The sequence below is a fragment of the Citrus sinensis genome, chromosome 4, assembly GCF_022201045.2.
Source record: "Citrus sinensis cultivar Valencia sweet orange chromosome 4, DVS_A1.0, whole genome shotgun sequence".
NCBI lineage: Eukaryota > Viridiplantae > Streptophyta > Magnoliopsida > Sapindales > Rutaceae > Citrus > Citrus sinensis.
This window is the reverse complement of record NC_068559.1, coordinates 16,946,805-17,018,893: the sequence shown is the minus strand read 5'-3', so window position 1 is coordinate 17,018,893 and position 72,089 is coordinate 16,946,805. Positions and strand designations below refer to the sequence as shown.

General features: G+C 36.9%; 2 protein-coding genes, 2 non-coding genes and 1 pseudogene across 5 annotated transcripts; 3 read left to right on the top strand and 2 right to left on the bottom strand.

The window, feature by feature from the left end:
- Nucleotides 1–1,031: 1,031 nt before the first annotated feature.
- LOC112499131 (small nucleolar RNA R71) lies at nt 1,032–1,138 on the bottom strand. Its single transcript, XR_003066654.1, has one exon. It is a non-coding gene; the product is annotated as a small nucleolar RNA R71 (small nucleolar RNA).
- A 17,085-nt stretch (nt 1,139–18,223) lies between these two features.
- Nucleotides 18,224–24,247, top strand: LOC102612796 (uncharacterized). 2 transcript variants are annotated; one of them, XM_006485067.4, is made up of 3 exons: nt 18,224–18,589; nt 19,023–19,233; nt 19,342–24,247. In XM_006485067.4, the coding sequence occupies exons 1-3, from the start codon at nt 18,413–18,415 to the stop codon at nt 24,102–24,104; spliced, it is 5,151 nt and encodes a 1,716-aa protein (XP_006485130.1). In that variant the 5' UTR covers nt 18,224–18,412; the 3' UTR covers nt 24,105–24,247. The 2 variants fall into 2 exon arrangements, with proteins under 2 accessions (XP_006485130.1, XP_052296005.1); XM_052440045.1 differs by having other exon boundaries at nt 18,458–18,589; nt 18,989–19,233.
- A 10,175-nt stretch (nt 24,248–34,422) lies between these two features.
- LOC112498793 (uncharacterized) lies at nt 34,423–42,224 on the top strand. The gene is made up of 3 exons (XM_025100348.2): nt 34,423–34,900; nt 36,721–36,931; nt 37,210–42,224. Exons 1-3 carry the CDS (start codon nt 34,727–34,729, stop codon nt 41,952–41,954), a joined length of 5,130 nt encoding a protein of 1,709 aa, XP_024956116.2. The 5' UTR covers nt 34,423–34,726; the 3' UTR covers nt 41,955–42,224.
- A 3,053-nt stretch (nt 42,225–45,277) lies between these two features.
- On the bottom strand, nt 45,278–55,228 carry LOC127901867 (protein Ycf2-like; annotated as a pseudogene).
- Nucleotides 55,229–66,654: 11,426 nt separating this feature from the next.
- Nucleotides 66,655–66,758, top strand: LOC127902015 (small nucleolar RNA R71). Its single transcript, XR_008054420.1, has one exon. It is a non-coding gene; the product is annotated as a small nucleolar RNA R71 (small nucleolar RNA).
- Nucleotides 66,759–72,089: the final 5,331 nt, after the last annotated feature.

Here is a 72,089-nt window from a genome sequence, read left to right as displayed (position 1 = left end):
CATTAAGAGAGTTTATTCACTCAACTACTCTATATTCCCATTGATTTTATCCTTGAGATTGTCGTGATAATTTACTTTGTTGCATTTTATTTATTGTGTTTTTATTTTAATTAGTACATTAGTTTCATTAATTGTTTATTTTATTTTAGCACAAAATCTGCACTGTTAAGATTGCTGTAGCAAATCTAATAACATCAATCCCTGTGGAAACGATCTTGAATGCTCATCACTTTATTACTTGTTGTGTATACTTGCATATTGACACCAATAGCATTAGTATTTATACACCAATAAGTTTTTGGCGCCGTTGCCGGGGACTGATTGTTAATTGTGATTTGTGAAATTAGTTTTAACGGTGCTAATTATTTTATTTTATTTTAATTTGTTTATTTTGTTGACATAGGTGATCTAGCAACCCTTGCATGTGCAAATATAAATCTATTGACTGCTAGTTTGATCCAGAAATTGAAAGAACTGCAAGGAGATTGAGAAGAGAGTATCGGGAATTACAAGCTGCTGTAGCAATGGATAATTTGCAAGATTTGAGAAACTTGAATCGTAGAGAGGGGATACAACCAGGCAATATACATGAAGGTTTGAATGGACAATGTGTTCAAAGGCAACGGGGGAACAACAACATTATTCACATGGCGAACGATAGAGATAGAGCCATTCGAGACTACGCAGTGTTGACTCCTCAAGCCATACATTCGGGAATAGTTAGACCCGACGTTCAAGCGGACAATTTTGAACTCAAACCCATGATGTTTCAGATGCTTCAAACAGTGGGGCAATTTAATGGTTTGCCATCCGAAGATCCTCATCTACACCTTAAGTTATTTTTGGATGTAAGTGATGCTTTCAAGATTGCTAGAGCATCGCAAGAAGCATTGAGACTCAGACTTTTCCCATTTTCTTTGAGGGATCGAGCAAGAGCATGGTTAAAATCTCTACCACCAGATTCTATCACTACATGGAATGATTTGGCTAACAAATTTTTGATGAAATACTTCCCGCCAACCAAGAATGCAAAGTTGAGGAACGAGATCACATCTTTCCATCAACTTGAAGATGAGAGCTTGTGTGATGCATGGGAGGGATTTAAGGAGTTACTCAGGAGATGTCCTCAATATGGTATTCCTTGCTGCATACAGTTGGAAACTTTGTATAATGGTCTTAACCAAAGCACTAGATTGATGGTGGACGCTTCAGCAAATGGGGCCTTGTTATCTAAGTCTTACAATGAGGCTTATGAAATGTTGGAGAGGATATCCAAGAATAACTATCAGTGTCCATCAACCAGACAAGCTGCAGCAAGAGGAATAGCAGGAGTTCATAACGTAGATGCCTTGACAGCATTGTCAGCCCAAGTAACTTCATTAACAAAGATGGTAAAGGCTATGACTACTGCTCCAGCAACTGTTAACCAAATATATGATATGTCTTGCGTTTATTGTGGAGAAGGGCATTTATTCGACAATTGTCCTGGGAATCCAACTTCAGTCAATTATGTGGGCAGCTTCAATAGACAGAACCAGGACAATCCATATTCAAACACTTACAACCCTGGATGGAGACAACACCCGAACTTTTCATGGAGTAATCAGAATCAACCTGCTGCAGCATTTAGTGGACAGAACAGACTTGCTCAACCTAGTGGATTTTATCAGCAAAATCAAGAGCAAAGAAGCATCAACAATGATCAACTCAGCTCCCTTGAAGGTTTGATTAAGGATTATATTGTGAAGAATGAGGCAGTTGTCCAAAGTCATATTGTATCGTTGAGAAACTTGGAAAATCAAATTGGACAGCTTGCTACAACATTGAGTAATAGACCTTAAGGTAGTTTACCCAGTAATACAGAGGGCCCAAGAAGAGAAGGGAAAGAGCACTGCAAAGTAATTAACTTGAGATTTGGAAAGGATGTTCATAGTCCCGTTGGTGTACCAAAAAGAAGAGCTGAACCCATTTCAATTCAGAAAGAAACTCAAATTGAAAAAAAGCCACAATCCTCCACTTCACAGCACACTGGTGAGAGCAGTCAAGCTGCAGTATTTGCCGAAAATGATGATCCAACAACTGTGGATAACGAGGCTACAACACCAACCCATAACATGGCAAAAGAGACAACCTACTGCAGTACAATAGTTTAGACATCCACCACCCTTTCCTTAAAGGTTTCAGAAGGAAAAACAAGACAAGTAGTTCAGCAAAATCTTGGGAGTGCTAAAACAACTACATATCAATATTCCTTTTGTGGAAGCTCTAGAGCAAATGCCAAATTATGCGAAATTTTTGAAAGATATCTTGATAAAGAAAAGAAGACTTGGAGAATTTGAGACAGTTGCTCTAACACAAGAGTGTAGCCGAATGCTTCAGAGTAAGATACCGTAGAAGATGAAGGATCCAGGAAGCTTCACAATCCCTTGCTCCATAGGCACTAAATACAGTGGCAAAGCACTTTGTAATCTGGGGGCTAGCATCAATCTCATGCCTTTATAAGTGTTTAAGAAATTGAGAGTTGCTGAATGTAGACCAACAATAGTGACTTTATAACTTGCTGACAGATCTCCTGCATATCCAGAAGGAAAGATTAAAGATGTGCTGATGAAGGTGGATAAATTTATTTTTCTAGTGGATTTCATTGTGCTAGACTTTGAGGCGGACAAAGAAGTGCCAATCATTCTAGGGAGACATTTCTTAGCCACGGGAAATACTTTAATTGATGTTCAAAAAGGAGAATTAACCATGATAGTGAATGACCAGCAAATTACATTTAATGTGCTGGATGTCATAAAGAGTCCGATGAGATTGAAGATTGTAATTTTATCAGCATTGTGGGCTTTGTTGTAACAAAGAAATTACACAATTGCTGCAGTAAGGAAGAAATCAATGTTGTAACATTTGATGAACTTGATAATGAAGATCGTGGAGCAGCTAACATAGCATGGTCAGGGGAGAAGCAACCCTTCAGAATTGACGAGCAAATCCAGCAAAGGGAACTCACTCCAAACCAACAAGAATTCAAGGTTAATGCACCGAGAGTGAAGCACTATATGGGAGATGATGTGAACAACCTAAAGAAGGATCGGTTCTTGAATGATCCAGGTTGAGGAAACAAGAAAAGACATGCTGAAAGACCTAAAATCAAGCGCTAATTGGGAGGCAACCTAATAAGGGAAGTTGTTTCAAGTTTTTTTAAGGCATTGAATTTAGCTTTTAAATTATTTAATTTTTCTTTTTGTTATTTTAAGTGTGCATCTAATTTTTTTTTTATGTCTTTGTGTTAAATTACAGCAAGCAAAAAAAAAAAACGAGAAAAAACGAGCAGGAAAGAATTGCTGCAGCATCACTTACAGCATGACATATAACAGAAGATTCTCAAACAACAGAGGCATTTCTTACTTTTGCAGCAGTAAATGGATTGATCAAATTTTAAGATAAAGAGTGTTTGAGAAGTGGATCAAAGAAGAAGTGACCCTTTACAGCATGTGCTGCAGCAGTGCTTCCAGCAACAGGGCAGTACCCTTAACTGCTAATTTATTTTACTTCTTACGCAAAACTTTTCTTTCATTTAGTTTTTATTTTCTAATTCATTTTGCATGTCCTTTTATTTAGTGTATGCATGTCTGGTTTATGTGGTTTTGTTTTGTGTGCTTGTGAGGACATAACAACACTCAAGTTTGGGGGGGTTGTGTTTCTGAGTGCATGTGTTTATGCTTGTGTTGTGTGAAGCTCTGTTATCTAATATTTGTGTATAGATTTGAAAACCTAATGAAGATAAATTGAGTGTTATTCAGTATTTATGAGAAAGCCAAGTAGAGATAGTTATAGATGGAGGTTGAACTTCTGTCCCGACACTTAGACTTTGGTTGAGTTTTATGAGAATGCTGTAGCAGAGCCAGGAAAACTAAAAAAAAAGAGTAGAAAATATCTCAAGTTTGGGGGAAAATTTTTGTTGGACTGTGCCTGTTATGAAATACTTTCTGCTCCAATGGTTTAAGTTGCTGAGTAACCAAGGTTGAGTATGCACCCCATATGCAAACTTGAGTCCAGAGGCAACACGAGCTATGAACAGTGCTGCAACAAGTATAAAAAAAAAAGAGAAAAAAAATGATGATAAAGAGGTCCGCTACCTAGGATACTAAGTAATATGGTCTGTTTATGAGCCCCTTGTTTAGCCTTGAGTCAAAGGTGTCCAAAGGTATGACCTAACTATAACATCATTACAAATGATAGGCATTCACATGAAAGCTCAATGTTGCATTGAAGGGTTTAACTGAAAAAAAATTATTATTATTGTGGTAGCATAGTTTGAATATAATTGTGAGTTCTGCTCCCCCATATGTGAATATATTTGTGTTCTACCTCTGAATTGTATACAAAGTTTGTGCAACGCTGTAGCATCTCTGGAATTTGATCAAAGTGGCACATACACACTTTGGACAGAATGAAGCCTAATTCTATAACTGAACTACTATGGCAATTTTATATGATTAAGAATGTGATCTGAGGGTGGAAGAATCCTTGCAAATTTGATGACAGAGTTAAGTTATTTGTTGCATGATTGTGTGATTACAGAGTGAGTGTTCTTGTCATTACTTGAGGACAAGTAACGATTTAAGTTTGGGGGTGTGATAACTCTATGAAATAAGAGTTATTATGGCAATTCTAGACTTAAATCAAAATCACTTAGAGAGTAAATGATGTGTTTTTATTGCATTTTTGTTATATTTTGCATAAGCATTCATTTTAGTTTAGTCTTAATAAGTTTTGCTTGATTTAAAGTAATTCGTGCTCAAATTGTGTGCATAATTATAGGTTTCCAGAAGCTTATAATTCATGGAAGGAATGCTGATGCAATAGGCTGGCAAAAAGAAGGAAAAACATGGCTATAAAAGAATTGAAATAAATCTGGAACAGTATAGTTGCTGTAGCAACCATTACTGTAGTCGTTGCTGTAACAATCCTGGAACAACGAAAGAGAAAATTTCGTGTGGAATACTTGCAGAATTGCGATCTGCAGTTTCCTAATCTGACTTATGCGCGCCCTAGACTTCCGTTTACCCTAATTTTCAACTATTAAAGAAGCACACATCATAAGGATTAAAGGAGAGCCGTCACCCAAGGAGAAAAACACAAAGAAACAAAAGAAAAATAAGATTCAAGAGAGAGATTGAAGGCTACACAAGAGGAAAAATTACAGAGATCAATTGAGAGCTCAATCCTTCTCATTTCTTCTCTTGTTTTCTCGTTTTCTATTTATTTATGGGGATGTGTTTCATGGCTGAAACTTTGTTCTTTATTTTTCTTTTACAAACCATGAACTAAATTTATTTGTGGTTGAGTGATAAACAATCTTGATGGTTTATTGACTGAATATATGTGTTGCTGCATGTTTGCTGTAGCAGTTTGTTTTGATAGTATTTATTTTTATTTATTATTTCGGTTGATTATCCATTTAATGATACAAGTTAGGAGAGAGTCGCAAAAGGGCTTATCTTAGTGGAACATATCAGAACAATACTTGATCTTAAATTGAGTTTCCCGGATTGAGTTTTACTTGAGTCCCAAAAGGGTCATGCTTGATTTAAGATTAGTGATGAACTAGATATAAGGATTCACCTTGTAGGGTAAATAGAACCTAAGCGTGTAATGTTATATCTTATGTTGGCATAACAACTGATCACTGTTAGGTTGCATATAGATATAAGATATCCAACATGCGACGGCTGAGGATACATAAGGATTCTGCCCAGTGTTGTAGCAAATACTGCAGCAACCGAGCCAACCATTAGAAAATAGTTAAGACCATTAAGAGATTTTATTCACTCAACAACTCTATATTCCCATTGATTTTATCATTGAGATTGTCGTGATAATTTACTTTGTTGCATTTTATTTATTGTATTTTTATTTTAATTAGTACATTAGTTTCATTAATTGTTTATTTTATTTTAGCACAAAATTTGTACTGTTAAGATTGCTGTAGCAAATCTGATAACATCAATCCCTGTGGAGACGATCTTGAATACTCATCACTTTATTACTTGTTGTGTACACTTGCACATTGACACCAATAGCATTAGTATTTATACACCAACAACTACTTTGGAGGATTTAGAACAAGTTAAAGCCAAATACAATATTCCTCCCTCTGTTCAGCTTAGGGTACCCCATGTGGATGAGCGACCTGAGTGTCCGAAGTCTGATGGGATTGCTCTCCATATTGACCTCTTTAATCTAGGACTCCACTTGCCCTCCAACCTTTCTGTATGAGAATGTTCAGTTATTTGGGAGTAGCTCTTGGGCCGCTGTCTCTTCCGGGATGGAGGACGCTTACGGGCTTACATGTGTTATGGTTGGAGGTCTTGAAGCGCGACATTTCTATTCGGGAGTTGAGGGGCCTTTGCCAATTCAAAAAGCCTAAAGGTCCCGGTATTGCTTACTTCTTCGCTTGGGGTGATCATGGCCATATTTTTTAGGGGAACCCTGCCTTGAAGAAGAGTTACAGAAATGGATAGTTTGTTGCTGAGGGTAGCTGGGGGACAGAGACTCTAGGTGAAAAGGGGAACCCCGTGGAGGTTCCCAATTCCTTTAATGTAGACTGTAAGTATCTCCATTACTTACGGTTCTTTATCGTAATCTTTCACATGAATATCTCGCTAACCTTGGGTTTTTCATGCTTTTGCAGGTGTGACATGAGCTAAAGGATCATGTCCAGTTCAGGAGGTGGGGAGAGAGGCGAAGAAGTTTGTGGGTAGGCTTCAAGGTGCACAGAGGGGTAGTGATGTGCTAGAGGAGAGTAGATTAAGGAGAGTGGGGTTGATTGACTGAAGTCTTCCACCTGCTTCTGGGGGTGACTCATGTATGATTCAGGTGTCGTGGGGTACCCTATTATTATTTACGGGACTGGGGTACCCCGTTATCACCGCATTCTTTATTTTGCTTCCTCGCTTTTCATTTCCCATTTTTGCTTTTGTAGTGCTTAGTACTTATCCGGCTAACATAACTTTTGTGCATTGGGTACAGTTATGGAATCGGTGGGTGATGCTTTTGATACCTTTTTCCAAGCGGTAGTGGGCGGTGCTTCCGGATCTCAGGATTCGGCGGTACCCTAGAAAAGTTTTCGGCCGCCTCGAGCTCCCGGACCAAAGGGGAAATCCCAGGGTACCTCCCACAGCGGGTCGAGGGGTACCTCTCGTTCGAAGAAGAGAAAATTCGGGCTGGTTTCCGCTTTCCCCGAGGAGTTGCGTGAAGGTGACCTAGACCCGGCTTCCAACAAGGAGGTTTTGCACTTGGCTCGCTGTTTCTACTACTCTGTTGAAAATGTTACCTCCGAGGTCGCTGAAGAGACAAACAAGATGAGTTTGAGCCAGCGCTATGGTCAGGCACTCAGGGCTACCCAAGAGGTAGGCTTTACTGGGGTACCCCGGGTGTACCCATTCATTTTTTACTTATTTATTCCTATTGCCATACACATATATTTAACATGTATTTTACGATCTGTAAGCATCCGTTCTCCTCAACCACTGCCTTCCAGACCTCGAATCCCTTGTTGCCGCCCAGTCAGAGGTTGACAAGTTGAGGGGTGAGCTCCAAAGTCACTAGTCTCGTGAGGACGAGCTTGCTCGAGAAGTCAAGACTTTACAGGAACACATTACTGGCCTTTCTGGAGAGAAAGCTCGAGTGAAGAAGGATTACGACGAGTTGAGGGCCACAAACGAGGATCTGTTATCCCGACAAAAGACGATGGCGGAGGATGCGTTCTCACTTATCATGACGGAGGTGTGGAGTGTGGATTCGGACTTGGAGGTACCCCGTGTGCAGAAATTTGTCAACAAGACCACGATTCTGAGGATGATTGCGGAGAGGAAGTCTTCCCATGCACGGTCGGGTACCCCTTCCGGGTCACCTAGGGTACCCTGCGCGCTTCAGTCGTTGCCTGCCTCCGATGGCCATACTTCAGCTGCTCATATTCCGGGTACCTCAGAGTCCTCTGCTGATTGCCCTCTGGAGACGGATGGTGGGGATGGCGTTGCACCCTCGGTGTAGCCTTTTCACTGTGCTCTTGTTTTTTAGATCTATCCACATTTTGCTATTTAGAACTTGTTTCTTTCTTTTTGGTTTCTTGGGATATTCTGTAGTATTGGGACTTCTCTTTTGTTATGAAACCATGCCACCGAGCCCTCTTGTACTTTGCATTCTTGTTATTCTGCAAATGAATGCTTAACTAAACTGTTATCTTATAAATTTTCAGGGTATCTCTCATTTTTCTTTTTTTTTGAAATGGGGTACCCCCGGTACCTTAACAAATATTCGACATCAGGTGCCTGCTGGTTTATATAGATCGGCGAATTTGGTGCATGCCCTTCTCGGCAACCATGGCAGATTTCCCATAAATAGGTAATTAAAACATCATCGCGACATCTCGATCAAAAATTGAAAGTGCGCAATTGGTCCAACCAATCAATTTCTTATGTTTTCGAAGCTCTCTCCGAATTTTGGAATAACTTACTGTTGGTGTATAAATACTAATGCTATTGGTGTCAATGTGCAAGTGTACACAACAAGTAATAAAGTGATGAGTATTCAAGATCGTCTCCACAGGGATTGATGTTATCAAATTTGCTACAACAATCTTAACAGTGCAGATTTGTGCTAAAATAAAATAAACAATTAATGAAACTAATGTACTAATTAAAATAAAAACACAATAAATAAAATGCAACAAAGTAAATTATCACGTCAATCTTAAGGATAAAATCAATGGGAATATAGAGTAGTTGAGTGAATAAACTCTCTTAATGGTCTTGACTATTTTTTATTGGTTGGCTCGATTGCTGCAGTATTTGCTACAGCACTGGGCAGAATCCTTATGTATCCTTAGCCGTCGCATGTTGGATATCTTATATCTATATGCATCCTAACAGTGATCAGTTGCTATGCCAACATAAGATATAGCATTACACGGTTAGGTTCTATTTACCCTACAAGGTGAATCCTTATGTCTAGTTCATCATTAATCTTAAATCAAGCATGGCCCTTTTGGGACTCAAGTAAAACTTAATCCGGGAAACTCAATTTAAGATCAAGTATTGTTTTGATATGTTCCACTAAGATAAGCCCTTTTGCGACTCTCTCCTAACTTGTATCATTAAATGGGTGATCAACCGAAATAATGAATAAAAATAAATAGTATCAAAACAAACTGCTACAGCAAACATGCAGCAACACATATATTCAGTCAATAAACCATCAAGATTGTTTATCACTCAACCACAAATAAATTTAGTTCATGATTTGTAAAAGAAAAATAAAGAACAAAGTTTCAGCCATGAAACACATCCCCATAAATAAATAGAAAACGAGAAAACAAGAGAAGAAATGAGAAGGATTGAGCTCTCAATTGATCTCTGTAATTTTTCCTCTTGTGTAGCCTTCAATCTCTCTCTTGAATCTTATTTTTCTTTTGTTTCTTTGTGTTTTTCTCCTTGGGTGACGGCTCTCCTTTAATCTTTATGATGTGTGCTTCTTTTATAGTTGAAAATTAGGGTAAACGGAAGTCTAGGGCGCGCATAAGTCAGATTAGGAAACTGCAGATCGCAATTCTGCAAGTATCCTGCGCCGAATTTTCTCTGTTATTGTTCAAGGATTGCTACAGCAATGGCTACAGCAATAGTTGCTACAGCAACGACTACAGCAACTGCACTGTTCCAGATCTGTTTCAATTCTTTTATAGTCATGTTCTTCCTTCTTTTTGCCAGCCTATTGCATCAGCATTCCTTCCATGAATTATAAGCTTCTAGAAACCTACAATTATGCACACAATTTGAGCACCAATTACTTTAAATCAAGCAAAACTTATTAAGACTAAACTAAAATGAATGTTTATGCAAAATGTAACAAAAATGTAATAAAAACACATCATTTACTCTCTAAGTGATCTGGATTTAAGTCTAGAATTGTCATAATAACTCTTATTTCATAGAGTTATCACTTACCCCATACTTTGCTCAAGTAAGAGGACGGAGGTGTGGGTGTTCTCATACCTAAGCTGAACCTCGTGCCGCTAGGGTATGCCGGTTTTACTCCACCCTCGGGTCCTTTTTGACCCTCCCTCTCTTTGTCTAGGTAGCTTTGTCGTGCTTCCGCAGAAAGGCTACCCCTGAGCTGTTCACTCTGTTGCCCATCTTGGCTTTACATAGATCGTCACGATCTAAGCATATCAAGTACCCTGGCTGGTCTTGTGATAGGTTAGTCATAATTGACAAGCGTATGGCGAGAATTGCATATAACCAGATGCGATGGTATATTAATGGCGATAAATGAATATAATCTGCATTCTAAGATCGAAGTGGCGAAAAATAAAGAAAGAACCCATATCATATTTGTTGAGAAAGAAAATGCATTTATAAATAACGAAAGCGTTGATCAATACATGACTTAGCTTTGTTACCCTGAGGATAATGGGAGACCGCAAGACCTCCTATCATTTTCATTTGAAAATTAAATAAACTCTAAAATTATAACTGACCAACATAGGGCATTTGGGTACCCCATTTGGCCTACCATACAAAAACATTAAAGAAAGCAAATAACAGTAAAAGACTAAAAGTTAAGACACTGTCCTTTAGTAATATTTCCGTAGCATTGCAGTATTCCAGGGGTGCCTCACGATTGTCTCATCCATGTGGAGTAGCCTGTATGCACCTGACCCAACGGGTTTGTCGATGTGGTAAGGTCCTTCCCAATTTGCCCTAAAAGTGCCTTCGCAAGATACCCTAGTATTCTGAGTTACCCTTCTCAAGACCAAGTATCCTTTCTTGAAGGATCGATGGCGTACCCTTTTTTCATATAGATCCGAAATGCGATGCTGATATATGGTTGTCTTCAATTCTGTTCTAGCCCTTTTTGTGGCCACCAAATCAAGGTTGGAAGCAATCAAGGAGGTTTTCTCGACCTCATCAAAGTATTCAACCATGTGAGAGGGTACCTCGATTTCTACTGGAATCACTGCTTCAACACCGAATGCGAGGGAAAAAAGGAGTCTCCCAGGTGGAGGTGTTTTGAGTAGTCCGATAGGCCCACAGAACCCCAGGTAGCTCGTTTACCCATGCTCCATTTCTTTCTTCTAGCTTCTTCTTCAGGATACATTTGATAATCTTGTTAACGACTTTGACTTACCCATTAGATTGGGGATGGGCAGGTGTAGTAAATCAGTTGGCTATCCCAAGCTCCGAACAAAAACTTTTAAATTTTTCATTATCTAATTGCTTGCTGTTATCACTAACAATTGCATAGGGGATCCCAAATCTGCAAATGAGGTTCTTCCAAATGAATTCCGTGGTTTTCCTTTCTGTGATGCTTGTTAGTGGCTCTGCTTCCGCCCACTTTATGAAATAATCTACCGCTATGATTGCATGTTTTGCTTGCCCCTTCCCAGTAGGTAATGGGCCAATGAGATCCATTCCCCATATAGCGAAGGGCCAAGGGGAAGATATAACTGTTAGCTTCTCTAGGGGTAGGTGGGGTACCCTGGCGAACCTTTGACATTTGTCAAAGCTTCGTACCATATTCTTGGCATCTTCCCGCATGGTAGGCCAGTAGTACCCCTGAAAGAGAGCTTTTTGCGCCAGTGATTGTGCTCCATAGTGATTGCCACAAATCCCCTCATGTATCTCCCTCATGACATACTCGGCCTCGTCACTTCCCAAGCATTTAAGGTAAGGAAGAGTGAACCCTCTTCTGTATGGGGTATCCTGGATCAGGCAGTACCGCGCGACTTTATACTTTAGTATTCTTGCTTCACTTTTATCTGAGGGGAGGTCTCCGTCCTAGAGGTACCTTATGATAGACTCTATGCAAAGTACCTCGTTGGACAGTGATCCTACTTCCAACGGCTCTAGGAGATTAATGCTGGGGGCGGGTATGTGTTCTGTCGTGATGGGGCCGGCTGATTGAGCTACACCAAAGGATGCCATTTTTGCCAGGGTGTCGGCTTCGCTGTTCTCCAGTCGGGGTACCCTTTCCACCTTAACCTCGCAAAATTAGGACATTAATTCTTTGGTTTTTCTGAGGTACCCCTTCATGTTTTCCTCTTTCACTTGATATTGTGCGGTAATTTGGCTTACCACCAATTGGGAGTCGCTCTTGATGTGTACCATTTTTGCTCCCAAAGCCTTCGACATCCTCAACCCTGCTATGATGGCCTCGTATTCGGCTTCGTTGTTTGAAACCTTGAATCTAAATTGCAAAGCGTAGCATATTTTCACCTTGTTCGGGTCGATTATAATAACTCACGTACCACTTCCGTGTGAGTTAGAGGAACCATCTACATATATTTCCCATACCTGTCCCCCTTTGTCGGTGGATGGGGTATCTGACAGGTACCTCAGATCACCTTCACCACTTGAGTCATTGGCAAATTTCGCAATGAAATCAGCGATGGCTTCGGCTTTAATCGCCGAACGAGGCTTGAAGATGATGTCAAACTCGCTTAATTCGAGGGACCATCGGAGAATTTTTCCGGACATGTCTAACTTCTGGAGGATTTGCCAGAGGGGAAGGTTGGTGACGACTGCAATGGTGTGAGCTTGAAAATATGGTCTGAGCTTCCGTGCGGAGACAACCAATGCCAAAACAATCTTTTCAGAGGTGGGGTACCTCTTTTCGGCATCAACCATAGCCTTACTAGTATAGTAAATAGATCGTTGTACCCCATTATCATCCTCTCGGAGTAACACGGAGCTGGTGGCATGCTCGGATACGGCGAGATACAACAGAAGCACCTCTCCCGACTCAGGTTTGGCAAGTAGTGGAGCATTCACGAGGTACCCCTTCAGTTCTTGGAAAGCCTCTTCGCAATCGGGTGTCCATTAGAGCTTCTTGCCAGTCTTCAAAGCTTTGAAAAAGGGCTTACACCAGTCTGTAGCCTTAGAGATAAAGCGGCTCAGGGCAGCTACCCGACCTGCCAAGCTTTGAACCTCCTTGATGGTGCGTGGCGATTTCATGTCAAGAACAACGTAAATTTATCGGGGTTGGCCTCAATCCCCCGTTGTTGTACCATGAACCCAAGAAATTTCCCTGAGGAAACCCCGAATGCACATTTTTCAGGGTTGAGCCGCATTTGGTGTCTTCTTAAAACGGTAAAGGTATCTCTGAGGTGCCCCAGGTGTTCCCCCCTATGTACCGATTTAGTGATCATGTCGTCTATGTACACCTCCATGGTGCGCCCGATTTGTTCCTTGAAAATTTTGTTCACTAGCCGCTGATAGGTAACCCCGGCATTCTTCAAACCACACGGCATAACCTTATAACAGTATAACCCGCGGTTGGTGATGAAGGCCGTTTTCTCTTGATCGGGTTCATATATTGGGATTTGGTTGTAACCAGAGAAGGCGTACATAAAACTAAGCATCTCATGCCCCGCTGTTGCATCCACCAGCTGGTCCACCCGAGGAAGCGGGAAACTATCCTTGGGGCATGAATTGTTCAAATCGGTGAAGTCCACACACATACGCCATTTTCCGTTTGATTTATTGACTAGAACAACGTTGGATACCCAATCGGGGTACACGGCTTCCCGGATAAATCTTGCTGCTAATAGGCGGTCTACCACTTGTTCAATTCCATCGTACCTCTCTTGGTTGAAGGCGCGACGCTTCTGTTTCACCGGTTTATTATGTGGGCTGGCATTGAGTTTGTGACAAGAGAGGGAATGTGGGATACCCAGTATATCCGAGTGGGACCAGGCGAATACGTCGTGGTGCTCGCGTAGGAAGGTGATGAGCCTCTCTCTTTGTTCCTCCGAAAGATTGGAGCCTACTTTCACGGTCTTTGTTAGGTCGGTGGCACAAATCGAGACTGAAATAAGGTCTTCAACTGGGGTACCCCTTTTTTTATCTTTCAATATTCGGGGATCCAAGGGTGCCTCAACTTCACATATGGGCCCCACCTGGTCCCCGTGGGGTACCATTAAGCTATCCCCTGCAACTGCTTCTACGCCCATTGGTGAGGATTCCAACTATTTTCGTGGGTGGGCTACCTGAGGAGATTTTTTTAGTACTGCTCTCCGCTGTCTAGCAAGTGCTCGCTTTGAAGAATAAGGTGTGGGCTGGCTGCCACTGGGGTACCCCTTCATTGGTGGATCAAAAGCTATTTGGTAAGTGACTTTGGAGGCCACGGAGTAATATCCATGAGCCAATTGCTAGTCCCCTTTAATGGTGATGACTTCTTGGTTGGACGGGACTTTCATGGCGAGGTAGTGCATGGATACCACCGCTTTAGTTGCTACTAAGAATGGCCTACCCAATATAATATTGTAGGCACCTGGGTGATCTACAATAAGAAAATCAATCATATGAACAACACGGTGAGGTGCCTTACCAAGTGCAACGGGCAGCGTAATGATGCCCTTTGGTATAACCATATCTCCAGCGAACCCAATAAGAGGCGTAGCCTGAAGTGTTGTGAGTTCCATGAGGACTTCGGTCACAGCGCAGCCGAGTATTTTACCTTGCGAGAGGAAATTGAATCTTTGATTCTTAGCGGGTACCTCAAAGAATTTGTTGCTGGCATGAGAGAAGCTCGAAAATCCGCGGAGCAGGATAAGGGCAAGCGGGTAGTGATGGCAGTCCTGAACGAGAGGTACCCCCGGGACATAAGAAAGGCGTGTATGTCCGGATGATCATGGGCGGACCGACTTTAGCGGGCCAATCTAGGAGGGCTATCAAAGGCTAAGGTAGATCGTTGTCGATAACCACCGATATTGGCAGAGAAGTCAACCTTAATGAATGGGGTACACCGAAGGTACCCCACCATCCCTCGCCTATCCTTTTTACAGAAAAAGATGCGGAGGGTATCTCGTACCCCCATGACGATGCCTTAGTAATTACGTTGAAGGTTGCCACCGGTAAGGTAGCAAGAACTCTTGTAGATACTAGCAGCTCCGTTGACATCATTTTCAAAAGCGTCTTGGATCAACTACTGATTGAGTCGCCAAAGATCACCCTTTATGCTACACCTCTTATTGGGTTCGCTGGAGATATGGTTATACCAAAGGGCATCATTACGCTGCCCGTTGCACTTGGTAAGTTACCTCACCGTGTTGTTCATATGATTGATTTTCTTATTGTAGATCACCTGGGTGCCTACAATATTATATTGGGTAGGCCGTTCTTAAAAGCAACTAAAGCGGTGGTATCCATGCACTACCTCACCATGAAAGTCCCATCCACTCAAGAAGTCATCACCATTAAAGGGGACTAGCAATCGGATCGTGGATGTTACTCTGTGGCCTCCAAAGTCATTTACTAAATAGCTTCTGATCCGCCAATGAAGAGGTACCCCGCACAATTAAGGGTACCCTACTTAACTCGAGGTACCCGACAGATCAGATGCAAGAGAATCCTCTGAAAATATCCGCCATGAGAAACGTCTCTATCTCTTAAAAGATATTATTCGATTTTGTCAGAATTAGGAATCAAGAACGTCGTATCAAAAGGGGGGGACAACTTCCTGCTACCTCTGCCAACAGTGAAGGACACTGTCCCAAGGACAGTGGTCCTCAGTCGCCTACCCGACAGCTACTGCAGAGGTGCCCTAGATCACTCTCCAGCGCGCGTCACGTTTCCAAAGGATGAGATACGCCGCGAACATGCACATAACGGCCCCAAAATCATAAAAGGTAAGATGACGTTAGCCAAAAAGGGTACGCCACGTGGCAGCTGAGGTACTCCATATATAAAGGTGCCTAGGTTTCATTCTCCATCATGTTTTCACTCACCATTAACACTCACACTCTACAAAATAGGTTTTCTTTAACCTTAAACCCTAATTTACAGAGGGCTAGCCAGCTCTCTTTGCCATAAAAGCTTAAGTTTGCTAACTTGAGCGTCGGAATGTGAACACCGGGGTACCCCGGCTTCACCTCTAACCTCTATTTCATTGTTTTGCAGGCGTTGAGCCCATTTTGAAGGACACCTCTTTTGGTTTTGACCTTTCACCATTGTTACCACTCCCTCTCCCCTTCTCACCTCCCCCAAATTTCAGATACACCGCACCGCATACAACAAACCAGTGAGGTACCCCATCTCCCCCAAAAATACAAATTCATTGTTCTATATAGATTTGGCTTTTCCTACCCCAAAATCTGTTGAAAACAGGAAATGACCATAAAAATTTGTTCATTAAAATATAGTTGAACAAATTATATTTGTTTGGTTGTGATCACTGAATTATATTTTAATAAAAATTTGATAAAAAAAATATTATTGTACTTGATAAAGGTTATTCTTTAATTTTAACGAGTTTATATATGATTTCTAATTAGTCAAGGTTATATTGAGTGTTTATGTAAGTTTAAAGAATAAAACTTAAAATTTCTAAATTTTATTGGTAGTGTAGGAAATTGGAAACAATCTGAAATCACATGTCAAAATCGTGTAACGTTGGCTTTCTTAAATTTTCACCGAACAGCAGGAATTATATTGTTAGTAGGATCAGGCTACGGTGCAACAGTGGCACCGTGCCACAGTTGCACCTAGCCGTTGGATGCAGTTGAATTGGTGGGATCCACTGACATCCAACTGCATCCAACGACTAGGTGCAACTGTGGCACGGTGCCACTGTTGCACCTAAGGGAAATCCTTGTTAGTAACCAAACAAAGATATCTCAACCGGTTAAAGTAAAACTAGGTCTCCATTAGATCTTACCGTGAGTGTACAAAATGGTAAATTTGGGAGTACCGTGCACCGGACGCAAGGTAGCCGTATCCTAATTTCTTTTATCCCAAACTAAAATTGACAATTCCGTTTATTCCTAAATAAATTGACATATTTTAATTTACTTCTAAATTATTAAAAATATCAACTCTTCCCTATTTTATCATTCAAAGTATAATAGTAAATGAGGATTGCGTTGTTGAAATTATATATTCATAATTTTTTGTTTCCTACTTAAGTATTAAGTAGGGTTGGGTTGATAATTTAAATACTTTACATGATAAATTGAAGTATCTGAAATGAAAAAAAAAAAAAAAATTTACTCGCTTGGCTAGGAAATTTTGATAAAATTTTTTATTGAACTCGACAATTAACTACTTAATTTTGCAATTATGCAATAGATTTCGATGAATTAATACTAAATAAATTAATGATTTTATTAAATAGTTTTTTTTATCAGTCACGATTTAAAGACAATACGCTAAATTTAATTTGTAATATTCTTTTAATTAGTATTATTTTTTCATAATTCCAAGCACATATTACATAATGCAGGCTTTACTAACAAATTTAGATAAATATATTGGGGCACGTGTTGAACCTTGCTTCAACGATGGCCATGGCAGCTCCTTGTAGCCAAGACGAGGTCATGATGAACTCCATGATGCATTTTGCAGCGAACCATCTCACCGTGCTTCACGACTGTCATGACATACGTATGTAAAGAGATTAAATATCGAAATTATAGTTGGAAAACTTAAATTCCAGTAAATAAAAAGAAATTAAAAAATAATTGAGCCAAAATAATTTAATTTTTTAGTTAATAATTGGGCTTCAGAGGGTTTAGGCTTCTTGCCCCTTCTGTTCTGCATTTTATTATTTTGAGCACTGATTTTTGGCCACGGTATCATTATTTATGACCAGTGACACAATTTCTCATTTTCTTATCTAATAAATGAGGTTTGTAATTTAATCTAAATTTTTATATACCGAATCGAACTAAATTCAACTCAAATTTATCGAATCGCATCTAATCGAATCAAAAAATGGATGAGTTCGTACGAAATTATTAATTGTTTATATATAATGTGCACTTTTATATAGATAAAATGTCCAAAAGTAAAAATGGCTTTTAGCCAAGTCAAGAAGAGATGGGAAGAAAATTCCAAATGAGTAGCTGTCGCTAAGTCTTCTGCGTTGCTATTGTGATTCCACGCAAGCTTGGAAAAAGAAAAGGTGAAAGCCACAAAGCCAATGAAATAGTATTGACGAAGACTCAAATGTGAACTATTACCTAGCTAATAATTATAAGGTGGACGAATCAGCGTTCAAAGTTATCTGTTCCCGTACAAAAGACTTGACTTTACCATTGGGTCTATTTATAAAAGGTTGTGCTTAATGCCTAAGTTGGGATGCTGTACTCATAGTGATAAATGATAAAAAATAATTATAACTTTAATAATGTGTTTACAAAAAAAACGTTGTATGATAAAGCATTTCCACCATAACCGGACCCTTTATAAAATTATTAAATTATCTTTATCAACAGTTAATTTTACTACTTCTCCAACAAGTTAACACCCTTCTCCTTTTTATCAGTAAACTTCCACTGCACTAGCAGAAGGCTCATTTACATTCACTTAATTGTTTTGTAATTTTGCTCAATTGCAAAATGATTTAATCAACGATGGCATTATACGCAATGCCGACGCCGAGAGAGCACATAGAGGAGATAAGAAAAGAGAAGTTCTTGATTGGGAGTGAAAAGGTGCATCGAATACTTGAGGAGTTTCATGGAACTGTGGAGCTTCTTTCTGATGAACTCTATGCCAAGGATGTTCACTTTTTTATGGAGCTCATTCAGGTCAGTTCAATTGTCTCTTACATGAGACAAAAAATTGTATTGTGATGCTGGTGACCGTTTTACTCCCCTGATTATGCTGTCATTTAAATTTATTATCATCATTGGATGATAATGCAGGTCTGGTCGTTCTTTTATCTAGAAAAAAATATGAAGACAAAATTAACTTGAAGGTCATTTTATTTTCTTCAAAGTAAATGAACAGCTTTGCAATGTTACTATTGTTATTTATCTAATTCTTTGAGTTAAATGAAGTGTTAAAAATAAATTGATCATGTTACTAGTAGTTGGCAAATTGAGATGATACCTTCATTTACTTACAGGTGTTTTTAACTTTATGATTTTCTCTACTTGTTTTTGTGTGTATGTCCGCGTGTGCGTGTTCGTGCGCATGTGTTCAAGATTGATGATAGAGTTGAGTAAATTTGCTTGACAGAATGCTGAAGACAATGAGTACCAGGAGGGTGTGGATCCATCGCTTGAGTTTGTGATAACATCTCGTGATATAACAGGCACTGGAGCTCCTGCCACGTTGCTCATGTTCAACAATGAGATTGGCTTTTCTGCTAAGAACATTGAGTCGATTTGCAGTTTTGCTAAGTCCACCAAGAAAGGCAACAGAAAACGTGGCTACATTGGTGAAAAAGGTACCCATTATGCACATTGTCTATACCATGACTGTGGTCCTGACATAGTGTGTGTATGTGTGTTTTTTTTTTTTTTTTTAATTTAACTCTGAAACTGGGAACTTGCAGGCATTGGGTTTAAGAGTGTATTTCTGGTCACTTCTCGGCCTTACATATTCAGTAACGGCTACCAAATAAGGTTCAATGAAGAGCCTTGCCCCGACTGCGGCCTTGGCTATGCAGTTCCTGAATGGGTTGAGGAGAATCCATCTCTTTCTGACATTCAGAAAGTATATGGTTCCAGCTCTACACTTCCTGCTACAATACTAATCTTGCCATTGAAGCGTGAGAAGATCCACGCTGTGAAGCAGGAACTCTCAAGGATTCATCCTGAAGTTCTGCTGTTCTTATCAAAGATTAAGCGGCTTTCTGTCAGGGAAGATAATGAGGATCCAAGGCTTAATACTGTCAGTGCTATAGCTATCAGCACTGAGACTGAATGTAAGACAAGGAAGAATATCGATGCTGAGTCATATACACTAGAGCTCTCTGCAAATGGTGACCAGTTTGATAAGGAGTGCAGGTACCATATGTGGAGGCAAAAGTTTCCCGTCAAGCAGGAAAATAAGTCCAAGAGAAGAATGGATATAGAGGAGTGGGTGATCACATTGGCGTTTCCTAACGGTGAGCGTGTCCAGAGAGGAACATCATCTCCTGGCGTCTATGCGTTTCTACCAACAGAGATGGTTACCAATCTTCCATTCATAATTCAAGCTGATTTCCTTCTATCATCCTCGAGGGAAACAATACGGTTGGATGACAAATGGAACCAAGGGATTCTCAACTGTGTGCCCTCAGCTTTTGTTGATGCACTAGTTACATTGGTGACAATGACAGATGCTCAAGCCCCAGTGTCTAGTTCTCTTTGGATGTTTTGCTTCTTGCCAGTCAACAGCTCTCCCTATCCAGAGTTGAATGCTGTAAGAGAATCAATTAGAGCAAAACTAGTCGAAAAAGACATTGTTCCGAGTGAGTCAGGCATGGACCAGAATTTCTTCTACAAACCCTGCGAAGTGGGAAGGCTGATGCCCCCGTTTTGGAATATTTTGGAGAGAGTGAAAGAAGAAAATGTGAGCTTGAAAAATCTGTCTCACCATGGAATGAAAGTTCTGAATTCTTCATTTGACAAAGAAGAGTATGATCTGGTACTGAATTTCTTGGGTGTGGGGCATGTCAACAGTGAGTGGTACTCGAAGTGCATCCAGAGTTTGAATCTTGTATTGAGAGTATCGGAGGATGTTTACTTGGAGCTGCTTCTTTTTCTAGCTGAAAATTGGTCTTTTAAATTCCGGAATTCCAATATTGGTGATGTACCCTTGATAAAATATGTGGATTTGGATGGGAATGTTGCTTTGTGCAGTATTAATGCATCTGCCAAGTCTCAAAGGAGGGTGTGTCTAGCCCATCAGCAGTCTTGGCAGTCCTGGTTGATAGACTGGAATAGGAAATTCAGATGCCCGGCCAATCACTTTTTTATGCCAATGAGCACATATGATGCAGTTCAATCGTCTTCTAAGACGAACGTGGTATTGGAATGGCTGAAAGACCAGGTGAAGGTTGTTATAGTGACTGTAAATGATTATGCAGCTGTTCTCATTGATCATCTAAATCATGACCGGAAGCTTTCTGTTGCCTATGCTCACTTCTTATATCATTCATTCTCAAAGAAATATCTGTCATCAGGAAAAGTTGATCTATTGTGTGGGCAAATGCCACTTGTGGATAATTATGGGGATGTGAAGACACGTAGGTCTGGGGTTCTTGTACCTGCAAACGAAAGCAAATGGGCGGAATTGATTGTTTCAAACCCATGGAGTCAAGAAGGCTACGTTGAGTTGGGGGAAGATTACTTGAGTCATGGAAATTTTGCCGGGCGAAGTACACCTAGAAAGCAGTTCATGGATTTCCTGAAGACTCATCTCAAGGCTTCTGATATCCCCGATATATCTCCTCCAAACGCTGGGATTCCAGCTGTGTCTGGCCCACTTACCAAGCAAAATACATTCTTGCTATTGGATTGGATCAAGAACCTGAAATATAAGGGAATTCGCATCCCACAGAAGTTCTTGACATGCATAAAGGACGGCAACTGGCTGACAATTACTACGAATGGCTACTCTGGTTATAGACCACCCTCAGAGTCTTTTTTCCCCCATTCATCATGGGCTGACATTCTGCAGAATGGATCGGTGATTGTTGATATTCCCCTGGTTAACGAGAGTTTTTATGGTGAGGGCATAAACAAGTACAAGGAGGAGCTGAAGACTGTTGGAGTCATGTTTGAATTCGCGGAAGCCTGTGAGTTCATTGGGAAGCATCTCATGTCTCTGTCTCTGGCCGCATCCTCGAATGTTACCAGAGACAATGTGTTTTCAATACTTAATTTTATTAAATTTCTAAGGGGAAAAAGTCTTCCTCCGGATAGCTTCATTCAGAGCATCAAAGATGGAAGTTGGCTGAAGACATCACAGGGTTACAAGTCACCAGGAAGAACTGTTTTAAATAATCAGGCGTGGAAAAATGCATCTCAAATTAGTGACTTACCCTTTATTGATCAAAACTACTATGGCCAAGAGATCATTTCGTTCAAAGTGGAACTCCAGTTGCTTGGCGTTGTGGTTGGTTTCAATAAAAACTACCAGCTTGTTATTGACAACTTGAAATCGCCGTCATGCTTAAACTCTCTCTCAGCTGATGCTGTTCGTTTGATACTGGCATGCATTCGCCGTTCAGGATCATCTGACAAACTTGTTAGAGCACTTGGAAATACCAAATGCTTGAAAACAAATGCTGGATTCAAGTCTCCAGGTGAATGTTTTCTATGTGATCCTCAATGGGGTTGCCTTCTAGAGGTTTTCGGTTGTTTCCCAATAATTGATGAAACTTTCTATGGAAGCAACATTGTCTATTTGAAAAGGGAGTTGCAGCAATTAGGTGTTGTGGTGGATTTTGAGAAGGCTGTTGAAGCATTTGTTCGCCATTTTAAGCAGCAAGCCTCTTCATTTTCAATTTCAAAAGACCATGTTTTGTTATTTCTGTCATGTTACAGACAGCTCAAGGGAATGTCTCTTAAATTTCCTGCTGAATTGAAGAGCTGTATCAGAGAGGTAAAATGGTTGAGGACTCGGCTTAGTGATTATAGATCTCCAAGGGACTGCATTCTGTTTGGTCCGGATTGGGAATCTATTTCTCCAATTACTCTGCTACCTTTCATTGATGACAGTGACCACTTCTATGGAAATGCCATTCATGAATACAAAAGTGAGCTGAAGAGTATGGGAACTGCTGTAGCATTTACTGATGGTGTGAAGTTCGTGGCTGATGGCCTTCATATTCCCTTGGATCCCAGCAACGTCACTCCTGCAAATGTTCTTTCGCTACTAAAATGCATCCGTATGTTGCAAAAGAAGAACTTCTCTTTATCTGAGTCTTTTGCCAAGCAAGTTTCTCAAAAATGGTTGAAGACACATATTGGTGATGGCTACAGTAGCCCAAACCAGTGCTTATTGTTTGATAAAAATTGGGAATCATATTTGAAGCAGACAGACGGGCCTTTCATTGACGAAGAGTTTTATGGTTCTGAAATAAAATCCTTCCGAAGAGAGCTCATTGCAATAGGAGTCACTGTTGATGTGGAAAAATGTTGTGCATTGCTCGCGTGCCACCTCGATTATCACACTTGCTTTGCCACTATAGTTAGAATTTATAAATATCTGGCGATGTTACGGTGGGAGGCTGATGTTCAAGCTGCAGCAAGGATTTGGATCCCGGATGGAAGTAGAGGACAGTGGGTAAGCCCAGAAGAATGTGTGTTACATGACAAGGATCGTCTATTCAGTTCACTGTTGAATGTATTGGACCAACACTATGAACCGGAGTTACTGAACTTCTTCTCAAGTGCTTTTAGGGTTAAATCCAATCCTTTGATTGATGATTATTACAAGCTCTGGAAGGTTTGGGAAAGTTCAGGACACAAACTGTCTAATGCCAAGTGCTGCGCATTTTGGCTTGGTGCAGTTGAGCAGTGTAGTTCAAGGAAAGCAGAAGAGCTTGCAGAGAGCTTGGTGAAGCTGCCTGTTAATTCAGGCTCGGATGAGGTAATGCTGCTTGATAAGCGTGATGTTTTCATTGCTGACGACCTTCAGCTGAAGGATGTTATTGAAAAATCATCTCGTCACTCGCTATTTGTCTGGTATCCACAGCCTAGCTTGCTTGATCTACCTCGGACAATGTTGCTTGAATTATATAGGAAAATTGGGGTTCGCACTATTTCAGATTCAGTACAGAAGGAAGAATTGTCTTTAGGAGATGGTGTGGGACTTAAGCAGTTAAATCAAAAGGACTACTGTGTTGGCAAAGGGTTGGTGAAACTCATTCTGGGCTTTTTAGCTGATCCTTCTTTTCAATTGGAAGCGGCAAAGAGGCATGAAGCTGTCAACTGCCTGCTGAATCTTACCATTCTGGAGACTGCAGAGCCAATCACTTTAAGGTACAGTTTATCACTGTCATCAGGGGAAATCATTGATGTAAGAGCCTGCCAAATGATACGTTGGGACAGAAAGAGTGGAAAGCTTTTCGTGCAAAAGATTGACAGGTCCGGTGGTGGACAAAAAAATCTCGTTGAATATGCTATTCAATTTGCTGAAACCATATCCAAGGGAGTGCTGTGGGACAGAGAAGATCATATCAATTCACTCTCTGAGCTGATTAAGTTTGCTTTCCTGGTGGAATTCAATGAAGAAGCCGTTGAGATTCTCATGAAGTCCAAGAATATGCAGATTTTCATAGAGGACCAGGAGTTCCTGTCTGCTGCTTTCCCTCCTGGTGAGTAGTGCTCTTTGCATTTCTCGTCTTCCTGGGTGTGTAGCCTTTTTTTTTTTTTTTTTTTTTGGTTAAGTATATTGTAAGAATGGATTCGTTATTGTAATCTTATTCTGTGCTTGTTGGACATATATTTACTATTTGCTTTTCATGAGTGATGGTTCCTCTGCTAATTGTTATTCCTACTAATTTAAACTTCCAATGCATTGATATTATCTTATTTTCATTTTATTTTCCGGGGCATTGTTTAGCTCTGCTGCTTTCTCTCTTCCTTCTAAGTGCGCATTAATCACTTCATAATGAACTGCAATTATATTATTGCTCCTTTTTTGGAAAATACTTCCATATTGTGAATGTAATTAGCTCACAATCTTTCGTCAATTAGACCTCATCTCATGTTTGTTAAAAAAAAAAAAAAATTAAAGCAGTAGTTTCATTTTATCCGCATCAAAAATATTAATTTTCCAAAAACAAAATAAAATGCAAAAAATAAATGACATGGAGATTTTTACGTGATTCAGATTAATTAATCCTACATCCACGAGGTCATGTCCAGATGAAAAGCAATTCACTAAGTTGAGAAATTACAACCTATGAATTTACCAAATTTAAGACTCTCATTTACAGTTTATCACCATACAGTTTACTTAACCTTAAACTGAATCTGCTTCTGTTGAATAATCGCTACCCCTCTTGATCCACGATCCTCAAGGCACTTCCCAAAGTGATCAATAGCAATTCTTCAATTCTTCAACTTCTAGTGATCCAAGATCCACATAAACTCTCCACAGAGATGAAAAGAAAATAAGAAAATAAATTAACACAACATGATGTGCCAAATCCAGATTTTCTAGGGAGGAGGCCGAATTTTGCTTCTCTGCTTTATGCTTTGTGTTGTGCGACCAAACTTTAATTGTGAAATACCTCTCTTTATATAGGCATTAGAGTTTCACCAAAATAGCAAGTCTTAAAAGACTTAAATTATTTCTAAATAAGAGTTTCTTTCCTCTTATAATTCCTATGAATCTGAATAAGAATAAATATGATCTTCTTGTCTTGCTTGTCTCCCAAGAAATATCTAGAACATTTAATGACTTCATGTTTGAACCAACTTCTTGCTCTAAATAGATCTCATGCGCCAATTATAGAATCCCACCATTAATTGACTTGCTAAATTAAACTTCTAATTAAATTAGGAAACAAATATTCCTAATAAATTGGAATCTCACTAAATTATGGAATTAATAAATTAATCCCTATTACAAGATATGCAATATATACAATAAATAAACTTCTAATTTAACTAGATTTGCCATAAAATGCCAATTTATAAATAATGACCTTAACAAAGTGCAATTGCTAGCATCTTTTACAGTGCGGATTGATTGAATAAAAGATGATAAAACACACATACACATCTATATATATATATGTATATATATGCACCGATGATGGTTCCATAGGTCTTCAAAGTTCACTTTAATAAATTGAGACCGTAAAAAAATAATAACTAATATGATTCAAGACTGGCTCTAGAGTATTTTGGGCCTTTTGCAAAATTTTTTTTTATAGGGCCTCTTTTTATTTTGTAATTTTGATACTGAAATAAACATAAAAAGTCTCAAAATTCATTCCATCTTTAATTCTTGAATTTTACCAGTAATAAAAAAGATCTTAAAAAATTTCAAAACAAAACCTAAAAAATGGTCAAGAAAATATCTTTTTTTACTTCCATTAAATTATTACAAAAACAAACAAACAAACAAATAAGAACAATATTATTTTCAAATAAAATATTTAGAATGGTTGCACATTGGAAAATTGAGATGATGAATTGATTATCAAATAATAGATATAGACTTTGTATTTCAAGAAAATAATTTTTTTAATGAACCAATAAACATAATAATTTTCTTTGTAGGAGCAAGAAATTTTTTATCTACTGATTTTTTATATTACAAGGTTTCAATAGAAATTAAAAGGAATATTAAAAATCAAAGATTTCAACGTTCAATAATCAAGTTTTTTTTTAAGAAGACTGAAAATGTAAAGAATTTAATTTTTTTTGGAAAGACTAATAATGAATGAATTAATGGTTAAACAATATTATTAATTATATTTCTTTAACATTGAAGTTACCAAATATTGATTTTCTATTAAAAATAATTCTTAATTATAGTATAGTTGTTAATTATAAAGATGTCTAATAGGCTTTTCTACAATATATAATTTGAAAAATGATATTTAATAATTAGTGAATTATTAAGAAAATAATTAAAAATGAGGCCTTTAAAAAAATATAAGGCTTTGGGCGACTGTCTTTTTTGTCTATACTTAAAGTCACCCTTAGATTCTATGCTTTATTACCCTATGTAGTTTTCAGAAAATATTTCTTGATTATGCTAAAAAATGCCGTTTTTCCAAACAAAGATGGCTACACAGGCCTGTCACATGCATTATCAATAAATTGATACATGTATTATTCTTAAAATACGCGTTACATGCATGTTCTTAATATCGCTCACATTCATGAATTGAGATGAATTAAAACTATTCACGGTTTTCTATATAGTGTAGTGATGATAAGAAGCATTATTCCATATATTCTCAAAGATTGAATTATATATAATTATTCACGTATATTTAGATGAGATAATTTACTTCCTTTCTTGATGGGGAAGTGAATGAAATTGATTATATATACCAAGGACCCTAAACTAGCATTAATAAATTGTCTGTGATATCACCCATCAAATTAAAAGGGTATATACAAGAATACGTTGGAAGACTATTAGAAGATCCTAAGTATTCAACCATCAATTTGACTTAAACAACAATGAGTGGAGGTGGAGGTATGTCATTTTATCCAAGTTTTTAATCTTTGATATGTTCCTATATATCAATATTTTATTAACATGGAACGACATAAATTGCTTTTCTGAAATGTTTAAAAATTTGCAAAACGGCAGAGATTCTACTAAGTTCTAGTTTCACTTTCTAACATCTGATCAAAAACATTTTTTTTTCCCGAATCGTCTTTCCTATATAAAAGCTTAGCAAACCAATGAATGTGAAAGCTAGCTTTTATAATAATTATGGTTTTGAAATCTTACCTCATTTTGTTTTTATCTTATTAAAATTTTAGGACTGCTCCTCAGCTGATACAAATGTTTTACTTCCATGAGGGAAGGCTCCTTGAGCTCGCACCTTTCGCACAGCACAAATAGGGCCGAAAAAACCCTCCACATGTTCGGGTGTAGCTGACCAGGAGCCAAATTCATGCCACCAAGTATCCTGGAAAAATAAGGTTGAAGGGGCAACCGAGCCCCTAACTTGAAGCTCTCCAGATGCAGAGTCACATAATCCCTAGGAGCCCGACTAGGAACATCACCTTTCCCGGGGATGGCGAGGAGGACATCCTCAGGGATATTATAAAGACTTCTTAGCTTGAGCAGGTCAGTGTGGGTGGTGGCACACTTGAGGTAGTCGATGGGGTAAGAATCCCCCTCCATCCTATGACTAAGGTTTCTTTTCTTAGAAGGTTGGCTCGGCTCGGAACTACTCTCCTCGTCATCACCTTCTTCCTCAGGGACCCTAACCCTCTCAGAACCGTGATTCTCACCAGAACTCGATGCTTGTCCACCACGGTTCCCCATAGGTTCATAATCAGAAGAAGGCAAAATTGTTTCTGGACGGGGGTACTCAAGGGTATCCTTATTATAGAAGGGACCTACGCTGCTAGAAGGGTGCTGGGGGTCAGTGGGTCTTAACAAGTTGGGGTATGAATCTATCTCTTTATCACTCTCATCTACAATTAATTTTCCCCTTCGTCTTTATAGAGTGAAATCTTAAAAGGAAAAGTACAGCAAATCCAAGTATATTGGTACAAAAGAACAATACAGAACCTAAACAACAACAACCAGAGAAGGAATTAAAGGCGATACTTGGAATAGATCGGCACTAGTGGCATTACTGTGATGGAGAAAGGGCTATGCAAAAGGAAGTCTCCGGTGTGGAAAGCACGTTTTGAGCCAAGAGAAGGAATAGGCTTATGGAAAAATGATAAAAAACGAAACGTAATAAAACTCTCAAATTAGGGATTTAAAACGAAAGAGGAAACAAAGGTGTTTAAGTTACGCGGGTGTCAGTTCAATCACCGTGTATCGAGGACAGATAAGCCGTCGTTTCAAATTTAAAATACAGAAGGCAGAAAGTGCCATGTCATTGGCCATTAAGACGACATGATGGGATGTCAGCCCGGCTGCGTAATGGATACGCTCACGAATGCCTATACCCAGGCCAAAAACTCTCTAAGCAGAAAACATCACCTCGGGTCCATCACAATAAAATAAAGACCAGAAGGATACTACCCGAGGGTGGCCAGATTCAATTCTTAGTTTTTAGTCTCAACTCGTTTCACTCGCAAGACCAGAAACTGGGGGACTGGTGTTGAGTAATGAAAAGTACCAATTCAGCTATCTCCTCATTCCTCACCCTGGGGTGAATCTCTCTAGCTGACTGACACGAGCAGATTCCTAGTAATACATCTTGTATGAACATGCCGACTAGAAATGAGTATCGACCAAAGGTACATACCGACCAGGTATTCATCATTCAGAGAAAGAGGACACGATCTCACGAACTGACGATAGTTTCGCCATGCCCCAAACCGCTGGAGAGAACATGACGCCCCACATTTACCCACGATTCGGTGGTTGGAGACCTATGAAGGTCCGTCATCACTCGAAAATGAGGGGCATGAAGAATACTGAGAAAACGTGGGATGAATGCCTATAAAAGGCCAAGAAATCGATGAAAAAAGGGAGACGAAAATTGAGAGAAAATGGGAAACTCTACCAAATTAATATCAGAAATTCTTATATCTGAATCCTTGATACATTTCGTATTGAGAATATTGCAACTAATCTGTACAACACAAATCATACAGTTTTCCTGTAAACAGCTTGTACTAACTTAAGCATCGGAGGGTTTACACCGGAAAAACCACCAGCGTCTCTAATTTGTTTCTGTGAACGCAGGCCTGGAAGGAAGAAGAAGGGTGATTTGGGTCCTAGGAGCTCGGGAAATTGCTGAAGTTGGTGGATTGCAGCCTATGTTCCTTTGTCAACACAAGTGTTGGTAAACCAATCTGGTCGGTCAAAGGGCGACCAGATTTTAGCATGAATATTTTGCACACTTTAGTACACGTCTCGACTTCTTATAGGGGCTTGTGGATTTTATTATTAACAAAATCTTATATTTAAGTAGGAACTTGGTGAACTATCACAACATATTACTTATTAACGATATTAAATTATTAATGCTTAAAAAACTATCATATTTATGGTAACTCAAATTTTATAGTCCTTGATGTTATTAATACTTATGTTAGCCATACAATCGGTGTTGGAATTGGAATCTACCTTTGGAATTTTCGTACAATAATGCAAATGTTTCACTATTCACAAAGTAGTTAAAACACTAGCTCCTTTTTCTCTGTCTCCTCCAGTAATGTAAAGTTTTCTTCTTCCCTAAGCAAGAGTAACATAATGCTGAGAGACATCATGTGAACTAACTACATCTTAAAATTTGATTATGTCAATAATATTGACTATGTCCCTTAAAAATATTCCAAACAACTGAGTTGATGAGGAAAAAAGTAAAAATCAAAACGATCATTGATAAAAATTATATATTGAATAGAGATGGCCAATGGGTCGGATGGCACGTGGCATGGGCACGGTACGTGTCCGTACAGCACGGCACGATACGAGCACATTTCGATGGGGCACGAGTCACAGCATGACACGCACATGGGCTGGGTTGAGCTTAGAATTTTAGACACACAGACCTTAAAAGCACGGCACAATTAAAGATGGGCTAAGCACGATACAATGAAAAAGCCTTCGTTAAGCGCGTTTTATTTTTTTTTAATGAAAGTAAACTTAAAATTTTATGATTTTACAAATAACTTGAAGTTGAATTTTTTTAAGTAATTTAATTCTTAGTTTAAAAAAACTATAATTAATTTATATATTTATTAAATAAATAATTGATATCATGATTTTAATGAATAAAATTATAAATATGATGATTTTATAAATATACATTAATATTATTGTGAACGATCTATGACTCTATGTAAGTTCAAGTTAACAATTAAGTTAATCCTTAAGAAAAATTTATTTTATTATTATTATTATTAAAAAATTCTAATACTATAAGGTCAAACTTAGTAATTAATATTACATTTTCTTACTATTATTAATTTATTATTATTAAATGTAGACTTGAGTTTTGAATTTTCGATTCTATTAAATTTGAATAAAGGCATAGACCTAAGAAAAGTATATAGATTTGAAAAAAGTATACCAAAAACTTAGTATGCACTCTTAAAAAATTAAAAAGAAAAGAAAAAAAACTTAGTGGGTTTTGTTTTTTAGGCACGACACATGTGGGCACGACACGAATGGGCACGACATGTGTGCCGGGCTGAGCCTAAGCAAAAAAAATTTAAGCACGGCACGAAACACATAGTGGCCACGGTACAACATGGGCACGAGCACACATGGGCCTTACTTTGATGGGCCCGGCGACACGGAACGTCCAATTGGTCATCTCTAATATTAAAGATTTGTTATTTCCTTTATGTTAATTTTGTTTATCCCCATAAATTGACATCAATTTATTCACAAATTATTGAAAATGTCAAATTCATCCACCGTTCAAAACATGATGGTAAATTAGGACGGTAGAGATGAAATTGTTCATCCAATTATTTGTTTTCTTAATTGTTAGTAAGGGTGGGTTGAGATTTTAAATATGTCAGGAGACAAACTGAAGTATATCAATTTATAAAGGAAAAAATTAACCAAAGTTGGTTGGTGTTAGTGGTTCAGAACTCTCATTCCTTAAGAGAGGTCAGGGGTTCAAGTCTCGCTCTTGTATGGAGTCACCACTTTGGCCAGCACTTTACCCCTTACGGGCTGACCCAGTGCGAGCGGGGATTAGTATAAGTTGTAGCACAGGCTTAAAAGTGCCTCCCACAGTTGGGACCCACTCAGGACCACCTCGTGGTTCAGACAAAAAAAAAATGAAAAATATTAAAAAATATTCTATTTTTTTAGCTTTCATTTTTTTTTTCAAAACGTAGTGTGCTTGGCAAATCCCAAATTAATTTTTTAGTCCTCTATTTCCTCCATGATTTGAGCTTGAGTTACCAACTAAATATTAGGGGTGTTCGCGGATCGGATTTTACGGATTGGACATCAATCCATATCCGATCCATGATTTCACGGATTATAATTTTTCAATCCAATCCAATCCACATATTGATAAAATTTAATCTAAATCTAATCCATAAATCTGCGGATCAGATGCGGATTTGACTCAACTCATATCCAATCCACCATTTTGCACATTAGTTTTCGAATTAAAATTTTTTAGTTCTCTCCAACTAATGAAATAAAAAAAAATCTAATATAAAAATAATTTTGCTAGCAATTAAATTTAAAATTGAATAAAATTTAAATAAAACTAAAATAATACATTTAAAGTTTCAAAATATCACACATCAAGACTAATTATTCAAATAAAGCTACAATAGTACGTTCAAAGATTCAAAATATAACACATCAAGCTTAATTATTCAAATAAAGTTACAATAATACGTTAATATAACACCGAAATTAATTGTTCAAATAAAGCCACAATTAATTGAAATGGCGAAGTTTCGAAAACCAAACATAATCTGATCCTTCACTAGGGCTGTTGCGCCTGTCGAAAAGTGGTGATTAAAGAGCCGCCCACGATGGGAACCAGGAGAAGTCGTACGGGTGGCGATCTTGAAGGTTGTGATAGTGAAATTGTTCAGCTGGAACTAGTGAATGTGAAGTGGTTCGATGGACTTGGGAAAGAAAATGGCTTGCTCTCGCCGGAATTGTGCGGCTGATGTCCTTCAAATCCGTGTTGAGAGTGTATCCAACCAGTATTGAGTGTTGCTAGTGTGTGTGATGACGGAGAAGCTTAGGGTTTTTTGTTTGCAAATTGTTGGTGACTTGGCGTCATGTTACTTTGCTTTTGGGTGACTTGGCGTTATGTTACTTTGCTTTTGCTAGTACGTGTGACTTTACTTTTATTTTGTTTTACAATTTTTACAAGTTATATTTGTATATTTGATTATTTAATTATTTTTCATTTTGTATTAACTAAGATATGTTATAGTGCTTATGTAACTATATAATGTCACATTTAGGGGTGTTCAAAATCCAATTCGATCCACTCAATCCGTCCGATCCGCTCAATCCGATCCGTGGATTGATGGATTGGATATGGATTGAAAATTTAAAAATCCGCAGTCGATGGATTGGATATGGATTTACTTCTGTAAATCCGCAGAAATCCGTGAATCCGCAAAAAAAAAAAAAAAAAAAATATATATATATATAATTAAAAAATTATTATAAATTTAATTAAAAAAATTATAAATGTGACATTATATAGTTACATAAGCACTATAACATATCTTAGCCATTACCCAATAATAATATAAAATGAAAAATAATTAAATAATCAAATATACAAATATAACTTGTAAAAATTGTAAAACAAAATAAAAGCAAAGTCACACTTACTAGCAAAAGCAAAGTAACATAACGCCAAGTCACCAACAATTTGCAAAGTCACCCAAAAGCAAAGTAACATGACGCAAAGTCACCAATAATTTGCAAACAAAAAACCCTAAGCTTCCCCGTTGTCACACACACTAGCAACACTCAATATTGGTTGGATACACTCTCGACAAGGATTTGAAGGACATCGGCCGTGCGATTCCGGTGAGAGCAAGCCATCTTATTTCCCAAGTCCATCGAGCCACTTCACATTCACTGGTTCCAACTGAACAATTTCACTATTACAACCTTCAAGATCGCCACCCGTACGGCTTCTCTTGGTTCCCATCGTGGATGGCTCCATAATCACCACTTTTCGACAGGCGCAACAGCCCTGGTGAAGGATTAGACTGTGTTTGGTTTCTGAAACTTCGTCATTTCAATTAATTGTGGCTTTATTTGAACAATTAATTTCGGTGTTATATTAACGTATTATTGTAACTTTATTTGAACAATTAAGCTTGTTGTGTTATATTTTGAAACTTTGGACGTATTATTGTAGCTTTATTTGAATAATTAGTCTCGATGTGTTATATTTTGAAACTTTAAATGTATTATTTTAGCTTTATTTAAATAATTAATTTATTTCAATTTTATTCAATTTTAAATTTAATTGGTAGCAAAATTATTTTTATATTAGATTTTTTTTTATTTCATTAGTTGGAGAGAACTAAAAAATTTTAATTCGAAAACTAATGCGCAAAATGGTGGATTGCATATGGATTGAGTCAAATCCACATCCGATCCGCAGATGTATGGATTAGATATGGATTGAGTCAAATCCGTATCCGATCCGCAGATGTATGGATTGGATTTGGATTGAATTTTATCAATCCGTGGATTAAATTGGATTGAAAAATTATAATCCGCAAAATCATGGATCGGATATGGATTGATGTCCAATCCGTAAAATTCGATCCGCGAACACCCCTAGTCACATTTATAATTTTTTAATTATATATATATATATATATATTTTGTGGATTCACGGATTTCTGTGGATTTACAGAAGTAAATCCATATCCAATCCATCAACTACGAATTTTTAAATTTTCAATACATATCCAATCCATCAATCCACAGATCGGATTTATATGGATCGGATTGAGCAGATCGGACGGATTGAACGGATCAGATTAGATTCTAAACACCCCTACTAAATACAACTATTTAAAAGTATAGTGAAACATTACTCTAATAATCACAATTAATTAGACACATATCCTCTTATTTTGAAATTCGCAGTTTGTCATAACAATACAACCTGCCAAACACCTAGTTTTTTTTTTTTTAATTTTACAACCTATTTCATCATTACAGCATAGCAATCCCAAATTGATCCTAAATAATTGAGCTTTGCGAACAAATTTATATATTTAAATTCCAAAAGCATGGTTAGGTAAAAGCCTAAAAACAAAAATCCAAGCCCAACAGCTTGCTAGTCTTTGCTTTTCCATTGTAATTCCAGACCACTTTGGAAAAAGAAAAGCTAAATAAAAAACAAAAGCCAAAAGCCGAATAAAGCATTGACGAAGACTCGACTAAATGTAAAATGGTGGTCGAATCAGGGTTCAAAGGCATCTGTTTCCGTACAAAGAAAGACTTTAGTTTTGGGTCTATAATTACAAAATCAATAAAAACATATTTATCAACAGTTAATTTTTCTACTTCTCCAAGAAGTTAGCCTTGCTTCTTTTTATGAGTAAACTTCCACTCCGCTGGCACCAGCCTCATTTACTTACTTTCACTTGTTTTTGTTGAATTGCACGCAAATTGAATTAAGAAGTAGCTCTCTCTTTTCTTTGCTGGGATTTTGAAATTAACGATCGTTTCATTACTTAGCATATAAATATTGGTGCAGTATTTAAATCCACTAGCTAGGTTCATTTCTTCACACAAGATCAAGAACAAGAACATACATTCTGTGTTTTGTTGATCAAGCTGCTGCTCTTTTGAAAAAAAACATGGCATACGCTATGGCGACACCAAAAGAACACATTGAGGAGATAAGAAGGAAGATGTTCTTTATAGGGAGTGAGGTGATAAATCCTCTAACAAAGATGGTTCATCGAGCTGTTGAGCTTCTTTCTGCTGAACTTTACACTAAGGATGTCCATTTTCTCATGGAACTCATTCAGGTATGTACTTCTTCGATTAATCTTTATTTATTTTCGTTCTCATTTAATTGCATGTATATGTTTATTATATATAAGTGCATGCATGGATAGTATGATTCTGTGTCTGCCCTAGGGTCCAGTCGAGCGGTTTTTAAGTATTTTTTAATTAATTGATCTCTCCAGTTAAAATTCTGAGGGAGGGCGGAGTTAAAAAGTTAATTAAAAATTTATCCACCCCAAACAAAAATGTTGTTTTCGAATCTATCATTCATATGAGTAATAACAGCGATCGCTTTTTGAGTGAAAGCTAGCTTTTATAATAAATATGGGTTCGAAATGTTATCTCGTTTTGCTTTCATGATATTAAAACATGCTCGACCAAAGTTTGTTAGATGCTTTTTAGTCGTGACTTTCTTTATTATTCGAATATAGCCATTATTATTATTAATTTTTTTTTTGGTGAAAGGAACCTTTAAAAATATTATTATAAAATACAAATTATGAGTTTTAGTGTTACGATCAAAACTGATGTTATGTTTATGTAACGTCAACAAAATAATTTTTTCTTGTAGTCTATGAATAGATTTATTATCACATAATTATTAGTGTTTTTATTTACATCTCTGAGAAATCGTAGGGTGCTTGAAATTTTCATATTTATTGTTTTATTGGATGGTAAGATTTTATTTTCCATTTATTCTAGTGTCTTTTTTTTTGTATCAAAATAAATTTTTGTAAAAAAATGTTTTTATCATTATTTTTAAGCAGTTAGATTTTTTTTTTTTTTAAAGATAGAGAGGTGGGCAAGACTTAAATCAATTTTTTGACCTGTCTCCTTAGGATTCAAACTCGGATGAGCTGAATAAAATAAGTTGTTGGAAACATTGTCTTTACTACAATTTGAAAGAGATCACAAACTTAATTTAAAAATAATCAGACCAGTTTAATTAATACGAGATAAATAAAAAATATTATTTTACAACTGATCCTACAAATCATGAAAAGCAATATAAAAGAAAAAAGAAAATCCATGTTAGAACAATTATACACTTCAGCGTAATATTGATTCTGAGTTAATTTTACCCAAAATCAAGGTTGGGGTTTCAAAAGTGCAAACCTTGACCCCTGGCTATCCGCAGATAAGACTGATCATAATATTTAAACAGAGGTAAAATTCAGTTGAATATGCTTCTTTGTATAGGGAGCTAGTTAAATGGCAAAGGTGTTTGATAGTTCTGGAATCGTGTTCGACAAAATGCCTCAATGAAGGATTTTTGGCGGGAAGTGAACAATTTGATTTCCTTAATGTTTTAGAAGTATCAGTTGTGATCATCAAGCTGTAAATCATAATGTAGTGTTGGTTTACTTGATTGGCAAGAATAGTCTAGGATCATTGGAGATATCCACGATGACTCATAGAACATTAAGAAAAACTATACCAACAGTTTGTTAAAATGCTTTGTATTCTTGTGTGAAGCATCGCAGCCACTGATCCTAGAGTTTGTGAGCCACTGTCATAGTGTATTCTTGTGTTTGAGTTTATCTTTATGTGTCTCTTCATTAAAGTTTGTGAGCCACTGTCATGATGTATTCTTGTGTTTGAGTTTATCTTTATGTGTCTCTTCATTAAAGTTTGTGAGCCACTGTCATGATGTATTCTTGTGTTTGTGTTTATCTTTATGTGTCTCTTCATTAAAGTTTCCATCTTTTACATATGCTTTGGATTAGCAAATCTAGGTCCATCTGGTATTTTTCCCATGAAATTGACTCCTACAATGTTTTTGGTCATGAACGATTGATGATTTAGAAAGTTAACAAAGTGGTTTATTTTTCCATGACAGAATGCTGAAGACAATGAGTACCTGGAGGGTGTGGATCCATCACTCGAGTTTGTAATAACATCTCGTGATATAACAGGCACAGAAGCCCCAGCCACATTGCTCATATTCAACAATGAGAAGGGTTTTTCTGCCAAGAATATTGAGTCCATTTGCGATGTTGGCAATTCTACTAAGAAGGGCAATCGTAAAAGTGGCTATATTGGCGAGAAAGGTCCCTTACATTACTCCTTTTTCTCTTTTCATTTACTCATGCATATTTATGTGTTTGCTTTCTTATGTTATTGTATGTTCTGTTTCGAACCTGCAAATGCTTAATCAATTGATTTTCAAGCAATCATATTGCCAGTATTACTCAGAGGATTGTTGCTTTGCAATTTGAAACAGATTTTATATTTTCAGTTTTCAGTTACACAAAACAACAAAATGTAATTAGCTAGCCTTTTAGTTTATGGGTAACTCAAATATTTGTATTATACTTGTTACGTACAGGAATCGGGTTCAAAAGTGTATTTCTGATCTGTGCTCAGCCTTACATATTCAGCAATGGCTATCAGATAAAGTTTACTGAAGAGCCCTGCCCACATTGCAACCTCGGATACATAGTTCCTGACTGGGTCAATGAGAAGCCATCTCTCTCAGACATACAGAAATTATACGGTTCAGGATCTAAAGATCTTCCAACCACAACATTTGTTTTGCCTCTGAAACCTGATAAAGTCAAACCTGTCAAGCAGCAGCTCTCAAGTGTCCATCCTGAAGTACTGCTATTCCTTTCAAAGATAAAGCGCCTTTCAGTCAGGGAAGATAACGAGGATCCTCTTCGAAATACTGTGAGTGCAATAGCTATAAACAGCGAGACCAATTTTGTGACAAGGAAGAATATTGATGCTGAGTCCTACACACTCCATCTTGCCGTAAATGGCGACCGGAATAATAAAGAATGCAACTACTATATGTGGAGGCAGAGATTTCCTGTCAAACAAGAAAATAAAGTGGAGAGGAGAATGGATGTTGAGGAGTGGGTGATCACATTGGCGTTTCCAAATGGTGAGCGTCTCCGGAGAGGAGCAACCTCTCCTGGAATCTATGCATTTCTTCCAACGGAGATGGTTACGAATTTTCCATTTATAATTCAAGCAGATTTTCTCCTTGCATCATCCAGGGAGAATATACTGCTAGATAACAAATGGAACCAAGGAATTCTCAGCTGTGTTTCCTCTGCTTTTGTTAATGCTTTAATCTCACTGGTGAAGATGACAGAAGGTGCTCCAGTATCTAGTTTGCCGCCAATGTTTCGTTTCTTGCCAGTTGACAGCTCTTCCTATTCACAGCTGAATAAGGATGTAAGAGAACCAATTAGAGCAAAGCTTATTGAAGAAGATATTGTTCCTAGTGAGTCATGTATGGTGCAGAAATTCTTCCACAAACCCCGTGACGTGGGAAGGCTAATGCCTCGGTTTTGGAATATTTTGAAGAAAGCAAAAGTTGAAGGGGTGAGCTTGAGAAATCTGTCCCACCATGGACTACATGTACTGAATTCCTCATTTGACAGAGAAGAGTATGATCCGGTACTTAATTTCTTGGGTGTGGCGCCAGTCAACAGTGAATGGTATGCAAAATGCATCCAGAGTTCTAATCTTGTATTGGGAGTGTCCGAAGAAGTCTATTGTGAGCTACTCGTTTTCCTTGCTGAAAATTGGTCTTCCAAATTCTGCAATACCAACATTGGCAGTATACCCTTGATCAAATATGTTGACGTAGATGGGAATGTGGCTTTGTGTAGTATTAATGCATCCCGCCAGTATGACATGGTATGTTTGTCACCTCAGCTGTCCTGGTTGACTGCTTGTAATAAGGAATTCAGATGTGCTGCCAATCGTTTTTTTATGCCAGAAAGCACATATGTTGCTCTTCTGTTGTGCTATCAGACGGAAGTGGTATTGCAATGGCTGAAAAACTGGGTGAAGGTTGCTACTGTGACTGTGTATGATTATGCAGCTGTTCTCATTAAGCATCTGCAAAATGACAGAAAGCTTGCTGTAGTCTTTGCTTACTTCTTATATCACTCATTGTCAAAGAGGTATTTGTCATCTCGGGAGGTTGAAATTTTGTGTGGGCTTATGCCACTTGTGGATAATTATGGGGCTGTGAGCACGAATGGGAATGGTGTCCTTGTGCCAGCAAATGGAAGCAAATGGGCAGAATTGATTGTTTCAAACCCATGGAGACAAGAAGGCTATATAGAGTTAGGGGAAGACTACTTGCGTCCTGGAAATTTTGCAGGGCAAAGGACAACAGGAGAGCAGATCATCGAGTTCCTGAAGTCTCATGTTGGAGCATCTGATATTCCTCATTTATCCCCTCCTAATGCCTGGATTCCAGCTGTGTCTGCCCCGCTCACCAAGCAAAACACATTTTTGCTCTTGGATTGGGTTAAAAACCTGAAGTTCAGGGGATTTGGCATCCCTACGAAGTTTCTGGCATGCATAAAGGAAGGCAGCTGGCTGAAAATCACTATGAATGGATCCCCTGCAGGTTATAGACCGCCATCGCAATCTTTTTTCCTCACTTCATCGTTGGGCAACATTTTGAAAAATGGATCAATGCTTGTTGATATTCCCCTGGTTGACCAGAATTTTTATGGTGAAAGCATAATTAATTACAAGGAGGAGCTGAAGACAATTGGAGTGATGTTTGAATATCGAGAAGCATGTGAATTCATTGGGAAATATCTTATGTCTCGGGCAGCATCCTCCCATGTTACCAAAGACAATGTGTTTTCAATACTAAATTTTATCAGATTTCTAAGAGAAAAGTTTCTTTCACCAGATAGCTTTATTGAGAGCATCAAAGAAGGAAGTTGGCTGAAGACATCTCACGGTTATAGGTCACCTGTTACATCTGTTCTACATGATCAGGAGTGGAGAATTGCATCTCAAATAAGTGGCATTCCCTTCATTGATCAAAATTACTATGGTGAAGAAATACTTTGTTACAAAGTGGAATTACAGCTGCTCGGTGTTATGGTGGAATTCAATCAAAATTATCAGCTTGTGATTGACAACTTGAAACTTCCTTCATCGTCAGCTTGTCTCACAGCTGAAGCTGTTCATTTGGTACTGGCATGCATGCGCCATTCCAAATCTTCTGACAGACTTGTTAAAGCACTTGGTAATGCGAAATGCTTGAAGACAGATGAGGGTTACAAGTCTCCGGGTGAATGTTTTTTGTTCGATCCTGAATGGGGCTGCCTGTTAGAGGTTTTTAAGGGTTTCCCAATCATCGATCAAAATTTCTATGGAAGAAACATTGTCTGCTCGAAAAGGGAGTTGCAGCAGTTAGGAGTTGTTGTTGAATTTGAGAAGGCTGTCAAAGCATTTGTTTGCCTTTTTAAGCAACAAGCCTCCTCATCCTCAATTTCAAAAGATCATGTCCTGAAGTTTCTATCATGTTACAGACAACTGAATGGAACATCTCTTAAGTTTCCTGCTGAATTTATTAACTGTATCCGTGAGACAAAATGGTTGTGGACTCGCCTTGGTGATTATAGATCACCAAGAGATTGCATTCTTTTTGGTCCAGATTGGAAGTCTATCGCTTCTATTACTCTGCTTCCCTTCATTGATGACAGTGACCGCTTCTACAGCATGGCCATTCATGAATTCGAGGAGGAGCTGGAGGATATGGGAACTGTCGTAGCATTTGAAGATGGTGTGAAGTTTATCGCTGATGGTCTTTTTATTAACCCCTGCAACGTCACTCGTGCAAATGTAATTTCTCTTCTCCAATGCATCCGGATATTGCGAGAGAAGAATTACACCTTCACCAGGTCTTTCAACGAGAAAGTTACACAAAAGTGGTTGAGGACACATGGCAGTGAAGTTTATAGTAGCCCGAAGCAGTGCTTGTTGTTCGATTCTACGTGTGAATTGAATCTTTTGAAGCAGACAGATGGACCTTTCCTTGACGAAGATTTTTATGGTTCAGAAATCAAATACTACCGGGAGGAGCTCAATACAATTGGAGTCACCGTTGATTTAGAAAAGGGATGTCCATTGCTTGCCAGCCACCTCGATTTCCACACTGACTTTTTAACCATAGTTCGAATCTACAATGTCTTGGCACAGTTGAAGTGGCAGCCTCATGGTGAAGCTGCCAGAAGGATTTGGATTCCGGAGGGAAGTCAAAGTGGACAGTGGGTAAGCCCAGTAGAATGTGTTTTACATGACAAAGATGGTCTGTTCAGCACACAGATGAAAGTATTGGATAAACACTATGACTGGAAGTTACTGAGCTTCTTCTCAAGTGCTTTTGGCGTTAAATCCAATCCTTTGGTTGAGGATTATTGTAAGCTCTGGAAGGTTTGGGAAAGTTCAGAATACAAACTGTCAAATGCTGAGTGTTGTGCATTTTGGGGTTGTGTTTTGAAGCAATCCAGTTCAAAGACAAAGAAACTTATGGCTGACAGCTTGGTGAAGCTGCCTGTTAATTCAGGCTTGGATGGTATTTTGTTGTTTGACAAGCGTGATGTTTTCATAGCTGACGACCTTCAGCTAAAGGATGTTATCGAAAAATCCTCTCCTCATTCACTATTTGTCTGGTATCCACAGCCTAGCTTGCCTTCTTTACCTCAGACAACGTTGCTGGACTTATATAGGAAAATCGGGGTTCGCACAATCTCAGATTGTGTACAGAAGGAAGAATTGTCTTTAGGAGAAGGCGTGGAACACAAGCAGCTGAATCAGAAGGACTACTATATTGGCAAAGGGCTGGTGAAACTCATTCTGGGGTTTTTGGCTGATCCTTCAATTCAAATGGAACCGGCAAAAAGGCATGATGCTGTCAAGTGTCTCCTGAATCTCACCATTTTGGAGACTGCAGAGCCAATAACTGTAAGGTACAATTTATCATTGTCATCAGGGGAAATTGTTGATGCGAGAGCGTGCCAAATGATACGCTGTGACAGAAATAGCGGAAAGCTTTTCACGCAGAAGATTGACAGGTCTGGTGGGCACAAAAACCGCATTGAATATGCAATTCCATTTGCTGAAACCATATCCAAGGGAGTGTTGTGGGACAGAGAAGATCACATCAATTCACTCTCTGAGCTGATTAAGTTGGCTTTCTTTGTGGAATTCAATGAAGAAGCGGTTGAGATCCTGATGAAGTCCAAGAATCTGCAGATTTTCATGGAGGATGAGGAGTTCCTGTCTGTTGCTTTCCCTTCTGAGTAGTGTTCTCTGCTTTTCGTCCTCCATAAACCTCCCCTTCTTTGATGTATTTTATCTTCCTCGGCGTGTACTTTAATTTGTTTAATATAATATATTATGGCGTGTGTTTTTTACTAAATCTGAGAATGGATCAGTTACTAATTGCTGAATCAAATTACTTCAGTTTAATTTCAAAGGTGTTGCATGTAATCTTATTACTATTGGTTTTACATGAAGCGTGGTTTCTTTGCTAAATTTTCTAATATTATTATTATTGACCTTTGACTGCATTTATATTTTCTCGTTTTCATTTTTTCTGGGACGGTTGCTTTCTCTCTTCTGTCTCCATGTACCTAAGTCCTAACTCATCACCGCAGAATGAACTTCTTTATCTTAGAAAGCCCTTACAGATTGGTAGTCATTCGGCTGCAGTCTTGGGAAGAAATCGACTAAAACTAACAAAAGAACCAGAATATGAGCAACTAAGAATCAGATAGAAACTTGTCGATTTTGTTGCAATCAGCAAATCACTCCCTTACGAGGTTTCCTAAATCTCCCTCAATAAAAGAGGAAAACGTGTGTAAAGCAGTAGAGGTTCTGTGGTAACCAGACTTACCACGTCATCGTTCTCCCAACTGGATTAACTGGTTTTTGAAATTTTTGAATTTTCATTAACATTTTCAGATTGTTAAATTAGATCTTGCTTCATCAAGATCTATTCTAGGTACGGCAGATGAGATTATTAACTATTAATCAAAGAAACTAATAAGCGGTACTGAAATGTTACGATAATTTTTTGACGGGAAAGCGAGCAGTACCCTTTTGTTTATTTGACAGAAGTAATTTTTTCCCTTAAAGAGTTTTAAAATATATGAAAATCTCCCCTGAAATTATGTATAATTGTTATTACTTTTGTTTGTTTGACTATTAGTCGACACACAAAAAAATGCGGGTAGAAAATCTAAAATTTTAAAATATATGAAAGTCCCACCTGATGTATAATTGTTTATTACTTTTGTTTGTTTGACTATTTAGTCCACACACTAATAAATGCAGGCAGAAAATCTAAAATTTTATGACAATGAGACTAACAAAATTACTGAAATAATCTTATGTGGAGTATATTGAACTAAAAAATATCCAAACTTCTTATATATATGCGTTGCCATGAAGAGTTTGATAATGAGGTTAATGATTACGTATCACATTAAAAAATTCATACAAATTTCAATCAAGGAGTTAAATATTTTGATTTTTATTTGAATCAAGGAAAGATAAATTTACAAAAATAATTTATTATTTGTTATAATTCACAATTATTTATGCTTTAAATATTTTATGATATATTTTTATAAAATTGATGAAATAATCTTCCCATCATAAGGGAGGAAAAAAAAAGCTATACATGATTGATGAGTTGATTTTTTGATAATAGTGCGTATCACTTCAACTTATCTTAATATTTATATAAATAAATGTGGACATAAAGTACAAAAGATCACTGTATAATGCGTTGTCGATGAATTTTTGGATAAATTTATAAATATAGAAAAAAGTGATAAAATTACATTTAGAAAATATAGAGTGATATCTTTGAAGGACAAAATGTTTATAAAATAAATATAGACACTTAACGTATGTGTAGATCAATGGGCGAAAATAATTTAAATCGTGAGGTGAGGTTGATGTAGGACGTTATGTTAGGATTTTAGAATTTTAATTATTTTATGATTTTTTATTTTAATTAGAGTTAATATCTGTCTTATTCTTTCATTTTTATTATAATTGTGATTTAGTTTCCTCTTTAAATTAACTTAGAAAAGTAAATTTACTATATTATTCATAGAAAGGTCTTATTATAATAATTTAAACCTTTGATCAATTAGTAAAAACCCATCTTTTATAATTTCCTTTGAGATTATTTATAAAAATTTGTATTATAAAATTGTTTGGATTAGAGCGTCGTCTACTCTCCCTTATTAAAAATCTCATTGGCTAGTTTGGATTAAAGGAAGATTTAATCATTTCGATTAGAATGTAACCTAATTGCATTGGTTTGGAGTAGTATTAGAATGATATCAAATATTATTTATCTTATCATTTCTGCCTCCCCCACCCCACTATGTCAGTTGGCATCAGAGTAGTTCTGTACCAATTGATAACTTGCTCAGCTATCCATATCCATTGCAACCAAATCCATCACTGAGGGAAAAAAAAACAAAAAAGAAAAACCCAAATTTAAAACCCTAGCCGACACTGCCCACCACCACTTTCTTTACAATCTAGCCAACATCACCACCAGTCGTTGTAACCATCATACTCACCAGCCAAGAAGATTTCATAAATATTAATAACTCTTAGATGAAGTATTACAACAAAAAATTCTATTAGATAATGAACTATTGGTTCTAAGCCATCTCTGGCGATGAATCAACAATTCGAAGTGCTTTTCTTGCGTATTCTTGATAAACCAGCGTTTATATATAGATGTAGGAGGATCTGGTTGGGAAGTAAGAAGCCCCTTTGACATCTCTTCATCTGCAAAGAATTCTCGGTGTGAAAACACAGAGACAAGGGGCTGATCTTTGAATAGGAAAAAGAGTGGATCCGCAGGTTCCCAAATGAATTGGCTTATTCGAAAAAAGCCTTGTTCGTTGGAAGATCTATCTCGTGTCTGGTACTGCATGGTTCTACTCTGCAAGAACTCCGAATCATTCTCTTGAAGCTCATCCTTTTCATCATAAATGATCCGCTTGCCCCGAAATGACCCGGCCCGATAGGGAAATCCCAATTCATTGGGCCTTTCGATACAATCAAATAGAAAGCCCCAGGGGCGCCATATTCTAAGAGCCTAGACTATGTGATTAAATAAATCCTCCTTTGTATGTTGTGAGTCGAGGACTCTTTCTCCTTCCTCCTCTTTAAATTCCGATTTGCAATGTCACATGATTATTCTCAAATCGACTGCAATCTTTTTCTATCTGTGAGGATCTCATCAGGGCACCTTCTACTTCTAATAGGTCATAGACTAGATCAGAATCATTCTTACCAACATTAGAAGAATTGATCTCATTTTTTTCATTGGCTTTAGGTAAATACCAAAGGTCTTGAGCGACCGATCTAGTAGAGCAACTCAAAAGATAAAGAAGTACCATTAATTTCTTCATGCTCGTTCTAAATTCAAAGTACCATTTGTACAAATAAGAATCCCCTTCATTACATGATTTCTTCTTTATATAGATAGATATAGGATCTATGGGGAAATTACTTAGAAGTACATTTTGTACAATAGCCCTCCCTATCCGATAGAAAATGATCCCATGATCTTGTACCGATCTTACTTAGGATTACAAATCCCAAGTTTGTCTATGAAGAGCAGATCTAATTGTATTAGTGTCTATAATTGATTTCTTCTGTGTAATACTAATCGATAGGGCCTCATTGGTAAGTGCTACAAGATCTCGTGCATTGGAACCCATGGTTATGGACCCGAATCCATTAGTATGGAACATTTTCTTTTCCAAGTGAAATCCCCTAGTATATGAAAGAGTGAAAAAGTGCTTTCGTTGTTGTGGAATAAGAAGCCTTCGTATCTTAATGCATGTATTTAATTTATTCGGGGCTATTAGAGCGGGATCCACTTTTTGGGGAATATGAGTCGAAGCAATAACAAGAATATTTCTAGTGGAACATCTTTCACAATCCCTGGAGAGATAGTTCACTAATAGACCGAGGGATAAGTAATTCGACTCATTCACATCCAGATCATGAATGTTTGGAATCCATATTATGCAAGGAGACATTGCTTTTGCTAATTCGAATTGAAGGGTGATATAAAATCGGCCTATTTCCGACATCATATCGATAGTTAGCGCATTCATCATAGTTAGAAGCTCCAGCTCCGTATCAAGGTCACGATCGATATCGTCACTAGCATCAATATCGTCACTAGCATCATCGATATCATCAATAAGAAAACCTTTAGGCTTGTTATCCAGGAACTTGTTCAGAAATACTGTAATGAAAGGAACATAGGAGTTTGCCGCTAGGTATTTATATATATATATATATATATATATATATATACGGTTCCTATAGAACCTATCACTAAAATACCCCTAGAGGGGGATAGGGCTAGGCGGAGCGAAAAGGGTTTTCCATGAGATGGGAAATGAAAACTATTAGCCCCACACGAAGTTTGTGAATAAGTGATTGTCTGATAATGAGCAAGGAATATCCGTCTTTCTGCTAAACAGTATGTATTGAACTCATAATTCATGAAATGCTTTTTATGAATGTCAACTAAGTATCGTAAGTAAATTGCTCGATTGTTCAATCATTTAATAACCAGAGTCATTATTTGATGAATGATCACTATCAGTCAAACTTGATAGAATTTGATCAATTTTTTTTCCGTCATTAAGGTTGAGGTGGAGAATTGAACCAAGAATTATCTTTCTTTATTATCCATTAAATCACTATTCGCAACCCAAGATTCTATTTTATCATCAATCCAATCACCGTTCCCCTTTTTTCTTTTTCTTATCAATGAATAGATCTCTTTACTTGTATGACTTAGATGTCTCGTATTTCTCGAAAAAGTGATTCGGTTGATGGGATTTGGTATGATACTTATGAGATCGGTGATATCGACGAGATTGATATTCAAATCTTTCGTCTTAGAACGTATTGATTTAACCCCATCCGCGGGACCACCACCCCATAGCATGTTGCCGCCAAAAGCAGAACCCCGTATTTCTTCTAGAGAATCTCCTAATTGTTCCAGAGCAACTAGAAAGAGATTCTTTAACCAGAAAGAATTCAGTTCAGATGTGGGATACCTATCCAGAAGTTTTCGCAACTCAATCATGTATGGTGGAATCATCAAAGATTTGACCCTTTCGAACTCTGTCTCTAACTTACTATAGGCTTGGGAAACAAAGAGAAGATGTGCATGAACGAGATATCTAACAAGAAGAAGAAGGAAAATGATTGAATACAAAAACTCTCGAGCAATTGGCGATCTAAGATGTGTTGATAATAATGGTGACTTATTATTTCGATAAATCGTTTCATCCGACAGAAGAAGATTATGGGAACACTTACTCAAAATCTCACTTATCAGATTCTATTGTGGAAGATCTGAAGAATTCGTCATGCTCTTTTTGATCCATGCATAGTATCAGGAAAAATGTATACAAATTTTTTATTGCTACTTAGTACCAACAATAGGTCTAAAAAAGTGTCTAAAAATATCAAATTTAGATATTTGTACCCTCTAAGTAAGGAACCATGACATATATGTTTGGAATCGATTCCATTTTAAGAGAGTTGAAATAGCATTGTCATGTTGAAATAGACATATGTCATTTCTCAACACATTTCATTAGATATAGACTCTGTTTTTTCCTTTTCTTTTTTCAGCTGGTAAATATTTCTCAAAACTGTATTGATTGTACCGTGTTATCAAAAGATTTCCTGCGATTTTTTCTAGTATGGAATGAGTCAATCATCCACTTCGGTATCTTATTGAACAAAAATGGTGATATTCTTCCTCCATTGATCAAGAATTTCGATTTTTGGGAAGTATTATGATCATCCAATAAGAAGGGTTTCAATTTTTTCAAATGAACGATTTGAAGACCTATTGATTCTAACAACTGATTGCAGAGTTGATCATTCGGACCTTTCAATTCATAGATGTGGATCTCAGACCTATGAATGGGGATATTCCCGAAACTCACAAAGAAAAAAGGAAGTGAGTTAGACAAAAAGAAAAGAAACTTGGACAAAAAGAAAGGAAGTGGCTTAGACAAATCTTTTTTGTCGATAACTTCAGACCAATCAATCGAATATTGATTAATACGTAATCGATCGAACACTACTTGAAAACGGCTCTTCTGCTTAAAAAAAACAAATTCCAAATGCTCTTGGAAATTCTTGCTCCCATTAGAACATTTGTATCTATATGAATTAGAATCCCGATTCATGAATCTCTTAGCTCAAAAAATCTAGATCAGAGGAACAAACCATTTCTTCCGACTCTTTTTCAAATTCGATAAATGTTGGTTGATTGTAAAATTTCATTACAGTTCAATGATTCAAAGTATTAATTCTTATTTGATCCCTGTGAATTGTATATTCAAAATTGCGATTAGATTTATTCATTAAAAAGAATCAATTCAATACATTTCTTATGTACCTATAGGTCCTATATTGGATTTGGATCCGATTTCGGAGCAATCTAGATTGATTGACTGCCTCCATTATATTGTTGCTAACAAATACCACTATTTTTAGTTTTGGATTTTCAAAATCATTCCTGCAGGAGTTCCAGACACATTTTTTTATCCTTTGATAGAAAAATTCATTCTCTTTGCAAATAATGGGAGGTAGAACGAATAAAGATTTCTTTTTCAATTCATTCCTGAAGGAAATCATGACGCACACACGGTTTAAATCGCGAAGCAACACCTCAGGGCATTAATCTTGAAGTAGTGCTTCAGAACCTAGAACTCGTGACGTGAGTGCAGCCGTGTGTGCGTCATGAGTTAGAAAGCAATTAGAAAGAAAAAAAAATGCTAAGGATTGTTATAGAAGGCATGGAAAGAGTTGAGAATACAAGATGAATGTAGATATTGCAGATTTTTTATATGGGATCCATGTTGAAGACTTTTTAGACTAGATATAGGACATAAAAAATTTCTTTCAGTATATGGAGATTTCGCAAGATAAGTGGGTAAAGGTTATGACATTTAAATTGAAGGGCGTGACATCCGCATGATGGCGAAAGGTACAAAATCTAAAAAGAGTTGTAAGAAAGCCATTGATCAAATCGTGGTCTAGAATGAAAAAGATGTTGAAAGAGTATTTTCTGGTAGCGAGTTACTAACAACAGTTGTATGTGAAATATTAGAATTGTAGGCAAGGATATCGCAATGTGTTTGATGAATATAGATGAGCCAGAGTTTTGGACTGTGCAGTAGTTAAGACAACAACCACCCAGATAGCATAGCCACCCAGAGAGTAGAATAATCCTTACGCAAATCCTATACTGAATAAGTGTTTGAAGCGTGGAGAACCAGAGCATAGATATAATGAATATCATCCTAAAAATTTGAATTTGGTAGAGGTAGAAGTCAGTGAAGTTGAGTTGAATGATATTGAGAATAGGGTTGACGAGTAGGCTTTGGAATTGGAAGCAGATGAGGTGAGAGTTGCTAAACCGTATTATGCAGAAGATTTTATTGGCACCAAAGTTTGAAGAAGATAACCAGTGTAATAAGATTTTCAGAATATGTGGCACCATCAATGATAAGGCGTGTAAGGTGATAATTGATAGTGGTAGTAGTGAGAACACAGTCTCAATGGCATTAGTTAAAGTGATAGGATAGAAATGCGAGTGACAGAGGTATGTCCTTTTTCTTTCTCCATCAATAAGATTTATAAGATTGATATGGTATGTGATGTAGTAGATATGGATACTTGCCATTTGTTATTGGGTAGAGCTTGGTAGTTTGATGTGGATACAATACATAGAGAAGCGAATAATGTGTAAGAGTTTCGGTGGAATAGCAAAATGGTTCGTTTTGTGCCTTTAACAAATAAGAAGAAGAATCTTAAAGCTAAAGGGAATAATTTTCTAACTATTGTGAAGGGACATCTGGAAGAAGATTATGACAATTGAAAGAAGCTATAGAAAGAATATAAGTTCGAGGTAAATTAAAGGTACAACCATTGTTAGCTGAGTTCGCTGACATTATACCATCAGAAATGCCAAATAGACTACAACTTTTGTGAGGAATCCAACATCATATAGACCTAGTACCTAGTACAAACTTACCTAACTTGCCAATTGTCGTATGAGTCCTCATGAGTATGTGATTCTACAAGGTCAGGTTGATGAATTATTGTGAAAGAGATTCATTCATGGGAGCGTGAGTCCATGTGTTGCACAAGCCTTGTTAGTGCCAAAGAAGAATATGAGTTGGTGTATGTGTATAGGCAGCATATGGATTAATTAGATTATGGTGAAATATTGTTTTTTTATTCTAATGCTTCGAGATTTGTTAACTCAATTAGATAGTGCTTTGGCTTTCTTGAAGATAAACTTGCAATTTAGGTATCATCAAATTCGGATTAGGACAAGGAGTGAGTGAAAAAAAGACAAAAGAAGGGTTTTATGAGTGGTTAGTGATGCCATTCAAAATATTAAATGCATCGAGTACTTTTATGCGCTTAATGAACCAGGTCCTTAAGCCTTTTTTCTTGCAAATTTGTTGTGGTATATTATGATGATATTTTGGTGTATTATGTTGATATGGTGACATATTCAGAGCATTTGAGAATGATTATTAAGGTATTGTGGAGGAATTAGCTTTACATTAATATGAAAAAGTGTAGATTTTGCAGAGTAATGTAGAGTTTTTGGATTTTATAGTTGGTGCAGGTAGGATTCAAGCAATTGAATCAAAGATGCAAGCCATTAGAGAATGGCCTACGCCTAAGATAGTAAGTGAAGTTAGGAGTTTTCATGGGCTAACAATGTTTCATAGGAGGTTTATTAACAGTTTTGGCACTACAATAGCACTTATCACAAAGTTCTTAAAGAAAGGAAAGTTCAAATAGGGAGAAAACGAAGAGATGAGCTTTGCTTTACTTAAGGAGAAGTTATCTCCTACTTCTACGTTAGCCTTGCCAAAGTTTGACAAATTATTTAAGGTCGAGTGTAATGCTTTTGGCAAGATAATTAGGGTTGTTCTTTCCCAAAGAGGCAGACAATTAAATATATGGGGGAGAAATTACATGAGGCATGGTAGAACTAGTTTGCTAACGACCAAGATTTTTATGCCATCCTTAGGGCGTTGAAGATGTCGGAGCAATACTTGATTAAAAAAGAGTTCGTACTCTATAGCGACCATCAAGCACTAAAGTACCTTACTAGCCAGCAAAACTTGAGCAAGATGTATACAAGGTAGGGTGAATTATATATAGAAGTTCAATTTTGTTATGAAGCACAAGTCTAGGCAGCAGACTAAAGTGGCAGAAGCATGAAATAGGCAAGCAACTTTATTGGTAACTCTAGTTAATGAAGTTACTAGTTTGAGTGCTTAAAAGAGTTTTATGCTGAGGATGATGACTTTGTGCATGTTTAGGATTATTACATGAATCCTTAGAATACAAAGGATTTCTTCATTGAAGATGGGCATTTATTCAAGGCCAACTACTTATGCCTCGAAGTTTTTTAAGGAAGCAGATTATCTGTGAGTTGTAGGGAAGAGGATTAGGCGGACATCTTGGACGAGATAAGACCAAGGCGCTTATGGAAGAGCGTTATTTTTTGCCACAGTTAAATGCAGATATGCAAAAAAATTTGTAATGGTGTTGGCTTTGCCAAGAAGGCAAGGAACATGCACATAATACAGGCTTATACATGCTTGTATGTATTCCAAAAAAAGTTTGGTTTGATCTATCAATGAACTTTGTGCTTGGATTGCCTCTTATAAGGACGGGTCAAGATTTTATATTGGTGATGGACAGGTTTTTAAAGATGGCGCATTTAATTGTGTATAAAAAGACAGAAGATTTTACCTTAGTAGCACATTTGTTCTTTCAAGAGATGGTGCATTTGCATGGCATTTTAAATACCATTATTTCTGATAGAGATTTGAAGTTCATTAGTAAGTTCACGCGTTATCTCTGGGATAAGTTTGGTATGTAATTATAGTTTAGTAGTGCTTTCCATCCACAGATAGATGGACAGACAAATGTGGTCAACCAAACTTTAGGTAACATATTGTGCCATCTTTGTGGTAACAAGCAACTGAACTGAGAAGTTACCATGCCTCAGGTTGAGTTTACTTACAATAACAAGTTGAATCAATCTACTGGCAAGGCCCCTTTTGAGATTGTCTACACTTGTCCTCATGCCATGTCTATGACTTGGATTCCATTAGCAGAGAGAGCTGGAGAAAGTAAAACAACGAATAATGTAGCATAAAGCGCTCTGCGTATTCATGCTGAGGTATGAACTCACTTGGAGACTGCCTATGCCAAATACAAGGCTGAAGTGGACAAGCATCATCATAAGAAACTATTTGTAGAGGTGACTCGGTGATGGCATATCTACGCCGGAGTCATTTCCCTGGCATTCGTACTAAATTGGAGAAGTGCAAATGCAGACCATTTTGAGTGGCATGGAAGATTAATAATAATGCTTATGTGATTTAGTTGCCAGACAGCTAGAACATCTCTCACACCTTTAATGTGGCTGATCTGTTCGAGTATCATCCAAATGATGAGGAATTGTACGAGCCAATCTTGAGGATAAGTTCTTTTCCAAGTGCAGGGGACTGATGTAAGGTGTTATATGCCACGAGCTGGATACCTTTCGAAGGCCAAAGCTTGGCTACAAGTGTTCGTTTTCGGTGTGTGTGTGTGTATCGTTTTGAAGCATATGTTGAGACGGACAAAACCTAGGCCGCCTAAGTCGTTTTACCCCGTGGTCGAGTCGAAAATTCCCATATTTCCTGGTTGTTTTCTAGTTTCAAGATTTTTTTTTCTATTTTTCTTAATTCTTCTAGGATTTTTATCTTTTTTTTAGAACTCAAATTTGAGCGTTGTTTGTTTTACTTTTCTTATTTTGATTAGGAAAATTTAATTATCATATTATACTTTAAATTTGCCTATTTTGATAAATTGGTGATATTTAAACTTGTTAGACATTATTCAGAAAGCTAGTTTCTTCCATTAGTAAACTCAATAATGTTTTCATTTCATCACAATCCATTCGTGCAACGTGAGTTACCAACTTAATTTGAATGCTAGTCTTTGTGCAAGTGTTTATGGTTAAATCATTGTTGTATCTTTAATTATATCATCAAAATATTATTTTTTTCAATATTCCCATGTATACATAATAGAGTTGATAAGTAAAGATTGATTTGATATAGACAAAGCTATGTGGTAGGTACATGTCAAAAACAATATGAAAAGTTTAGTTATATTGATTTGGGCAAACTTAAGTCCATCCCCTTTCTAATAACATTCTTTAATTTACCCTTTAAAAAGCATGAAAATCTCATTTACCCTAATTTTTGTTCACAGGATGAACATTAATGAGGGCACATTGATGAGTTTTTTATTTATTTTCTTAGTGTAAATGATGGCAAATTGATTTTTTTTCACACTTTTTAGGCAAATTGAAGATTCTTAGAGCGTAAATTGAAGTTTACCTTAAAATTAAATAAGACAGTTTAGTATCGATAAAATAGGATCCAAATAGCCTCACCCTAAAAGAAAATAGACTTAGAATTTAAATATTGCATGTTACTACCATAGTAATTATGATTGCTTGATCGCTATTGGTATTTTAGAAGATTTGTCTCTCTTTGATTGATTCAATGATATGTATGCATTAAAGCAACACTAGATACATACACAAAAACCAAAAGGCATAAGTTATATACTCATAATGGTTTAATTTCTTCTTTTATTAAAATAATGTTTCAATTTCATTACAGTTGAACCTTATTACAAAAGCACTCAAGCAAGACAAAAGAAATAACTAATTATCAAAATCATTTACATCCTCCTTAGGGGCAGGGATTAAGATAGTCTTTGAGAACTTTCTTAAACTTCTTGATGAACCACTCTTCACTTGTGAGCCATAAGCAATAAAAAATCAGCATTTGGGTAAGCATATTTTTAGTGTTTTCCATTACAAGCAAAGCTAAGATGACAAACTAAACTCTTCCACATTTTTCAATTTCTTAATTGAATTCTAAATAGCTTAATTAGAATTAAAAGTGAAGTGTGAAAATTAGGAAGGCATGAGCCTCTATTTATATGAAGGAATATTGAGAAACAAGCTGCAGACGACCTTACTGAGGCTTAAATAAATTACGCTGTATTTGTTTGTATTAACTATTGATTTAAATACCTCATTGCATTATAAACTAATTTTAAAACATGCATTTCATTAATTTTATCATTTTTAATGTTATTGAAACTGTGTCTTAATAAAAGTGAAAATTAATCCATTATGAGTATGCACTGTTATGTCATGTGTCTTTTGTGCATGCATGCGATGCTATTTTGTTGTATACAAATTGTTGACTCAATTTACGAGAAAATAATTGTTGAAATACTAATAATGATCATTATTACTATGTTAGTACCACTAATATTTGAATTTTAAATCCATTTCCTTTTAGGGTGAGGATGCTTCCTTATTAAAAACAAAATTTTTGAACCCTGGTATTTAATTGAAATGTTATATTACTGAACTGTTTGAATTAATTTAAGGGTAAACTTCAATTTAATTGCTTGAATTAATTTATGTGTAGAATTTAATTTAAACTCCGAGAATATCGATTTTACCCCAAAAAATGTGTAGACATCGTCTCACCCCTTTTTACTATTAAATAAATAAATTCATTTACGCTTATCTTTTGAACAAAAATTAGAGAAAATTGAGTTATTCATGTTTTCAAAGGGTAAATTAAAGATTTTTACTGGGATGGATGAATGGAAGTGTGCCCTAATTAATATAACAATTTTTTTCTTATTATTCTGACATGCATTTGCCTCATCTACTAAACATACAAAAGTCTCTCTCTAATTAGATGTGATTTTGTAATGGCGCAATGCAAATTGCATTCAAGATGAAAATTTTTTTACATAAGGAAATGGACAATTTGTTGGCTAGTTACAATTATTAGGATGCACAACACATGTCACACTGTAATAGTAACCATAATTTTAATTGCATCACTTGAAAATAAAATATTGGTTTTTTAATTTCTTTTATTTTATCTTATTTTATTTCATTTAAGATTTTTTTTTGGAAATTACAAAGTGGTTTAAAGCAATTGTTTCTAAATGCAAACATGTATTCTTTTATATATTTGAGATGGCTAGTTTGGGTTTATTTAATATATGTCTTTCAAAATTTAGATATTTCATTATTTTTGTTATATAAAAAAATAAAATAATATTTAAACTTAATTGATAACTTAAAAATGATAATATACTAATTTGTAAATTTTTATACAGCTAGTAAGATAAGAAAAAAATTTTGTAAATTACCATGACTTCGTGGGACCCGTGAGTGTGTGTATAAACATCCTATACATGGCGTTCTCATCAACACCCTTGATAAACATTTGGTCACGGTATAGCTCAGCATGCTCCAAGGGATCAATAGTACCCGAGTACTGGGGTATCTGAGGCATGGTGAACGCTTCGGGCAGAATTGCCGTCCGAATCTCCATAGTGAATGGCGAGTGGTAAGTCATTGGTGTTGGAGCACTTGTGATATTTTTCTTTTCGGAGAGCAGCTTCACTTAGGCTTCCAGGTTCACCATTTTTTCCCACAAGTTTGTGGGCTCTAGGGGCACCTGATGATGTTGTCGCCATTTGAGAAGCCCTTTTGGCGTTTAACTTGTCACAGAGATCCCCGTGGGCACGTTTTACACGCCTCGTACCCTGGCTGCTGCGGGAATTACAAGAGGCGGTGGAACTTTCGTCTCGGGATCCCACAGAATGGGTACCCAATGGCCCATGTTTTAGATTGCTGGCCTAGGGTACCTCTGTCCTTACCATAACTTGTTGGTCTGTTTAAGGTGGTGGAGCATCTAGCGTCACTGGTGGAAGTGAACTTTCAGGTACTTGAGATCCAACCGCCCTAAGTATTGCATGGGCAAGATCCTCGAAACGCTTATAAGAGATGGGTTCCTCATCTTGGCGAATACGAGTCGATTGTTTGATAGCCTTGCCCTTGGTGAGACGGGCTACTCTCCTTGCGGGATCACTACCTTCACCATTGTTGTCGTCTCCCATCCTTGTAGAATCCGCCATTAAACCTTCGGAAGGTACGTCGGGTGCCATGTATTAGAGTACAAACAACAACTAGTTTGATAACCGTGGTAGAGGCTTTTTGTGTGTGTTCCCACAGACTGCGCCAATTGTTTTAGACAAATTTTAGGGGTAGAAAAAGATAAACCTATCTAGAACAATGAATTTGTATTTTTAGGGGAAACGAGGTACCTCACTGGTTTATTGTGTGCGGTGTTTCTGAAATTTGGAGGTGGTGAGAAGGGAAGAGGGAAGTGGTAACAATGGTGAAAGGTTTGAACCAAGAAAAATGTCCTTCGAAATGAGCTTCACACTTGTAAAACAGTGAAATAGAGGTTCGAAGTGAAGCTGGGGTACCCTGGCGTTCACACTTCGACGCTCAAGTTAGTAACTCAAGCTTTTTTATGGCAAAGAGAGCTTGTCAGCTGTTGTGCAAATTTTAATGTACTCGCAAGCGCACGAATCTATTGTAGTATAGACTAATGGTGACGAGTGTCGATCCCACGAGGAGGTGGATTTTAATTATGTATAGAATTAATTTTGTAAATGGGTGGTTGGATTTGTGGTGGAAATGATTTGGAATATGCTAAAACTTAAATTAAAATGGCGAGAATAAATTGAAGATAATTCTATTGAAATGAAGCACTTGGGTATCTGGATCCGTGTCAACATGCACCATGGGCTAAATATTCCTTATTAATACCAATTAAATCATGAGGGGGGAATCCACACCTCATGAACCACACTTTAATCAATATGGTGCTAAGGGCTTATCGTGCCAAATAATAATAACATTGTACTAGAGGGCCGGTGAAACCAAGGCAGTACTAGACAAGATTAGTATTATTTGTCGACGAGAAGTCAAAACATCCACAAAAACTAGAGGGGAAGAGAAAATAAATTTACCAAATAAAGCCCATGACACATGTTGAGACTTCATCTTCAACCCAAGCTTGAAAGAAAATTAGCCACTCATAATTGAACTAGGGGCAAAATGGAAATTTATTAAAATACGAAGAAAATACAAGATGGAGAAAGAATTACAGAAAATGGATCCCAAAAATGAATTCAGAGATATCAAATTAGGGGGGGGAGGCCCCCTTTTTATAGATACATGGAGTAAATCATGACCATTGGATTAAAAATAGTTTGGACGCTCAGGATTGCGCCACTTCATCAGTCAACAGTACGCGGTTTGACCACGCGGATGAACAGTAACACGGTTTGACCCAGATGAACAGTAACGCGGTTTGGTTGAAAATAATCCAGTGTGATGCATGTACCGTACGCGAGATTTTTCGTCCACTGATATGCTACCACGTCACCATCAACAGTACATAAAAATTTTAGCCCAACAGGATCGTGACACCTCATCAGTCAATGCCACGTCATCGATCCGTCTATGTGAACAGTGTCGTGAACAGTAACGTAGACAGTACCGTACACGTGAATAGTGCCATATTTCCTTTTATGCTCCTCCTAAGGTTTTCGACCGTCTTGAGTTTAAAAGTGATGTCCGTTTTGCCGTATGATCTCTCCTTTATTGTGAAATGACTATAATACCCCTAAAATACATAAAATACTTAATTAAAATAAAACACACGGAATTAAATCAAAAGAAGGTTAAATACATAAAAGTAAAGGTTGTTAGTAAGACTTGAAATGTCAAATGACGGTTTTCTCCTTTATAAATATGCATTTTTTAACACTGAACACACCCCCCAACCAGCTTATTGCTAGTCCCTAGCAAATAAAGCAAAAACAAAATTCAAATTCAAAATAATAATTTTTTTTAAATAGAAACACTCGTATTTATTCCATCAGATTAATGATAGCAATCAAATACAAGTATAAGCATTATCTCCAGTCTAAAATAACATCACACCCACATCAACCATCCACATGAATCAGCCCAGTAGACTTTGTTATAGCTACTTTCAAGAATGACATGTCAAACCCCTAAAATCTCACTGGAAGTAGTGACACTCTCATAAAGAAATTAAAACTAATAAAAATAGTCACTCCAATGAATGGTAATTGAGAGAGAAAATAATAAAGAAGTGATATCACATGCTCTCACTAAGATGAAATAAATATGCCCTCAGCTTAGAAATAATACGATCTCAAGTCAAATAAAAATGCTAGTCAACCCACTTTATTTATCATTTATTATTATTATTATTATGCATCGCTACATCTTTTTAGCCCATATAACTAACTTCTACTTCAAACTATAGTTTCCTAAAGGGATATTATCATTTTAATACTAAAGTTTTACTGACATATCATGTCAGTACCAAGGTTTGCCGAAAAGTGCATTTTACTACCAAAGTTTTGCGCCATTATCAATTTACTACCGTTCCGTTAACAACGTTAAAAGTTTGCTGATGTCATAAGGGTATCTAAGACATTTCCAGCTGTAAGAGTAAAATTGTTTGTTAATTTGATAGATAAATTATCATTTTACTACCAAGTTTTTAGGGGAATTATCATTTTACTACCAAATTTTTAGGAGAATTATCATTTTACTACCAAACTCTTAAGGGTAAAATTGACTTTTAACTCAATTTCCATTAAACATTAACTTTTTCTTAACGGAATGGTAGTGAATTGATAACGGCGCAAAACTTTGGTAGTAAAATGCAATTTTCAGCAAACCTTGGTACTGACATGATATGTCAGTAAAACTTTGGTAGTAAAATGATAATTTCCCTTTCCTAAAATCAAGAAGGACTTTTATTAGGACATAACGTAGGCTAGGGACATGGCTAACAAAGAAGGGAAATAAGGAAAACAAAGTGTATGTTTGAGAAAAATGTAGAGGAATTTTTTTTGTTTTTTCTTTTTTTGAAGTTGCAAGGTGGATTTCACCTATTGTTGTTATTTTTATTCTTTTGAAACAACAACTTTTGTTTTGTTTTTTTTTTTTTTGCTTTTATTTGGCATAACTTCACTGAACAACATAATTATTTACATTTTCTCAAACATAAATAGGTGATGGAACTTATAAGACATCGGGTAATACTCCAAATCGGAGTGGGTCAAGATGATAAGTTGACAAAGAAAATATATATATATTTTTTTAAAGGCTCAAAAGGGGTTAACTATGGATATTTAATAAAAGGGATGGCTAGAAAGGTTCAAACGGATCAAAGATGGCCTTTCCATCGTCTTTTAGGGCTCTAAATAATCATCCATATCTACTAGTTAGACGGGCCTCCCAATGTAGCAACACATATTTTCTTTTTCTTTTTTTTTATTTTACCATTTTTTTTAAGGGTTAACTCAAAAGAAATCTAGAGATTGTGTATAAAATAATAAACTGCTAAGCTGTATAGAGAATGGGCAAAAGGGTTACTCTCCAAGAAAATGATAGGCTCAACAACTCACTTGGCACTTATTTATGACATGTTCATTCCTTCAAGCAACTCATATTTGTCTCCGACATCAACATGTAAAGTAGCAAACATAGCGTAACATCACTTAAGAGCAAAGATAATACAAATACTAAAATTTGAAATTAATCATGTCATCCAATGTTAAAACAAATCACACAAATTTTTTTTTTCAAACAATATTCTACCCCCCAACCTATTCTAAACATGAAAGGAAAATATGCATGCAGAAATGTGAAAATGATGCATAAAAACTAATTAAAAAAGTTACACGTAAAATGATAAAAAATGAAAATAGTTTTTTTTTTAAGAAGATGCGTTTCTAGAGGCACTACACTCCATATTCAGCCATCTTCGACTCACAAGTTGGAAAATGTATATTTATAGAGGAGAAATTAAAAAGAAGAAAAATAAATATAAAAACATAATAAAGAAAAAGAAAATGTCTGAAATTTTTTTTTTAGTTTTTTTTTTAATTTTTTTTAAACGATGAAGATGCGTTTCTCGAGTCACTACAATCCATATTCAGCCATCTTCAACACAAAAAGTTAGCAACAATTAGTTTCTACAACAAAAAATTAGTAAAAACTTAACCAAAATTCCACAATTGTCGACTATTCCCTCCCCCCAACCAGAACAAAACATTGTCCGCAATGTTTGAAAGGAAAGAAGTAGAGTTTAGAAGACATCACCTGGGTGGTGTAACAAAGAAGAAAATATTTACAAGCGGAGAGTTAAATCTAATTTGTACTTCTTACTGCGGCTACTGTTACCATCATTATTTGGGCGCTCCAACACAAAGGTCCAGGGGTCTGGCTCCGGTTTATAAGCTTGTAACAGATCAAGTAGCTCATTAGCAGTGTGAGCACAAATAAAAAGTTTTTTCACATTAGAAGGAATGAAATAGTTTTTTATTGCATGGTTAAAAAATGCGATAAAGCCATCATAAAAGTTATTGACATTTAACAAACCGATGGGTTTCTGGTGGATGTGCAGATGGGCCCAAGATGCTAGTGTGATAAGTGTCTCTAGTGTTGCAAGATCTCCTGGAAGGAAAATAAAAGCATCAGCATGATTAAGCATTTCAGTTATTCTTTCTTGCATACCTGAGACGACTAACTCTTCTCCAGTTGATGAGTCAGACGAACTGCCCAATGGTTTTAAGACTCTTGGGATGATGCCTAACACTTGACTTCCTCTGATAAAAGCTGCTTCTGAGACCATTTTTGATAACCCTCGGTTACCTCCTCCATACACTAAGTGTAATTGTCTCGCTGCTATGCTTCGACCAAGATCGATGGCTGCCTCAACGAACTCTTTATGTTTGCCATAGGTAAATCCAGAAAACACACAAATGTTCTTGAATTGTCTATTTGGAGTAGCTGCCATTGGGATACTTCTCAAAAAATAATTTGTGAGTGCTTGACAAATAAAATCACATTTAAGAGTCTTGGTGACAGTGGGTCACTGTTGTGTATGAGGTAACATGTCAGTGTTAAATAACGCGTAAAGCACATGGCTCGCGAGTCAAAAAGGAAACAGTAAAAATGAAAAAGCAAACAGTAATGAGGAAAAAGCAAACAGTAATGAGGAAAAAGAAAACAGTAATGAGGAAAAAGCAAACAGTAATAAAATTATTAAAGACAATAATGCACACAATAAAACAATAGTGAAATAAAATAACAGTAAAGTAAAAGGATATTTACAGGTAGTTGCGACTATGGCTCACATCTTCCTCTGGTTTTACGTCCAGAAACGGCTTGAACGCCCTCTATGGGTCGAGGATGGGCTTCATATCCAGTTTTCTTATAAATTGGCAAACAAGGTCGTTTATAGTCAGATTCCCGAGATTGTATCGTGCATGCTCTTTCTGGAATAATGGCCATAACTGGAGAATCACTCCTTGCACATATCCACTGGGATGCGTTTCAAGAGACAAAAGGATATCATCCAATGACTCCTTATTCAAGCCATCCCTAATGAATTGAATCTTATCTTCCCTGTTATCAGACACCATTCCTGCCGATCGTACTTTAGCCTCGATTAACCAACGGATTTCAGTAGGTATGTTATTCCTCATGAGAAATCGCATGCGTTCGGACCGAGCTTTATAGATCGTAAGGAGGGCATTCTGAGGAAGTGAAGGGAATCGCTTGTGAAGTTTTGCTAGAATCTCGTTTCTGTCCATACCTTCACCTCTGAATATCAGTTATTATGGGAAACTGAAGTACCGACTTGATTGTCATGGAGTACCGTTATCCGCCACTTCACCGGGGTAACAAACTAAAGCACACAAACAGAGAAACAAATTAAAACACACAAAGAAAATTAAAATCGTCCTCTTATTGAATTTACCTCAAGCTCCAACTGGATGTCGTAAACACTTCTCTCAATGTCTCTGAGTTGGCTTTCTAAACCCTCAACATAGGCTACTAACTCTGGTGGTTGTAGAGCCCAAATGCGATGTGTTTTACAAAATTGAATCTGCTTTTTGAAATGAGTTTTAACACGTTGAAGTGGTTTAAGAATGTTCAAGAGGAACGGTCTTAGTAAGGTACTCATGATTAAAAATGATAAAAGAAAACTTAATAGTTAAACAAACACACTTATGCAAAAATAATTTCAATTAGCAGAAGAATAATATAAAGAAAGAAAAAAAAATCAAATCAACGAAAAGAAAAAAAAATCAATTCAACTCTGGTGGGTCATTCAAATTTATTTCGGTGTCTTCTCCATGTGGTTGGTACTCTAGATATGGCTTTAATCTTTGACCATTAACTTTAAACGTGACACCGTTCTTTGGATCCTTAATTTCAATTGCCCCATGTGGAAAAACAATATGAACAATAAAGGGACCAGACCATCGAGAGCGTAACTTACCTGGGAATAGGTACAAGCGAGAATTGAATAAAAGCACTTTCTGACCTGGAGTGAACGATTTTCTCATAATTTGCTTGTCATGAAAGACTTTCATCCGTTGCTTGTAAATCTTGGCATTTTCGTATGCGTTATTGCGAATTTCTTCAAGTTCTACCAGTTGTAATCTTCTTTCTGAGCTGGCTTGCTGCATGTCAAAGTTGAATTTCTTGATGGCCTAATATGCACGATGCTCGAGTTCCACAGGTAGGTGGCAAGCTTTTCCATACACTAGCCTGTAGGGTGACATCCCAATTGGGGTCTTGAAAGCCGTTCTGTATGCCCATAATGCATCATCAAGTCTTAATGACCAATCTTTCCTGTCTGGCCTCACCGTTTTTTCTAATATGTGCTTTATTTCTCGATTGGAAATTTCAACTTGGCCACTGGTTTGCGGATGATATGGGGTCGCCACTTTGTGAGTGATTGAATACTTTGTCAAAAGAGACTTGAATGCTTTGTTACAAAAGTGGGCACCACCATCACTGATTATTGCTCGAGGGAATCCAAAGCGTGAGACAATGTTGCTTTTAAAAAATCCTATCATCACCTTGTGATCATTAGTTCTGCATGGAATTGCTTCTACCCATTTGGATACGTAGTCAACAGTAACTAATATGTATTGATGGCCAAAAGAAGGGGGAAAGGGTCCCATGAAGTCGTTACCCCATACGTCAAAAATCTCAACCACTAAAATTGAATTTAGTGGCATTATGTTCCTTCTTGTAATGCTTCCCATTCGTTGACACCTATCACATGAAGAACAGAAAGTGTAAGCATCTCGAAATATAGATGGCCAATAGAAACCACATTGTAAAACTTTAGTCGCTGTTTTCTTAGCACTGAAATGACCTCCACAAGCTTGTTCATGGCAGAATGAAAGGATATTCTGAATTTCACTTTCTGGGACACATTGTCTAACAATTTGGTCTGCACAATACTTGAACAAATACGGGTCATCCCAAAAGAAATTCTTTATCTCTGCAAAGAATTTGGCCTTGTCTTGCTTGGTCCAATGCTCTGGAAGTTTACCTGTAACAAGATAATTAACTATATCAGCATACCAAGGTAATACTTCCACATTCATTAATTTTTCATCTGGAAATTACTCATTCAATATTAATGGCTCTGTAATTGTGTCAAAATGAAGACGAGAGAGATGGTCTGCCACAACATTTTCTGTCCCTTTCTTATCTTTGAATTCCAAGTCAAATTCCTACAAAAGTAACACCCAACGAATTAGTCTAGCTTTTGCATCTTTATTTGTGAGAAGATATTTAAGAGCAGCATGATCTGTGAATATAATTATTTTACAACCAATGAGATAAGATCGAAATTTCTCTAATGCAAACACTACTGCTAGCATTTCTTTTTCAGTAGTTGAATAGTTCAATTGTGCATCATTCAATGTCATACTAGCATAGTAAATAACATGGGGAATTCGATCAACTCTTTGTCCTAATACTGCTCCTACTGCATAATCAGATGCATCACACATGAGCTCAAATGGTAAGCTCCAGTTTGGGGCTTAAATGATGGGTGATGATGTCAACAACTGCTTCAATTTTTCAAAAGCCACAAGACATGGATCATTAAAGGTAAAAGGTACATCCTTAGCAAGTAAATTGCATAAGGGTCTAGAAACTTTGCTAAAATCTTTAATGAATCGTCTATAGAAACCAGCATGTCCAAGGAAAGATCTTAGTTCTCTGACTGTTTTGGGTGGAGGAAGATTAGAAATGAGATCCACCTTGGCTTTGTCAACCTCAATACCTTTGCTCGAAATGATGTGACCGAGAACAATACCTTGTTTTACCATAAAATAGCACTTCTCCCAATTTAAGACCAAGTTCTTCTCGATACATCTCTGCAGAACTAGTGTTAGATGATGTAAACATTGATCAAACGAGTCACCAAAGACAGAAAAGTCATCCATAAAGATTTCAAGGAATCGTTCAACCATATCAGAAAAAATGCTCAACATGCATCGTTGAAATGTAGCAGGTGCATTGCATAATCCAAATGGCATTCTCCTATATGCAAATGTGCCAAAAGGGCAAGTGAAAGTAGTTTTCTCCTGATGTTTTGGTGCTATGGGGATCTGATTGTATCCTGAGTAGCCATCTAGAAAGCAATAAAATTCATGACCTGCTAATCTATCAAGCATTTGATCAATAAATGGTGAAGGAAAATGGTCTTTACGTGTGACAGAATTTAATTTTCTATAATCAATGCATACACGCCATCATGTAGTTACCCTAATTGGTATCAATTCATTATCAGCATTGGTAACTACTGTGACTCCTGACTTTTTGGGGACAACTTGCACAGGACTGACCCATGAACTATCAGAAATTGGGTAAATGATACCTGCGTCTAATAGCTTAAGGACTTCAGTTCTAACAACTTCTTTCATATTAGGATTTAACCGACGTTGCATTTCCCTAGTAGATTTAGCATTTTCATCAAGGTGAATGTAATGCATGCAGTCTACTAGGTTTATACTTTTTATGTCCTCTATGGTCCATCATAATGCTCCTTTGTGCTCTTTTAAAACATCCAACAACTTACCTTTTTGTTCGTCATTTAGGGATGATGAGATGATTACCGGTAGAGTACTTTCTTCTCCCAAAAATGCATATTCCAATGTGTTGGGTAATAGTTTGAGTTCAAGTTTTGGTGGTGATTCTGATGAGGGGATGAGTTTATTCTCTGATGGTGCTAGTTGTTCAACTCTTGACTTCCATTTATTAGTGTCCAAGGATGGTGCGGAGTCAAGTAGGGTGTTAACCTCATCGACTGATCTGTCAATATCAAAATCCAAATCAAAGTGAGTTAAACATGTTTGTAAAGGATCATCACTAAGGTTTGAAATAAAAGTGTCATCAACTAATGCTTCAATTAAATCCACATCAACAATTCCATCATCTGCATTATGAGGTTGTTTGGTAATGTTGAAGATGTTCAGCTTCATAGTCATGTTGCCGAAGGACAACTGCATATTTCCGGTCCTGCATTGAATGTGAGCATCCGCAGTTGCCAAGAAAGGTTGGCCTAAAATAATGGGGATGTGCTTCCTTGAATCCTGTATTGGTTGAGTGTCAATTACAATGAAATCAACAGGAAAATAAAACTTGTCTACCTGGATAAGCACGTCCTCCACAATACCACGAGGTATTTTTGTGGACCGATTTGCAAGTTGTAACACCACTGGGGTTGGGTGTAATTCTCCAAGTCCAAGTTTCACAAACACTGAATAAGGTAATAGATTTACACTAGCTCCTAAATCCAACAAAGCATTCTCAATTGTATGGTTCCCTATGCTATATGAGATAGTGGGGGAGCCTGGATCTTTACATTTTAGAGGAATTTTATGTTGGAGTATAGAACTAACGTTTTCTGTTAAAAATGCCTTCTTTTGAACATGCATATTTCTCTTTTTAGTACAAAGGTCTTTAAGAAACTTGGCATAAGATGAAACTTGTTTAATAGCATCAAGCAAAGGAATCTTAACACTTACCTGTTTGAAGATCTCAAGAATCTCACATGTGGATTTTCCCTTCTTTCCTTTCGCTAACCTCTGAGGAAATGGAGCTTTCGGAACATATTCTCGTGGGTTGGTTTCTTCTTTTTCCTCCGGTGGTGAGTCTTCAACATTCACAGGTACAATTTGATTTTCTTTTGTCACCGGTATCTCCACTTTGTTGTCGACTTCTTTTCCTTTTCGTAAGGTCATGACTGCTTTGACCTCTCCATGCTGCTGTGGTGAACTTGTACTTGCTTCATGTACTCCTTTAGGGTTAGGCACTGGTTGACTTGGAAACTTGCCTTTCTCAATAGTCATTGCCAAGGTCTGAACTGAAGAAGCAAGTTGTCCCACCATCTCTGATTGGGCTTGTGAATTGAAGTCTGCTCTCAACTCATTTCGTAGTCCATCAATGGTGCGATTCTGTTGCTCAATTGTGGAGTGAGTAACATTCTTGAAATTCTGGAATGCATCCTCCTATGGTCTGGGTTGAGAGTAGTTCTGGTTCTGATTGTATGGTCTAAATGGGGGCTGAGAGGCTTGAGGATTTTGTGGAATTGGTGGAGCTGGAGCTGCTGGTCCGTTCTGTTGGAATCCTTGAGACCATGAAAAATTGGGGTGGTCTCTCCATCCAGGATTATATGTGTTGGAGTATGGGTTGTAATTTGATGGCTTTCTCATTACACCTATGGCATTGGCTTGATCTGAGTATGAGTCATGGTCATATGGTTCTGTTGATTTAGCAGTCGATAACGATGTTATTTGTCGAGAGAGACCTTCAATTATCTCCTTGACTTCTTTGATTTCTTAACTTGACTCGCCAATGTGAACCTCATTTACTCCTTTAATTCTTCTAGTATTCCTGAGTGACCGACTCCGTTGTTGGGAATTATCCGCTTGTCACTGGAAGAATTCCCAAATCTCTGATGCACTTTTTGACATTAGTTCTCCTCCACTTGTTGCCATTAGCCATTCTTACACATTCGGCAATAATCCCTCCAAAACGTATTGGCATTGGTGCCATTTTTCGTACCCATGATGTGGACACTTCAAGAGTAGTCCATTGAATTACTCCCACGTTTCGAAAAACTGCTCGTCATCTTTCTAAGTAAACTCTGAGATTTCCCTGCGAATAGCATTGGTTTTATACACTGGGAAATATTTATTCAAAAATTTCGTTACCATTTGTTCCCATGATGAGATGCTATTAGCAGGTAAAGTATTTAACTATGAACGAGCTCTATCCTTTAAAGAAAATGGGAATAATCTGAGTTTAACATCATCGTCTAAAAAATTTTCATATTTAAAAGTTTGACAAATGGCATGAAAATCATTCAGATGATTATATGGGTCCTCATTTTCTAGGCCATAGAATGTTGGGAGACAATTTAGCACACTAGGTTTTAATTCAAAACTCCTAGCAGCTACATTTGGGTATCTTATACATGATGTGCTCAAATTAGCTAAGGGACTGAAATAATCCTTAAATGGCCTCTCCTGTGGTTGCAAATCCATTTTATTTTTAATTTGTTTGTGTGTGCGAAGTGTTTTCTCTAATTCAAGGTCTATAGGTTAAAGATTAGGTAATAATGACCTACGACCATGCATGCAAAACAAATAAAATAAAAATAAAAATGGGAACAAAACAAATAAAAATAAAGAAGAGTGAGAAATTACGATACTAACCTTATTGCGCTATTACAACCTTTCTATAAAAATACATAGAAATAAATACGTGAAATAAATTAACTAAAAATTAAATTAATAAAATAAACAAAAAAAATTACAAAGAAAAATAAATTAAAAATTAAATTACAGAATTTTAAAGAAGAGAAAAAGGAAAGAAATACTAACCTTTAAATGTAGATTCACTTTTTTTTTCTTTTTTTAATAATAAAAAAATAAGAAAAAAATAAAAGAAATTATTCACAAAAATTAATTCTAAAAATTACTTACCTCCCCGGCAACGGCGCCAAAAACTTGTTGTGCAAATTTTAATGTATTCGCAAGCGCACGAATCTATTATAGTATAGACTAATGGTGACGAGTGTCGATCCCACGAGGAGGTAGATTTTAATTATGTATAGAATTAATTTTGTAAATGGGTGGTTGGATTTGTGGTGGAAATGATTTGGAATATGCTAAAACTTAAATTAAAATGGCGAGAATAAATTGAAGATAATTCTATTGAAATGAAGCACTTGGGTATCTGGATCCGTATCTACATGCACCATGGGCTAAATATTCCTTATTAATACCAATTAAATCATGAGGGGGGAATCCACACCTCATGAACCACACTCTAATCAATATGGTGCTAAGGGCTTATCGTGCCAAATAATAATAACCTTGTACTAGATGACCGGTGAAACCAAGGCGGTACTAGACAAGATTAATATTATTTGTCGACGAGAAGTCAAAACATCCACAAAAACTAGAGGGGAAGAGAAAATAAATTTACCAAATAAAGCCCATGACACATGTTGAGACTTCACCTTCAACCCAAGCTTGAAAGAAAATTAGCCACTCATAATTGAACTAGGGGCAAAATGGGAATTTATTAAAATACGAAGAAAATACAAGATGGAGAAGGAATTATAGAAAATGGATCCCAAAAATGAATTCAGAGATATCAAATTAGGGGGGGGAAGGCCCCCTTTTTATAGATACATGGAGTAAATCATGACCATCGGATTAAAAACAGTTTGGACGCTCAGGATTGCGCCACGTCATCAGTCAACAGTACGCTGTTTGACCACGCGGATGAACAGTAACACGGTTTGACCCGGATGAACAGTAATGCGGTTTGGTTGAAAATAATCCTGTGTGATGCATGTACCGTACGCGAGATTTTTCGTCCACTGATATGCTGCCACGTCACCATCAACAGTCCATAAGAATTTTAGCCCAACAGGATCGTGACACCTCATCAGCCAATGCCACATCATCGGCCAATGCCACGTCATCGATCCGTATATGTGAACAGTGTCGTGAACAGTAACGTAGACAGTACCGTACACGTGAATAGTACCGTACATGTGAATAGTGTCATTTTTCCTTTTATGCTCCTCCTAAGGTTTTCGACCGTCCTGAGTTCAAAAGTGATGTCCGTTTTGCCGTCTGATCTCTCCTTTATTGTGAAATGACTATAATGCCCCTAAAATACATAAAATACTTAATTAAAATAAAACACACGGAATTAAATCAAAAGAAGGTTAAATACATAAAAGTAAGGGTTGTTAGTAAGACTTGAAATGTCAAATGACGGTTTTCTCCTTTATAAATATGCATTTTCTAACACTCAATATCAGCCCTCTGTAAATCAAGGTTTAAGGTTGAAGAAAGCTTATTTTGTGGAGTGTGAGTGTTCATGAGTGAATGAAACATGATGGAGAATAAAATTAGGACACCTTTATATATGGGGTACCTCAACTGCCACGTGGCGTATCTTTTATGACTACTGGTTGTCCCTTTTCAGACCTTTCACGTGTTTTTCCCTTTTTATGAATTTTGGGCCGTTATGTCCATGCTTGAGAATCAAGAAGGCGTTCGCGGCGTATCTCACCCTTTGGAAACGTGGCGCGCGCTGGAGAGTTGTCAAGGGTACCTCTGCAGTGGCTATCAGGTTAGGTAGCTGAGGACCACTGTCTTTGGGACAATGTCCTTCACTTTTGGCAGAGGTAGCAGGTGGTTGTCACCACTTTTCGGTACGACGTTTTGATACTTAATTATGACAAAATCGAATATTATACTTTAAGAGGTGGAGATTTTTCTCATGGCGGACTTTTTCAAAGGGTTCTCCTGCATCCGATTTGTCGGGTACCTCGACTTATACGGGGTACCTCTAGCTATGTGGGGTACCTCGAGCTACTCCTGAGTTATGCGGGGTACCTCGAGTTACTCTCGAGTTATGCGAGGTATCTCGAATTATGTCGGGTACCTCGAATTATGCTGGAGTTATTCCGTTCGTTGACACGTGGCAATCTGTTACCTTACCTGTTTTTCCCCTAAACATACAAAACTGTCAAACCATTCATTAATTAATGTCGTTGCTCATAATATCTTGAGCTTTTATTATAATTTGATTAATGCTTTTAGATTTGGTTCAATGCTCCTGTGAGTTACAACATTTTTGTTTCCGCATTTACGTCAGATAATGCTTTCCATGGTTGCATATTTCATTATTATAGGAATCTTAATCTAAAATCTTTCAATATTCTTGTAAATTGATATTAAGAGAGAATGTGATAATTCAAGAAAATGATTGAATACTGATTGAGGTTGGCATGGACTTGGTCGTTTTATATTGAATTAATGCGTAGGGCTGATCATGTGGTATTTTTCAAGTAGTGATATTGGACCTCTTCAAAGTATCTTTCCAGCCGTCACTTTTTAATTAATTTAATTTATTAACAAAAGTATCATTTTCCTCTCACTAGCACTTAGTTTGTTATTTTTGGCAAGTCCTATGATAGTAGCAATGGCCATGAAATTGACCAGGAACAGCAAAGACAATATCAGCACATCCTCTCTTCAATGCTATAATAAATAATTATATAAACGTTTGCTTATTTACTCCTTTAGAATGGGTAATCAATCAATTTCTTTTTTAATAAATGGTTTCTGCAAATTTAGTATCTTTAGCGCTAATGTTGTTTGTTTCTTTTGATCATGTTAAATTTCGCGTTAAAAAAAAGTTGGTTTTGTAATATTCGAACTTAGTATATAATGCTTATATTAGAATGTCAACTTGATGATATTGGATATTTGACATTGATATAGAGATTAATGTAATTGCATTTGACGTGCTTCATTGATTTGTTGCTAGTAAGAAGATAAAATGCATATACTTGGAGGAAAATTAATGTAACAATCTGTTACAATTATTTATTTATTTTTTCAAAGAGTGAGTCGTTGCCGAAGAATCTCATTATATTGGAGCTCTTGTAAATTTGCCTAGTTGAATGTGGATTGAATTGATCGCAATAAAGATAGGCAGTGGTCATCGAGGTAATGAGAGAGAAAAGGAAAAAAAACTTAAATAAGAGTAATTTTAAAAACAAATGGGATTAATTGGAAGGTGGGATCAACTACTGCTGCTACTTTTTTTTTTGGTAAGAAATAGTATTGCTATGCCAAGATCCATGAGCCTCAGATTTTTTTTTTCTCTTTCTTAATTGATTAAGTGACAAATTGACTGATAAATAAACTTGAAGAAGCTTGCAAGGCTCTAAAGCTCAGCATGATACCTATTAGATTTAACGTTGTTTCAATTTTGATTTTTCAAAGGACATAGCTGTGTAACATAATTAAGATTATGTCAGAAATTTTGAAATAGGCTTTTTTCACATTGAATTTAGATCTGCCACAAATTGTATCATGCCGTGCTTGGGTAGCCAATTCACTAAACATCTTTAATAACAACAATACAATTACACAAATTCCTAAGAAATAAGTTAGTAAGGTATGTGGAATATAGGATTGCCTAAGATCCTATGATAATTTATCTAATCAATCCATTCGTTTAACATGAGTTACCAATTGAATTGATGTGGACATATAAACACGACAAATACATGTCACGAATATTATGAAAAGTTTTGTTATATTAATTGAGGTAACTTTAATTCATCCCCTCTTAATAACAATCTTCAGTTTACCCTCCAAGAATAGAGAACCTTAACCTACCCTAATTTTTGTTCAGAAAATGAGCTTAAATGGGGGGCAAGTTGATGACCTTTTATTTATTTTTGTAGTAGTAAATGAGGGTGAATTGATTTTTTCACATTTTTTGTGGTAAATTGAAGGTTCTCGAGGCATAAATTGAATTTACCCAAAAATTAAATAAGATAGTTTAGTAATTTAAGATTTAGGAAAAAAATTAGATTACGATAAAATAAGATCCATATAGCCTCACCCTAAAACAAAATAGACTTAGAATTTAAAGATTATGTACGTTACTAACATTAATTATGATCGCTTAATCATTATTAGCGTTTCGACAAATTTCTCTCTCATAGATTGATTCAACGATCTGCATAAAATGAAGCACACCAAAAACACACAAAAAACACATGACAAAGCATTCGGTACTCAGAGTGGATTGATTTCTTCTTTTATTGAAATATAGTTTCAATTTCACTATTTAATCATGATCACAAAAGCATTGATAAAAGAAACAACTGATTATCAAAATCATTTACATTGCCCCATGGGAATGTGTAGGTATAGTAACTTCTTGGTAAGATAATTTTCGCTTGTAAGCCTAGGGAAACAAAAAATGAAGCTTCTGGGCTAGCATGCATTTAGTGTTTGCCGTTACAAGCATGATGAAACTAAGCTCTTTGACATTTTTTTCAATTTCTTAATTGAATTCTAAACAGCTTAATTTGAATTAAAATGGATGTGTAGGAATTAGAAAGGCATGAGCCTCTATTTATATAAAGGGATATTAAGAAATGTGTT

Bases quoted from the DNA above. Each gene is read 5' to 3' on its own strand.
- LOC102612796 (XM_006485067.4), top strand. From the start codon at position 18,413: ATGGCATTATACGCAATGCCGACGCCGAGAGAGCACATAGAGGAGATA. The intron at 18,590-19,022 runs GTCAGTTCAATT...TTTGCTTGACAG, and splicing joins TTTTTATGGAGCTCATTCAG to AATGCTGAAGACAATGAGTA. The intron at 19,234-19,341 runs GTACCCATTATG...GGGAACTTGCAG, and splicing joins TGGCTACATTGGTGAAAAAG to GCATTGGGTTTAAGAGTGTA.
- LOC112498793 (XM_025100348.2), top strand. From the start codon at position 34,727: ATGGCATACGCTATGGCGACACCAAAAGAACACATTGAGGAGATAAGA. The intron at 34,901-36,720 runs GTATGTACTTCT...TTTCCATGACAG, and splicing joins TTCTCATGGAACTCATTCAG to AATGCTGAAGACAATGAGTA. The intron at 36,932-37,209 runs GTCCCTTACATT...TGTTACGTACAG, and splicing joins TGGCTATATTGGCGAGAAAG to GAATCGGGTTCAAAAGTGTA.